The sequence below is a fragment of the Hirundo rustica genome, chromosome 5 (genome assembly GCF_015227805.2).
Source record: "Hirundo rustica isolate bHirRus1 chromosome 5, bHirRus1.pri.v3, whole genome shotgun sequence".
Classification (NCBI taxonomy): domain Eukaryota; kingdom Metazoa; phylum Chordata; class Aves; order Passeriformes; family Hirundinidae; genus Hirundo; species Hirundo rustica.
In genome coordinates, this window is record NC_053454.1 from 12794114 (window position 1) to 12863878 (window position 69765).

A 69765-nucleotide genomic window follows, 5' to 3' on the forward strand; every position below is an offset into this window, starting at 1 on the left:
GTCAAATGGGCAGCATGATCTCCATCCTTTTCAGTTTCTTAAGATGTGATTGGAACAGAACATAGCTGACCTGGTCTAGTATTGCCCACAGCCTTACATCATACTTGAGGTGAGGCCTTTAGGGTCCTTCCACCAACATGCCTACGAATTGATGTAACAGACTTCATTCCTGTCAGTAAAAATAGTGATATTTCAAACAAACTGCTTTTAGTATGCAAAACACACACCTTTATTCATTGCAGTCTGATGATTGTTATGGGTCCCTTCCAAACAGATATTTTCTGATTCTTTCCCAGCTTAGCCTCATTCCCAAGTCTCTCTGAGAAGCTTTGCACTTCCAGAACAAGCATTGGCTGTATATATGTGAACTTGTGACTTGTTTTCAGCCCAGCCACTTAACTTCATAATTCTGCTCCCAGGCCCACTGAAGGCACCTTCATCCCCTCAGTGTATTTTCGTCACAGAGATAGACACAGCTAAATTTACTGTAGGGAACAGTTTTTATCATCAAATCGTTTCTTGTGTCACAACCATGACACAGTATCTGCAGTGATATACTGGGTTCTCTGCTTAGAAGTGTACCTCCAAAAAAAAAAAAGAAAAATCAGTTAAAGGATTCTACATATTTGGTATTGTGCTTCAGAAAAAATATTCATGTAATTAAGATTTTAAGGCTGCTACCCTCAGTCTGAGGAATTCTAATTAAGAGCAAAAGCATTTGGCAGAGGAACAGAGGTGTCCGAACATCTATAATTCTATTGTGTCCAACAAAACAAACAACTTCCATCTCCAAACAGATCAGTGAAGCCCTTTATTTTTCCCCTCTAGCAATTGCCAATTAAAGAATTACATTTAGGATTTGCTGTTATTCTGCACAACAGCTGCTGGTAAATTTCTGGCTGACTGTACAGCCCAGCTTCTTGGAAGGCCAATGTGTTGTACAAGCGTGGCAGAAATGGAACAGGCAGGCAGGATTAAATCACAGTTAAAGGGGGAGGGGAGAGGAATGCCTGCATTATAGCCTTGTGAGGAATTACTGGGCACATTAGTTCTCCAAATCTACCCCTGGCCTAATTAAGCTGCATTTTCACTGTAAAGCAGGCAACCTGCCAGGCATGGTGAAGTGAAACCAGCTTTCCAGTAACTGACAGGAGGAACTCAAAAGCACGTCCAGATTTAAAACAGAAGTCTTCAAGACTAAGGGGGCTTGAGGCCCTGAACAGGGCTTGAAGTAACATTAAAATACAACTCTTAAGAGAGCAACATAGAAGGTGCTTTGAGGTTTTTGTAAGGTGTTGGGTTGGTTGGTTTTTGTTTGTTTTTTTCATTTTGTTTTTAAATTTGCATCCTCTGAGACTGATTTCATAATTATGTCAAGTATCCCTATTTCCTTTTGAAGTCAATACAATCTGTACAGATCGTCCTGTCTTTTTTTTTCCCATTTCTCTGTTTGAGGGCAGGCCAAGGAGTCTGAGTTTAGCACAAGACATTTGCAGTCTGGGGCAAACACAAGCAATGTAGGGGCCTGATTCCAAGCAGTAGAGCCAGACTCCTTAGATCAGTTTGTGGTGTGTGTACACTGGATCAACAAGGAACCTGTGCTACGACATTTGCTCCAACAGCAGAATACATTTTCAGTTTGTGAGTCAGGATTTGCTAGCCAACTACAAAGACCGTATTAGTTCTTAAGGAATTAGAAGCTCAGGCCACATGCCAATAAACCAATCCAGTGGAAGCTGAAGCATGAGCAGTCACCCTCGCTGCCATGCAAACACACATCCCAATGCAGGGTTTCCAGCTAACAGGCATTCCGCAGGAGCGGTACTGCAAGGTCTTCAAGGAATCAAAAAATAGCTCATCCTATACATCACGTTTCAGGCATAGGGCACAAGCTCTGAGAACTGCTTAACTCCTCTCCCCTCCCCCACCTTATTACTTAAATGACAGGGATTTAACTACCACAGGAACCCACTGATCAGATTCAATAGCAACTCTTCCCAATCACACTCAGGAACAATGGATGAAGTACTTGCTGTGCCAGTCCCTATGCAACAGCAGAACAAGTTTTAGGGGCTAGACATTGAGAAAACCTTGTTCATTTGCACCTTAAGCCAAATATCAAACACACCCTTTTCCAAAACATCTCTTGTCCCTGCACTGTTAGTAATAATAACAAGCAAAATTGCTAATAGACACACTAAACACAATGAAACCACGGTGCAAAATATCCCACTTGTTAAAAAAAAAAAAAAATCTGTTAATTGTTCCACTGTTGAAGCTGGTTTGCAGGCGAGGAGACATTCTGATCACCACTCCTAAAAAGAAATCAACATTTTTCCTTTTCAAAGGATGTTTCACCAACATTTCATTTTTGCAAGGCAATTTTTTTCAGCAATTGAGCAATAGGCCACAGCATGAGAAGCAGCAAAAGCATTTTATTTGCTGTATAATTAGTGTCATTAGAAATATGATTGGTAAAAAAAACCACGCGAGTTCACACAGAAAGGAAAGCTTAATAAAACCCAAAGACAACTGGAAAGGTGGTGGTGGTGGTGTTAGAGACTTAGCAGAGAAATTTTTTTTAAGTCTTCCAAGGTTCTAGACAGCAAGAACTCTTTCTGGCCATCAGAGACTGTAACAAATCTTCCTACTACTTTGCATCAGAGTGTCCTCCTCCACCCTTGTTGGACTGCTAGCTTCAAATCACCTAAATGTATTGTGGAGAGTGAGAAGGGAACTAAACACAACATCAGGATCTCTTCGCATGAGGTAACGCTTTCATGCAACTGTTCTGCACATGCAAAGGTATAAAACTTACTGAGCAAACACCATCTTCTCAAAAATCACTTCAAGTCATAACAACACTTCACTTTGTTTAATTCCTCTATTTTCCAAAAGGTGGTAGAAGTACTGCATTTTTAAAACAATAACATGCTTCTCCTCCTTCAAACAGAAAATATCTTTAATCTTTGAAACAGAATGATTTCTTTTCTCTGACACTGAAATGACGAGACAGTCTTAATTCATGAAAGTAACAATTGTGTTTCTGAAGCAATAAGTTGCCACAACGATTATTTGTAAACATTATACCCACAACAGTAAGTACATTAAAATCCCACACTTCCACCTTAAAATAAACCACAAAGATTTGACATGAAATACATAAAAAGTTTATTATGTATGTACCCCATCTTCTTATCTGGAGGAGAAAATCTGAGGCAACAGTTTGGTGCAGTATAGAGAAGCAAAGCAATATACAGTAGCTGCACACAGCTTGATTGGTTTCAGACCACAACTAAATACTCTTACTATGACTGTTAGTACAGAAATGTTCTGTAATTAGAAAAAATGAGAAGTATTACTCTCATGCTGTACAGTCTTACGTTTCTTGGTTAGAAAAGAACAACTGATTGAGTTTGAATCTTTCGCGCCTGAACCTTGCACACCAACTTGTTTGTCTGTTGCCTCTGGAATGTTCAGCACAAAGGTTAAGCTCCAGACATAATTTAAGTGCTTTTCATGTGCAAACTGTTACTCGCTAAAGCTTTCAAAGTACATTTAATTACAGATATGAACACCCTGTAAAGATATGAGGATATGACAGCAGACCCAGAGGCCAATACAGATTTTTTAAGAGAAATGCTATGTTCCACTGCAGTAGTTCTAGTCCCTGATTAGGTCCTTCCAAAGAGGGGGCTTTATTTCAATTGTAGGAGATAGACCACTCTTTAACAGAAGCATCATGGGATGTGGTTACCAGAGTATGTTCATCCAACCACGCCAAGCCGCTTACATGATGTAGTCTGTGAGCATCTGTATCGCAGTGCAAAGTAACAGAAAAGAATTAGGAAGGCTAGGTTGACACAGTAACTTCAGCACATTCCAAATATGATTTTTAGCTGCATTAAATACTAGTACTGGATTTTAAAAGTAACTACAAAAAATAACAGAAGAGTTCTAGCTAGTGTGGCTAGATAGAAATTAACATAAAGGCTAAATTTGGGAACATTCAAAGCCTGCTTATTGTTAGTCTAGAAAACAAGAACAGTGTTGGATTTCAAGAACTACCAGGAACTTTCAAAACTAGTATGTTGAAGAAAACATACCTGGTATTTTGACTCTGGTCTCTGGATCACTCACAGTCCAAATATATACCATCATGTCCATGCCTCCAGAAGCAAAGTGTTCATTGTCTGGTGACCATGCAATACAAACAACTTTTGCATGGTGTCCATAAAAGACATTATGCTCCTATTTGAAAGTTAGAGACAAGGGTTATTCCAGTAATTAAAGCTACTTCAGGAAATCACTAGGTTTCAATGTGCAGCATCAGAACAAGCAACTGCAAGACTCACACCTCAACTGCAATGCACACCTCAGGTGCAGATGGATGCACTAAGCAAACCAAGTGGTGGTTTCATTTTATGTGATTTATTTAAATACTTAGTAGCCCAATAAAATACAAACCCCTTTTGTAAAAAGCCACGAAGACATTTGTCTATGAAAGCTTGATCTGTTAAGAGCATAGGCAATTTAGAGGCCTCTAAAATAATCCCACTGACGTTTCTCAAGACAAAATGCTTTCAACTTTTACTTAGAAAACGAAATGCTTTTTGTTTCAAAAAACAGTGTTGTTTCAAAGTTTAAGGAGTTTACAGGCTGATATGCAGGGACTGCTCAGGCTGAAAAGCGCAAACTGCCCCATTTTTGGGGTTTTCGTTAAAAGTCAGTAGATTGGCAGATAAAGCAAGATTCCCTGTCCTAGCATATCCTTTTCAGTCTTTACCATGGAACTGTGTGCCAGAACCAGCAGAATTTTATTGCAAAGTCTGCTTTATTTACTTCATTGAATTTTATTGTACTGCATGATTCTTATCAAACTGAGCCTGCTTTCTAGACCATTTTACAAAAATGCAAACGAATTCTCTAACAGACATGGCATGTATTTTGTTATTTCCTTTAAAAAAATCCCAGACTAATAAACTAGTAGTTCAGCAGATCCAAAGGAACTTAACTATTGCTAGTCTCTGGAAATCCCTCTCCTTCCCATTTTTAAGTATGCATTTGTTATTAGGTGGGTTCCAGGGTTCTCCCAGCAGCCTACCCATGCTGCATATTTCCTTAACTTTTTTACAATCTGGAGGTTCACATAGGCTGCTGTAAATGCCAGTATTAGCCCAAAATAGCAGGTAAACAGTCACAGAACATCAAATTCACATCAATGATTTACAATTAAGCCTCAGCATCTACTTCACTACAACAGATTTAGACATGAGCTGTGAAGTCAATTTGTTTTTAAACTAAGACAACTCTCACTACAGCAGTTCTTACCGCATAGCCATCAGCGACACTAAAGACAGTGACAACTTTGTTTGCATCACAGACTGCAAGAAAGGCACCATCGTGAGAATATGCCAGGTCAGTAACAGGACCTTTAGCTTCCAAAGTCTTATCATCACTTTTCAAAGAGGTTCCTTGGATTGAATATAAATGGACCTTCCCATCCTGCAAATTAACAAAGAAGGCGAAAAGGTACAAAAATAATTTTACAATACAAAGAGGAGTTTCTGAAACTTTTTGCATTAATTCTGTCTGGTAGAGCTTATGTTAAGAAAATATTTAGATAACCTGTCATTTACACTGGCTACAATCCAAGTATGGAAATAAATCCATTTTCTAGAATTTGCCAACTTTAAGAACACACCGGGTAAAAACAATTTGGCAATTTCAACACAGCAAATACAGGAAAGAAAATTCAATTCAAAAAGAAGTGAAATAGGCTTTAGGTCACAACTGTGGAAGAACTCGGGGACTGAAAGCCTAGGAACACCAAATACACCAACTCAGCTTACTTTAACAATTCTGACATTTTTACAAACTGTCACCTACCATTTCTCAACACAACACACCTACTGTTATTAAATGCTTCTGTTACTTGCTCCAGTGTTTAAAGTAGTACAGTTTTAGGAAGTGCAACCTTACCGCTCCTCCCACTGCTGCTGTACTTCCTGTGGGGTGAATGGCTACAGCTTCTGGCTCATAGCCAAGGTCATCAATTGCAAAACATTTTTTCTTATCTTTCATCAAGACAATCTGTAAGTAGAAAACCAGAAACTAAGACCCTTCTTCAAAGTACCTAATATAAAACTATTTCTAAGCCACATTGCTTAGTCATAAGTACAAATCCCCTCAGGTTTATTGTACTCCCACCTTAAGGGAATAGTTTCATTCTTAAAAAATAAAGGAAGAAATGCCTACATATGGTGACTAACTAATCTGCTGTACTGGAGTACTCACATGTTCTAAATTACATAGTGCAGGGCATTCTCCATTGCCTTCAGCTTTGCTCCACTTGGTTTAAACATGAAATAACCATGGACAAACCAGTGTTTTTAGCAATGCTTACTCACTTCCTTGCTCATTGTTAAAGGGAGGGGGGGCAGGACCAAATTAGTAGAAAGTTAATGCTGCTGTGTTAAAGGCTATTTCCTATCCAGTTCTATGCTATGGTCAGCTGTGATTAACTCACCTGAAAACAGGTTTGGACAACACTATTAAGTGTCCCACACATAAAACCTGCACCCATGCAGAAGGCATAAAACATTAGAAGTTAATAATGTTTTGTTACAAGATTTTGTGATCTGCATACTAGTGGCAAGAAAGTTAGAGCTGCTTATGCTGTATAACAGCACTAGGTAATTGGTTAATTGGATTAATTGCAAAAAAATAAAATGAATGAGAAAAACATCCTTTTGCCAAAATCGTGTCACTGAACAGATCTGGCAAAAATGATTCTGGGGTTGAACCTTCCATCACAAAGCTGCATGGATAATAAATACAGATGCATCCACATAAGGGACTTTCTGAAATTTAAATCTATACATAAATGTTGAAATGGGTATAGGATGCAAAAAGACAAGGCTATCAAGTATCCTGCTGAATTATGTTTCTTATAGGTCTTATTAGGAAATTCTGCAGATAAGCAAGGTAATCCCACACTAAATAACTAAATGTTACCATACATGGCATTATTAACACCAATAGTTGATAATCCACATGTTGATACTTACCTGTCCAATGCATAAAACTACAGTATAACCACCAGGACCCACAGCTAAACATTTTGGCTGAACATCCATTTTCACAGCATCCTGGCCACTAGGAGAGGATATGCCAAGGTGGAGAAGCAGGAAGGACAAAGCAGGAAGAAATTATTCCATGTTCTACCATAATTTCAAATTGCCCATTCAAATAAGCACCCACTAATCATCAAGAACATGCATAACTTAATTTTCTTATCTACTAACCTGCAAAGTTTCCTAATGTTCTATCTGTAACAGGTAATGCATCTTTGAAATAAAGTCAGTGTTACTATATTACAGTTTAATTTTTAAACTAACTAGATTATCTTAACAGGATTATTTAAATTCTGGTTTCCATGAAGATACAGTTGTGTCCCACTCCTCCTAACCACATTTATCTCCACTGTCCCTGGGTATTTATGAGTCACAAAGCAGACAGTCTTCCTATAGCCCCTAACTATGTCACCCAATTCAAGACAGGGATAAAACAAATTGAAAAGCCTGGAATGCATTTCTCATTGCCAGAAAAAAGCACAAGGTCACTACAGTAATAATTTCTACAGTTTCCATGGTAACATAAAACCTAAATAAACTCCAGCATTTATATTTACCATATAAAATCAACAACAATCTTGCTGTAAAACAATTATACTGCAATAAAAGGTAACATTTTAACTAACCTGTAATCTCTCTTGCTAAGGTTGGTATAGCGCACAGTGTCATCCATACTGCAGGTGACCAGCTGGTCCATTTCATCCACTGCCATTCTAGAAACCTGGTTTGTGTGGCCTTTCCCAGAAAAGCCATCATTCTCTCCAGTTTCAGAATCCCAATAATGTGCATAACAGAATTAAGGAACATTTGAAGATACTGGTGCAGTCAGATTCCACACCATATAAAGTTAAATAACTGAGAGAACAGGTAATATTAGAAGGGACCTCTCAAGATTTAGTCCAACCTGCTGCTCAAATTTGGGCTCAGCTACAACAGGCTGCAGGGTTCTGTAAGGTTTTGAGAATCTCTAGGGATGGAGACTCTACAAGCTCTATGGGCAACCTCATAATATCATTAAGTGAAACACTGATGTTCTGTAGTGTGCTAAATGACCCACCACAAACAGTAGCAAATACTGGAATAATTAGCATTAGGTCTGAGACTAGAAAATACTTTTTGAAGGATTTTAGTTAGAAGCCTGTGTAATACCGTCTTTTCCCTCATGTTATATGGTAGCATATGAACAACTCACACTGTATTTTTTAGTCTGAAAAGAAACAAGACCTATATTTAAAAGAATTTATGCCAACATGACACCATTTTGAAGGCAGGATAAAGGATTGTAGTTGTAACTATAAGCTTCAGAATGCTGGAAATGTAACCCTCTGCATACTCTGTCATAAGTGGAAAATAGGACAAGAGGCTAATTTATATATTTACTTGCTCCTCCATACTATCAAGCTACCTATCATGAAGAAGCAACACCTGAAAATTAAGAGCTGACTTATATTTAGCAGGAAAGTGTGAAGACAGCTCGTAAAACAGGTATTAGGGGAAAGCAAAATAAACTTTAGATAAAATATTCACTTTTGTCCAATAAACTTCGTCTTTGGCAAAGCTTGGGGGTTTTTTTCACCTCTCCTAATGAGCTCTCCGACTATAAGACTAGAACATGTATCACTACCATTCAAAGGATATTAATATGACCATCATTACTTCCAGAGTAAATATAGGACTTCCCACCATTTTTGTGCACCGTAAGACACTGAATTGATTTACTATGACCCTGTGAATGGGACATAAATAATAATTGATGAGCAAATTTAAACACGTAAGTACAGCTATTTGAGAAAAATTATAGGCTATTGAGAAAATAATATACTATTCACAAGCATTAAAAGTCACCCAGTATAAAACCACCATTTTACAGTGCAGTCATTTAACTGTTATAGCACTGCTATTGCTATGTCCTTGATGAGAAACAATAAGGACCATGGGTGTCCTTATTAGCCTGATGAGCCAAAATACTTCTGTTGCCTTTTCATCACTGCTTTTCAGACACTTTATGATACAGAGAAGACAACTAAATATGGTCATGTACCCACACCAACATCCAGAATTATAGCAGTGATGGCAAAAATCTGGGACATTGTTTCTAGTTCATGTAAAAATGTAAGTTCCCATGAGAGAGAGTCTTGTGTCAATGAACTCTTTAAATCCTAAAATTAAAATTCGATTGCATGGTAACCCTAATCACCTTGTCCACAATATACTAGTTCTGGGAGAATGAGACATCACTGGTAGTTTTCTATCTATGCTGTATTTCTTTTCTCATCTCAAGAATGCTTAAAAGCTGCAACAAAAGATAAGCTGATAACATTAATTAAAGTGAAATAATAAGTCTGGGTATTTGCACAAAGCACAGTCTCACATGTAAATAGTAACTTCTTCATTCACATGATTTCAAGAAACAGTCACACACAGGTCATTTGGCAATGCTAATTTAACAAAGTTATTTTTCAATAGCTACTATTCCATCTTGACAACTTCAATCACTGAGTCATTTATTGCAGAAACTCATGCAGTAATAGAACTTTAACCTACCTTTATGACACGTAAAGGCTTATTTGGATTGTTCTTGTCCAAATAATTGATATAGCCAGACAGGGAGATAGTCAGTAAATGGTCTTTCTGCCACAAGCATCCCAGCTGCTGATCCAACACATTTGATCCCATGTTAAAAGTATTTACAATAGAATTAGCACCAACATCCCAGATTTTAGCAGTTTTATCTCCAGAAGCAGAAAGCAACTGACTGCTGTCAGGGCTCCAACTAATCTGTAAAAACAAATGTCACCACAAGACAGTAAATGCATTTATTAATCCAAGATTTTGCAGTTCATTAACTGGGTAATGAAACACTACGGATCATTTGCACAAATGAAGTGATACTCACAGCATAAATACCTCCATCGTGTGCTTTGCCTCCACCAAGAGCACACACTTTCTCTCCAGTCTTCCCATCGTAGACAAAAATCTTAAAAGAGCACACAGACATACAGCTTAAAGGGAAAAGCAGTAATAGAAAAAAACCCAAGATAGTGTCTGATACTTTGATACTCTAGACACCTTTTTAAAGAGAGGCACAAGCTACGTTGCATTGAATAATTAAGACTGAATGACTGGGATGAAAACTGTAAATAACCACAACACGTCCCTTGTACTTTGGATCCAGACATTTGAAATTCTGGAAGATGTTACAGTTTTGACTCCTGCTGTGATGGCAGCTGCTTAGCACTGCTGTCATGGGAGGCTGTGCTCTGAGAAGGACAAGCTACCTATGGTAAAAGAGTCATTGTCAACCTGCTCTTATCAGTAGGGAGTACACATGGAGCTGGGTTGCTATCTGTGAATTCACTATTTCAGCTAGACCTCTCAGGATCATAAAATACATATTCCAAATGTCCAACATGTTCCTGCAAAAATAACCCGTAGGAGAATGCTAGTGAGATGGAATGGGAAAAAAAACCCTAAGTAAGAATAGTCTGGTTATTACCACTTATCAGTTATAACAGATTTACAGGAAGATAGTTAAAAGTTTAAACTTGAGGCATGAAAAAGAAGCAACATGGATTTTACAATGTTAATCCTATTCCCAAAATGCACAAGAAAATCTTCTCATGATAAAATCAATATAAAAAGAATTGCCTTTTTTTTTTACCTGCCCATCTGCACTAGCTGTAGCAAATCTGTTCCCATCAGGAGAAAACCTCACACAGTTCACAAACCGTGTATGGTCCTGTAGAAAAAAAGTAAGAATCAGAAAACAAAAAAAGAACAGACTGTTTTACATACAAGACAATCTAGTAACAAAGTTTTTTCGCATGTGAACCATAAATTAGCTGTGTAGGAGACGCTTGCTGTAGAGAACTGCCATGAGGCAAGTTTAGCCTCTATCTGAAGAGAATCATGGGGACCAAGAACAGTCCAGGGAAGACACTGTGACATCATTACTGATGTAGGCACAACAAATCCGTGCATATCAGGAGAATGATTACCCAGTTTCATGGATAAGAAGTAAAAAAATCAGATGCAGCCTACATGCAAACATCAGATTCTTCTCCAGCGGTCATTGCTTTTTTCCTGCAACATTCTCCAGATTTCATCTCTCGCTTCATTGCACAGTGAGTTAAAAAACAAAAAACAAAACAAAACAAAAACAAAAAAACAAAAAACCGAAAACAACAACAACAACAAAAAAGGGCATGAGGAATAAGTTACTATTTTACTGAAACTCCATTTCTGGGAGATTACATGAGTGGTAGTTCTGTGAAGTAATGAGGCAAGACTGATGTATGCACCCCGAATAGATTATTCACAAGTAGGAGACTATTCAAACCATGCAAACCAGAAAACACACATTAAATAGGGAAGCACCACAATGAGGCCAAAGCTCCCAAGCAGAGAGATTTGGAAGACTATTTTTAGTATCATGGAAGGCAGGTTCTAACCTACTTTCTCCAACTATATGTTTTTTTCCCCCTGATGATACTGCAGGCTCTAATCTAAACCATAAAATAGCCCATACCAGAATCCCATATATCAACCCAAATATCACTTTAAAAGGAAGACTGCATCACATATCAGTCTAAAGCAGCACTGGTAAGCAATTTGGACTTCAGAGTTCCAAAAGAACCAGCTTAGCAAAATGCATGTATCAGCTTAAGTTCAGAAATATATTAAGCGACTACATCATTTCATTGGATCGCAGAGCTCAAAACAATTCCTTTTCTAGAACTGGAATGGAATCCTTGTTAAAGTCAGCATATGATGACTACTCAAGGCTCATGGGTAAGAAAATAAAAAGGCTTACTACACTGTTTTTAAAATGAAAATACAAATGAAACATTTTGAATCTACTACTGTAATAACATCCAATATCTTTGCTATAGTTTTTTTGAGGCAAGAAAACTCCTGCCATCAAAACAGCTGCAGAAGCTTGTGGCTTTTAATTTCCTTTGGCTTTACATAACAATGAATATCTGCACTGTGGTAGTTCCAGCCTTTGTTTCATTTCTTATTCTACTTGTTACAATAAGAAAGAAGTTAAAAGGAATGCACAAACAGAAAACTGACGACACAAGTTACTACCCATTCCATGAAGTAGAAATCAAGTTTTGCTTTCAAACATCTACACTCAACCCTTTCTAAGTGGCCCTGGGATTTCAGATTTGAGCACACTTTATCAGATCGGAAAATCCCATTAAAATCACCACATTTCTTGAATCATGCACCTTGGAAAGCTTAAAGAAATTCTATATACATGTGAACTGGGAAACAGCTCTGAAAGCATCAAGAGACCCAATAAAACAGCCTACTTCATCGTTTCCATAGCTTAGTGACTATGAAAAAAGAATATTGGAAAAAGTGTTTCTTTTTAACCAATCCTTTATTGTGGTTTTCTTGGCCTGAGATGAACATTTGGTTAGACACAGCTTTAAGAAAGCCGCTTGACACCAGCCATGCTTCAAAGGGGGAACTGAAAACTTCTGTTATTACAGCTAGTTGTGATAAGAATTGCAAGCCTGTTGGAAACTGCAGTTTAACAGAGCCAAATCTAAACTTAAACTCACGCTTAGTGTAAACTTGAACTTGAATGGCGGTCCCTCAAAGAACGCAGCACAGTTGTCATCACTGCCAGTTGCCAGACGATATGGTCTCGTTTGTTTAATGTCCACGCTATTGATCACTTTGTTGTGCCCAGTAATCTCGCCAACGGAAGAGCCACTATCCCACAGGAACACTGCTCCAAACCTAGTTAGAAAAGCACACAATAACTACAATTCATAAAAGTTACACATAGATTAACTCCTTGAACATCTGCAAACTGCAGATTTGAGTGCACTCAAAGAAAAGAAATTAGGTCATCTCATTAATCTCATGCAAGCGCATCATAGTTCCCTGAAGGCCATATGAGATCTTGCTGGTGAGAGGTTCTAATCTTCAATAGATTAGAATGCTAGAGTAGACAAACAATCAGGTTTTGAATATAAAGCTTCTAAAATTCAGAGATTCAATGTATATTCCTCACTAAGACTGCTGGTTTATAAAAGAAAGCAGTAAATTACTCCATCTGCCCAGCCACAACAGAGACTGCTGAAAGCTAGGATAACAATGACGTTGGATCACTGTTATCAGTTATCTGACTATTTAGCCTAGACTGGGTACCATCACTTTTAGAAATATTATTACTTAAAGGTTTAAGGAAGAGTTTTAAAAGCATTTTCGACAATTCTTACTCTAAATCACTTAAAAAAAAAAAACCAGTATAATCAATACTGAGGCACTAAACTGCCAGAGTATCGCTATTTGAAAGAAGAGAATTCTTTAGAATCCCTTCAACAATACTCTAGACTGAAAGTACATCCACCTAACAGGAAGCTGGCCAAGTTTTTGAGGAAGGCAAGCAAACTCACATTCTATCTACCAAGGGGCAGATAGGGCAGAGGGAGCAATGGAGGACAGAGAATCTCTTTCAAGGACAGAGTACATGATTGATTAAAAAATGGTGCAGGGGCCTGGGGAACAACACCACACAATGCTTTTCAGTACTTTAGGCATAAGGCTACCTGGTCTGGACTCTGCTTTAAAAGTTCTGACAGTCCTTGAACATAAATGGAGGACACAAACCTAAATGGGCATCTCATTTAGTCAGATAAAGGACAACTGCTTGTTTTCTTTCCTTAAACTACCATAAGTCATAAAAATATAGACGTGTTGCCAAAGGAGAAAATTCAGATACTTTTTTTTTTAAACTCTTATCCCATCAACTGAATAAGACCATGAGTCCAATAAGTGAAGGGAGAGGGAAAAAAAATCTTGTCCTCCCCTTCCTAACCTACCAGAATTTAATAAAAAAATCCACTCAACAGCTATCCTTGAATGTAATACCCACCTACCTCTAAAAAACTAGTCCCATACAATGTTAAACTAAGCAATTGCATTTTCTAACTAATTTACAGCTGTCAAACACTGCATAGAAAATTTTGGTGCATAATAGCACAACTTGAAGTCAAGACAGGGAAAAAGCAATGACTTAATTCCATTGAAGAATTAAAAGCTTTCTGCAAGGAACTTTCTTTGTTAGAATACAGAGATTTACAGTAAATGCATGTATGTATGTATAAACACACACAAACACAAAAGATTTACTCACTTTTCTCTTCCTTCTCCAACCACAGCAATTCTCTTGCTGTCTTCAGTCCATGCAAGGTCCTTTATTTTTCCTGCAAACGGCTGATACTCATACTTCAGTAGGTGTTCCTTCTGTGTAGTATCCCAGATTCTCAGCTTCCCAGAGACATCTGCCAGAATAAAACAGAATATAACTATTGTTACAGCATGACTCAGTCACATGACTCAATCTGCCAGAGTACAGATTTTCAGCTACACTGAAGACTTGTTCTAGGGACCTACTACCTTACCTATTACAACTACAACAAATCCCTTTATTTAGGAATGCTGAAGACTATATCCATTTCAGTAAATCAGGTTTTTAACCAGATATTACGATTCAAGACATGCAGCACCAAATACAACAGACAGAGAAAACATTTGCAGACATGTGAAAAAACTGCACAGTAAGAGTAGGAACTTTAATGTTATCAGCTGGTATGTGTTAAGTATCTGTTACACAAAGAACAAGCCAGCCCAGCCCCTCTGCCCAGCAGCTACAAGACAGCTCACTGACCCTTCACTGGGAAGTAAGCCACCCTACAGCTACAAGGGAGCAGTCCAGTGGACAGTGGTTGATGCACTACAATTTGTACCTTCAAAGGAGACCTGTTTTGCATACAAATACCAGGCATATGTAGACATATGAAGAGATTTCTGTCCACAGAACTCAATTAATGCACATCAGTGTACTTCTACACAGAAGCATGTACGCACTTAATGGTGTGGATGCCTGCACTATCTGGAATACTAGACAGGAATGCAACATAATATTCAGGAACAGAAATGTCAAAAGCAGCAGATGTGGCACAAGCAGTTAACAATTTAAGACTTAAGATAATGAAAGCTCCCTGGCTCACTGTTTCCACTGAGTATTGTAAAACCCAAGAGCTATTCAGAGCAATTAGTGTAGTGCAGCATTGTAACCAGAGGAATTGTTCTATACACAGACAGATTTACAATCTCTAATGAAACCCACATAGCGAAGTCTGTGTGTATTGTGCCCTTCAAAAAAGCTACTGTTTTAGAATAAACCACGTGCTAAAATATGCATCTTTCACCTCAGCAGAATGCTTAAATCCTGCTCACCATTTACTGGTGCATCTTTACAATTCAATTTAAACACACAGCCACCCTGCGTCTTTGGGACCTGGTCACAGATTGATCTTCACTTCTGCTAAGAGGACAGATTCAGAATTTTATGGAGAGGACTTGTTATCGAAGCAGAATTTTAATGTGGATTTTACAATCTAATTGTTCTCTCCATCTCTTAACAGATAAGACACAGAGCTTTACCTTTGCAGTACCTCCCATTACTACATCTGCTATGACTGCAATAAGAGAAATTACCATAAAAGCCAAAAGCATATTGCTAAAGGCCTGTCTCATGAAGCACATGAAGTATTAATGCAGGCTGCATGGCTAATGCAGATTTATAGACAGAGAAATGAGTCTTACGTGTTATACTTAGAAACAGCTTAAACAGCCTGGTCATCTATCTTCAGACCCCATGCTCAGCAGTATCACAAAACTATTTATAAATGACATGCAGAAGACACTTTTTAAAGAAAATATTGCAACCTAAACCCTTTCACTTGGTTATGACAAATTCTGAGAAAAATCAATCAAATACTTCCCCAGCACAGTATATATTACTGTTCTTTTACAAAGGACTGAAAATCTAAAAGACTACAAGAAAAAATTAGATAGTTATTCTCAGTATAAAGTGCTGCACAAACCTAGAGCACCAAGTTTGTAGAATACAGAATGCAAACTGGATTTTAAGAGGGTATTCAGTTTGACACATGGTCCACACACAAGACTGAGCCAAGAAAATCCTGGCTGTGGTCCCTTTCAGACAAGAATGTGAGAAAAAGGGAAAAAAACCCCAAAACCTTCTAATTGACAATGGCAAGGATTTTTAAAAAAAATCTATATATTAGCTGCAAATCTTTGCAAGAAATACAATTTACAGTATTGTATTTATCAATATTCTTCACTGTATACCTCCTGAAAAAAATATCAATTTTTTGATTCAGGCTTCTAATAAAAAGGGTTTGTTCAGTTCTTTGATAGTCAAAATCTGCTACAATACTGAAATTCACACTGTTAAAATTCATGTTACACATCCTCAGGCTCTTAATTCATATGCATTATATGGGCTCAGCCGCTTTCCCTGCTAACTTGCCAAGGAAACCTGAGTTAGTTCAGGTTAAAAAGTACAAGTCATAAATGTTGCCATGTTTAGTCAGGAAGAAGGGAAAAGAAAGGAATACACAGTTTTAGAATCCCTCCCTGACCCATAAAGTATTAAAGTTTATTAGCTCCCCAAACAACAGTCCTGTATTTCAGAAGTAACTTCTCACTCTGATGCATTCACACAAGTCTTCAACAGTATTTAGGGTTCATTGACAGGTTCTCTTTTTATTGAAATAATAAATTTTAAAAGACCAAGAACATCACTAAGCTCACTGCCTGCAAAAGGTTAGAGGAACAAGGACAGAAATCACTCCTCCTTCAGAGACATGTATGTAAGCACATTCCATACACACAGATGAAGTATTACTATTGCTTTACCAGTAACTTTAACAGCTCTGTCCACACACCTCATGCACATGCACACAGATACTTTACCTCCGGATGCTATGTAGAATCCACTGGGAGCATACTTGGCAACTACAACCTGGTGGGCATGCTCAGTGTAGATGTCAGCAATTGCAGGATTCTATTTTAAAGGGGAAAAAAATGACAAAGTTGTACATCTTCCTTTTTAAAGGAATAAACTCAGAAATTCAACAATAAAATTTATAATTTCTCCCTGTACTCCCTTCTCTCAAACCCTGCCTTCCAGCTTAAATGAAGCAATTGTCTAAAAGTGAGAAGTGCAGTAGACAATGCAGAACACTGCTGGTACCACTGAAACAACACACTACTTTCTAACAACTGACACAAAAAAGGATTTCTTCTTAAGGACCCTTTCTTCTCCAATACCTACTGAACAGTAGAAAAACACACTCCAAAATAACAGGCCAAGGATCAGGCTCTCTTTCTTCAGGGCTAGCCCAGGGATAAAGCAGTTACCCAAGCAAAATACTAAATATGAGCTGCGCTTTGCAGCACGCATCTAAATTTCTACTGTAGTCAAGCATGAAACTTCAGCCCAGCAGTCAACCATAGTACATGGCTGTTAATCATCACCATGTACCCCAAATCATTCAATAATGAACCCTGTGTCTCAGCAAATCAGTAGTGTTATACAATAGAGGCACCACACAAATCAAAAAAGAATGACATCAAGGCAAAAAAGTGCTTTCAAATTAGTGGTATAAAAGAAGTCATTCAGCACCCCTCTCAATTGCAGTGTATATATGCTACAACAGTAACACACGACTCTTTAGAAATGTTTTTCTACCATTTAACAGGCTTCTTCCAGCTCCAGAAACGTGACTCATATGATCAAAACAAAATTCCATTTTAACTGCTCTAATTAATACAGATTTATTCAATCAAACCAGAAAACCACCTGATGTTATGGTATGACTCAGCCACCCAATGAGGAAAAACTAAAACACCCGCTCTGTGTTAGAAAGCAGTCTCCTGCTCACAAGAGTTCTTGCTGTTGCAGTACTGTTACATCTCAAGAGACAGAATACAGCTTGCTCATGCAAAAAAGAGCTCTTCTCCAGTCCTGCTTTTATGCATTGCTTGAGTGCATTATAGCTCTACTTAAGTCATAACCATCTGCACTTACAGCATGCACATTCCTCTTCATTTTGTGTCCAACTGGATTTCATCTGAGCAAGACAAGATAATGTTCTCCCTATTCTGCATCACCTACATGTTCAGGGAGCTCAAATCCTCCCACAAATTGTTATTAATAGAATGGTAGGGGCTATTTTACAGCAAGGATTTGTTAGAGTCCAGGAAACTAAGCTGCGAGACTAACTTAAAGGGTTAAATAAACAATAAAGAGCCAAATTCAAGATATGGTAAATAGATACACAAAACCAGGTAATAAGTTAGGGCTGTCAAATTGTACATTTATTCATTACTACTGTTTCTGCTTGTAAAGTCATTTTTCTAACTTGCATTTTTTTTTTTTTGTATGAAGCCCACACCCCTAAAAAACCACTTCTAAAATGATATTTAAGGAGAAAATTATAGTGTGAGCTGGGACAAATGTAGTACCTAGATTAAACCAACAGTGAGCTTATGTGGCTTATTTCAAACACTGAAACCAGAGCCACATATGAAAGTGAGCAGTTTCAGTTCCAAGCTTCAACACAGTCTTAGACCCATGAAGATAAAATATTAATGAACTATGAAACCTTAAAAATATCACTAGTCTTTATCACAGAGCTTTTCCAACACTGCTCCAGAACTACTTCGTGTTAAAGAAAGTCTCCAGATCACAAAGATCAAGCATTAACCCTGAATGCTGTATTCATCTGATCAGCTAATGCTAGATAGCTTTAAACTTAGGGAGAAAGATGATCACCGCATTTTGATGACTTTTTTTGTGTGTGTTTTTGTTTGTTTGTTTCTTAATGAGAGCACAACCATTCCATTGGAGAACTGCTCAAGGAGGGATTACACACAGACTCCCCACCATTTAATTTCGTTGTTGCAAACTACTAGAGAGGCTTCTACACCCGGCAAAGAAGGCAAGGCTCTTAACTAAGAGTGGACACACTTGCAAGTCAGGTTACAAACTGCAACATTGTCCAGCATAAAAGCCATGGCAGAGGCTTTGGTGAGTTTTTGTGTTACTGCTACAACATATTCTGTAGTCACCTGTCAATTATTAACAATAGCAAACTCACCTAGTCAGTTGGGTAAGCGCCTATCAACATGAATATCACCATAAAACTGAAGGATTCGTGACTTCCTTTCTCACCTTCCCTTGAAAGTATAAATAGTTTGAATTTAAATTCCCCCAATCTCACTTCACCTGTTCTCAGGTCACCAAGTGTCCTATGCCCCCCAGCTCACGCTGGGGCTCACATTTGGACTGGGCTAATCTTCAGTGAGCTGATTCAGGTAAAACAAATTGCTTTCTTCCAGTTTAACCTCCAAAATGGGGTCAGAAGAGCATTAATGACAGTGCAAGGGAGAAGGTCAGCATTCACGACTTGGTCAGACAGAAACTGTAACGTAAGCAGAGTGGCTTTTCCTTCTTCTCTCATCACACTGTGGGCCATTACAGGGTTTAACTGGGGCTTCTGGTTTCAGAAACTTGAACTTTCCTTGATACACAAGAGCAAAACACTATTACAAACACATTATACCATTATACTGAAACCAGAGTGCGAGCTTACTTTTGGTTTTAATTGGATGAATTTAAACTGATAGCAATCAAGAAATCTGGAAGGAATTGAGTTATTAGTAGCACTTATCTATTATGGCATGACAATGAGAAATGTCTGAATATAGCAGGGGGTGGTGAGATAAAACAGACAAACAGCTCAGTTTACAAAGGTGATTTACAGAAGCAGCCATAAACAAATCCATTGTTGTGGAGACCTAAAAATTCCAGAGAGGTATGTCCTGCCCCTCCCCCTACAGCCCTTCCTGCTGCAGGCCAAACCTGCAGTAGGAAAGTAAATCTAGGGGAGAATTTTGATTTCTCAAGACCAAGCAACTACTTCGAATAAATTTACTTTAAAAAAACTGTAGCAAGACAATGGCCTAAACATGCAATGTTTCCTCCATATTTTTCAAAGGGATGCCATCTTTAAAAAGAAATCATTCAAATAGCTGTTAACATTTCTTCAGTTAACACCAGAGGCAAAAAACCAAACTCAAACCTCCACACCACTGAAAACGTTAACTGGGGCGTTCTAATATTTAATCGATGAGAAAAATTCCCCGTGAGCAGGGCTAAGAACTTGCACCCAGTGTGTCATGGAGTCCAGCAACTCTTAACTGTTTTGATTGCTGGAGTTGGGGTGGAAAGAAGCTGGAGAATAACGCATTTAAAGTTCCAGGTTTCCAAGTATTTACATGCTTCCCTGACAGGCTAAGGGTCCAAAACAGCAAGGAAGGAAGAGCTCATTTATTAGGCAAACACAGCACTCAACTTCATAATAGCGATACCTAAGAAGATAAACAGGGCCAACCAGAATATACCAGTCTCTCATCTCTTAAGTCCTATGTGAAGAGGGAAAGAATTGCACGTTTTACCGAGATTTTCTACACTTTTTTTACAGCCACTGCCTACAGTTTTATGCCTGAGTCATGCACTCTACTTATTCCCCTGCTGCTGATCACCGATCTGTGACCTCGATTGAATTCGCCAAGACTGAACGAAGCACAGGCTGTTACAGGAGGGGCAGGGAGACAAATGAAACTTAGCAAAAGCTTTACACTAAAAAAACAAAAAAACAAAAAAAATCAAGATACATTACATCAATGTTTCTGATGACGACACATTTTCCATTGGTGTAAAGAAAATTGTTGCCCTTAGGATCTCCTCCAATAATTTTGGAAACGCCTCGTTCAACCTGCGGAAGGCTGGCAAACACCTTTTCTGTAAAAAAATAAAATGAGGAAGGGGGTAAAATGAAAATAAATAATAATAATATAAATAAATAATTTTAAAAATCAAAATAAAAGGAAGGCGTTTAATGCCTCCACGCTACCGGCACACGCCCTGCCGGCAGCCGCCGTCACTTGTTGCTGTCAGCCGGCTGCGAGGCACCGCCGGCTCCGCGCCATCCCGCGGGGCCGCGCGAAGGTCCGCAGCCCGCGGGGCTCCCCGTCCCCGCCCGGCACCTCACCGCCCCGGCGCCCCCGCCAGCTTACTGATCTCGTACGGCATCTTCGCCCACTTGTTACGGCGGCGGCAGGCGGCGGCAGGCGGCGGCAGGAAAGGGCGGCGGGCGCGGCCGGGCCGGGCTCTGTGGCTCCGCTGCCGCCGCTCAGCCCCGCTCGGCCCCGCGGCGCGAACCAGGAAGCGCCCGCGCCGCGCGCCGCTCTCCGCTGCCTTTGACCATATATAGTCAACTCTGCTCGCGCCGCGCCGCTCCCCGCCAGCCCGCGCCGCGCGCCCTCCCCCGGAAATGCCGTGGGCTCGGCCGGGCCCGGCGGGGCCGCGCTGGGGCGGCCTCGGAGGCGGCCCCGCCCCGCGGGGAGCTGCGCGCAGGGCGGGCCGGGCCGGGCCGGGGCCGGGGCCGGGGCCGGGGCCGGGCGGGCGCCACTCGGCGGCTCTGACCGGCCTCGGCCTCGGCCGCGCCTGCGCGGGGGCCGCTCCCGCCGCGGCGCTCCCGGGGGCGTGCGCGGGGCGGTGCGCGCGCGTGCGCGGTGGCGGGGCCGCGTGGGGCGGGGCTGCGCGTGCTGGCACCGCCCTGTCCCGGGACCGCCGGGCGGGCAGGGGGACATCCACGGGGATATCCACAGGGATACCGGGACCGCCGGGCGGGCAGGGGGACATCCACGGGGATATCCACAGGGATACCGGGACCGCCGGGCGGGCAGGGGGACATCCACAGGGATACCGGGACCGCCGGGCGGGCAGGGGGACATCCACGGGGATATCCACGGGGATACCGGGACCGCCGGGCGGGCAGGGGGACATCCACGGGGATATCCACGGGGATACCGGGACCGCCGGGCGGGCAGGGGTACATCCACGGGGATACCGGGACCGCCGGGCGGGCAGGGGGACATCCACGGAGATATCCACAGGGATAACGGGACCGCCGGGCGGGCAGGGGGACATCCACGGGGATACCGGGACAGCCGGGCGAGCACGGGGGACATCCGTGTGCAGGCCGGCGGTTCGGGTGCGGCGGCAGGGGCAGGCTCGGGGGTGCCGCGGTGTGTGATCCGGGGCAGCCCCTCCGCTGTCCGCCCTTTCCCGGCGCCTCTCCTCACCGTGCGGCAGCGGCCGCCGGCGCCCGCCGCGTCCCTGAACGCGGGGCTGTGCGGGCTCTGCCCAGCGGTAACTGCTGGCATGCCGGGAGTGTGCCGTTCGCTACTGCGATGGCAGGGCTTTGGTTTAGCTGGGGAGCCATCGTCCTTCTCAGCAGGGATTGAGTCCCCGTGTTCATCCTCCTGCGGGAGAGGTTATGCAGGTCCCCGAGTTCCTCCTCTTACAGGGCTCTTGGGAAGGCAATTCCTGCCAACGGTCAGTATTTCCTTTAAGGTCAGTTTTATCGTCATCCCTTATATATCTATAGTTTTAACGTCCTATAATTTTATGCCATTCAATGCCAGATATGGCTGAGGTGCTTTACAAACTTGGTGGTTTATCACCTGGGTTGTCCCCTGAGGCCAAGTTGAATGTCTGTTTAAATTAAGCTGAACTACGTACAGCCCTTCATGTTTAGTATATAACATTGGATAAATTGAATTCTCTCCTTCCAATGCTGTTAATACAAATAGTGTATGATCAGCGCTGCATGATACAGCAAGGCACAGTGGTTATATCTAAATGGCAGAAACCCCTGAAATATGTGCAACTTTATGCTTTTGTCCCTTTAATATGTTTCATTTGTAAAGTGAGTGAGTTTTTCCTATAAAACAGGAAAAAAAGCATCAGGATAGATGGGTATGACAGGACTGCCTTGCTCAGCATGTGAATACAGAATACAAAATGAGCAAAGCTTCTGGTGTGCTCTTGGCCCACTGACCTGTAAAACAGATTATGTGGGATTCTCCTTTGGGGGCTGGGAGAACAGGCTGGGGAAGGGAAAAGCTTAGGATTATCAAATGCAGGAAGAGTCAGTATTGCAGTGCAGGAGTGTAAAGCCTTTCATACAGAGAGGGGAGAGCATTTCAGAATGCAAGGATGCTGAAATTTCTCAAGAACCTGTCCTGAGTTGGCCTGAGCCGTAAAAGCTGCACTCAACTACACTGGGATTGTTGCAAGAGGTTTCTGTATTTTTCACTTTCATGCTAAATATATTTGGATTTTTCCCTCATTCAGTGTTCAAAGAATACATTTTCATTGAATAATTGTCATATGCCTGTTAAAAATCAAGTCATCCATATGAAACCAGCTTTTTTTTTTTTTCTTTTCTTTGCCTCCTTGGATCTTTCAGAAATACATGTATCTTTATGTATTTATTATGTCAATATTTCATGCCAAAGACAAAGCAAAGAGTCTACATTTGCCATAAGTTTTTTTGGGTTTTTTTTTTGTGCACCAAAGCTGTATTATCTCTTCTTACATGCCCAGAATCATGCTTACATTTTTGCAACTACATTAGTTCATTGAAGATGCTTTCCCTCCTTGTATGGGTTGCCTTTGTAGTTTCTTAAAGCACTGACCTCTGCTCACATCCTAAGATTTTTAATATAGATTTGATATTTACTTGAAATTATGTAGCTGATACATTATGAATATCCTACTCACTAGGTTCTCATAAACCAAATAATAGCTGTGGCTTGGAAGTAACAAGTGTGCCTGCAGAAACTCTTGTAAAAAATCCAAAATCAGTTTCAGAAGGTTTTTTTACCCTCGTAAATATTTGATTTAGTTTTTAATTACTCAGCAAGTCTTAGCAATTTTTTCATGTTTCTACAGTTGTCCTTGTGCTTTAAGTCTTGGGGTTTTTTTGAACAGAGATCTTCAGCAAGCTCAAGCTGCAAGTGCTTAGCCTCTTGGGAAGCCACAGCTGGCTCATATTTGGCTGTAGATTTATTAGGAATAGTTGAAGAAGTTACTGCTCCCAGATGTCCCACAGCTCTTCTCTTGAATGACTAAGTTGGGACATCTCTGCAATGCCACTTTGCATTGACATACCTGAGGAGATGAAAAAATCTGTTCTCCTTGGCCCAGCACTGGGCATGCGTTAAGACATTTATCAATTATTTGGAAAACCTGGTTTCTCTGCATCTTTTTCAAGAGTGCTTCATCTTCATAGCAGTAATTACATAGTGATGTCGTGGACATCATAGAGAGGTTGCTTCAGCGAATGCTGAAATGTTATTGTTTACTTCTTATTATTTACCTAGATCGCAGATATATACATGGCTTGTGAAACATGTAATGAATAATTTCTATTTCAGGAGGCTCTGTTCTCCTGGCCTGTAGGTATTTACCATTAGGCATGTGATATCAAAGATCTTCACATTTTGATAGTTGAATACTAACATTATGCCTAAGGTTCTGGGCCAGAAAAAATGGGAGTTTCTGTGAGGGAGGTGTGTGGACTTAGAGCTGCCTTTCAGAGCAGTAGCTAAGAAGGTGATGAGAAATCAGAGTTTATGCTATTGCATTGCTCAGCGTAGAGAATTTCTAAAATTCATAGCAACTTTTCATGGACTTTTAGCTTTTACTGTTCTTTTCTGACTAAGAGGTGACTTGAATACTGACGAAAACACGCCCCTTAAATTTGCAACTCAGCACTATAGCCTGAGGCACGTGTTAACAGCTCCTTAGAAAGTATTTCACAGTCTTGGTATTTCCACATCCTTACCATAGCATTGCATTTATATACAAGTTTTGTCTGATGCTGAGTAGCCATCAGCTTTTCTAAAAGGAATTTAAGTAAAATCTTTATGCTGTGGTTTGCTGGTTTGATTTTTTTTCCTCCCAGGCTGCAGCTCTTGTTTCTCCCTGCTTTGAAATCTAAATGGTGAAGTCTGCCCCCAGATATTCAAGCAGAAATGGTACAAGAAGTTTGAAATGCGAATGAATCGAACACATCCATAGATGCTGCTATTATGACATTTTATATTGCGCCAGTTGTGAATGTGTAGGTTCTTTAGGAATTACATATTTTTTATAAAATATTTATTGCAAATACCAACAATATAAATACTCTTTTTAAGACTTAACACATAATTTTAATTCCAGTCAGATTTGTGTGGAGTCAGTGTCAGGATGCTGATCATCAATTCAATCATAAAAGACAAACTGTGATGAATATTTTCTGACCCTGAAATACATGAGAGCTAAAAAATACAATAGCTTGAGTTACTATCTTCATAAAAATACTATGACAACATGATAGTTCAATATACAAAAATGCAAACATACTAAGAATTGGTATGAAATTCTGTTTCCACTGACCTTTGTAGGATCAGAGTTTGTTCCAGATGGTGAAGATCCAATTTCCTTCAGTTTGAAATAATGTAATTCTGGGCTGCTACAGTCCTGCACTCGGTCCCCCTTATTCCACCATCCCTTGCCCAGATACTGGCATTCATGTGTTTCCATTCCTAGATCTGAGACATGAACTGGGCCAAATCAAATGAAAGAGTTGCCAGTTTGGTTTTCAAATAAATGAATATTGGCTTGTTTCACAGGACTGTTAAATGAATGCAAGAAGATTGCAAAATCAGCAATACAGTTTTAGATTAGCTTCAGCTGTTACAGAGCTAAACCTTGGTTATTTCTCAATTTTACAGTTCTTAGCTTTGTCAGAGATACAAGGGGAAATCTGAGGCAAAGCTTGAATGTCGTAAGACAATTAGAATAGTAACCACACATGCATTTCACACCCCCCAGCAATAAGGAATGGTTGTAGAAGCTCTCTCTCTGACCTCTGTGTTTTGGAAAGAGCCGTCGGAGCTCTAAAAAGCCAATACCAAGTAAAGGCTCTTGACATTTTAGGCTGTGGAGCATTTCCAGACCTTTAATTTCTGTACTCTTCTCCAAGATATAAGATGTTATTCCCAGATGCTGAAACACCATGTTTAACAGATGTCAAAATACTGTTGTTAGTCCCCCTTCTCCAGAAGCTACATCCCTTTTTATGTTTGAATCAATTCATCTTTACCTGGAGCTAGTAGTGATGCAAGGATATGACGTTTTTAAACTCAATCCTGCTTTCGCAAAGGTAGTTCTTGTTTCTCTAGTGCCCTCAGTGCAAAGAAGAAAAGAAAATTATATGTAAATTTTGGGGAGAAAACAAAAACAACAACACACATACACACACACACACACAAAAACCCCAAACAAACAAACAAAAAAACCCAAAAAAACCACCCCCAAAACAACCCCACCCTGTTGTATCAGTCCAGCCTGCACTTTTACCTAATACAGCATTCTGTTTGTGACATCTTGTCAGGAAATTTATAAGAAAAAAATCCGAGGCGATGACAAAATAATTAACAAGTGGGGGGAAGGAAGGAGTTTTGATCCTGTTAAATTGCAAATACAGCACAGTCTCATAAAAGTGAATTTCACGGGGATAGGCAGTAACAAGTGGTCCAGAGGGAGGCAATTAGATCCTTCTCACCCTCTTAAGGGGACAGACATTGAAATCAAGAGGCAATTGATTTAAAAGAGATAGAAGGAATGTTGCATAATTAATCCATGGAATTCTTTGCCTCAGGCTCACTTCCAGTCGAATTCCTTCTCTGAATTCAGTCACTTACAAAGATAACACTTAAGATGTTATATACATTAGAATACTCCCCTCTAATTGCCTTAAGTAAGAAGAAAAGCAATTGTTTTCCGGGTTAAAGACATACGGTATACAGCACCTGGAAGGACACGTAAACTTCCCCAGGTGAAACCCAAGCTGAGCATAGTGTCTGAGAGCACAGAGCTTTGCCTGCTGTCTGCAGCGTTATATGGGTTATGGGTTACTCTGTGTTACTCTATTGAAAATTATCCTGCCTGAAACAGCTGGAATGGAGTCTCGGGAAACCATATATATTTGTACCTACGTATTTCACAGCAGCCTAACCCAAATTAAATGAGGCAATTTGCAATTACCAAAACTGTTGAGCAGTTAAAACTTAAGGGGCATCTAAAAGGATCTTCACCCTGTTTGGGATTACAAAACAACAGTTGTCATGTAACAGAACACATTCTACATTTTTAACAACGACTGCTGTGCTGTAGATCCTCTGCTGTCAGCAATGTTCCACGTCTGCTGCCATCCACAGGGGAAGACATACCTGTGTTACTCCCAACAACAAAAGGAAAACAAAGTTTCTAAACCAGGAAAGCTTTTGTTCTTCCCAGAGACAGCTTATACACTTCTAGTGACAGCATATAAGCTGCCTCTGAGAAGCTTATACAGCTACAGCTACAAACAAAACATATTCCTTTCTAAATGCTTATTGTTGATTTGGTGTGCCAAGAGAGGCTGCAATATTTGGTTACAGTGCTGTTATCAACACGAGGAGAAATTGACAGTATACTGGAAACAAATAAAAATGAAGTTTCTCATAATACAGAGATTTTAGCTATTAAAAAAAAAATAATTAAGAGCATTATGACCAAACTTTTTAAAAATTCAATGACTTCCAGCTGTCACTCATGTACCTGGGATACCCCTGAGGGTTAGACAGTATCCTTCATTTAATGAAGCTTTTGATGGGAGATGTTGATATTTGACATCAGCATTTAATTTTGGGTTGTGGTGCACTTTCCTATATGCTGTTTTTGCAGCTGATAGTCGGCCACTCCATTTATAGTTGTCACGTTCTGCCGGTGACCCAGTCTCTGCTCCCTGTAGCATACCACTAATGCCACTGGTAATGCCAGAATAATTTTGGCTGCCATGTGACATATGCACGGGAGGATGCAGCTCTCTGGGATGCAGCAGCTTTCCCATGCCATTCCTGTACTTGCTTGGATTCGCTGTGCTCTGGTTTCTAACAGCTTGAATCTAAACTAAACTTGTCAAAGCTGAGCACGGTAAGGAATGCCATTTAGGCCTCAAAACAAGGTTGCCTCATGTTCAGCTGCTGTGAACACATACTCATTTCCTCACCCCCATTAAGGGAGGGTATGGTGAGCATGTGGCACCACTATAAAAATCAGACCTACAATAGAAACAGCTTAAAGTAATTACTTCGAGGCATCCACATGTGAAAGTGCTGATCTTCTGCCTTCTGACAGAATGCTTATCTACAGTTAAGAGCACAGGGAATATTTCTTATAGGGAATATTTCTTATGTCTTGGGGCATGAGAAGTTTCTTCCTTCTAACATTAATATTAATCCTGTGCTGGAGAATATACTACATTCCAAGAATTAAAATCATAACACGGTTTCTCCATTCTACATTAACAAGCTCTTTAGAAGTTAGGTTTTGTTCTCATTAGTAGAGCAGAGCCATACTCTTAATTAGGCAAATGAGGCAGACAAAGACTAACATATGCAAATTAAAAAGAAGCCTGATAGGCAAGAGGAACAAAAAAGAGACAAAAGACTCCAAAAAAGCAGTAGTGTCAGAGAATAATTCATCTCACTACAGGGAACTTCTGAAACGGTGAAGGAGGATTTGCATCAGAAGATGTGACTATGTATACACAAAAAATTGTAATCCCAAAGCTTTACTCAGAGCTCTGGAAGAGGCACTGTCTCATCCCCACTATGTAAACCACCAAAATGTTCATTTACATGGGAGACTGCTCAGTCTAGCAAGGGGAACTCTCAGTTGTGCAACATTTATGAGGACAGACTTGAACTAGGCTGTAGACAGGTTAGTATCATTTTCCACGTAGTGAAAATCTGATCCCAAACTATTTAAGTAGCCTTCAGAGACCTTTGTTTTCCATGTTTCTCTGAGCTTGACTTTAAGTAGAGTCTGCCAAGATAACCCCACTGAAAGGGGAATCAGAACTTCTCAACAGAGAAGCTCCTTAAGTGAGATTAGATTAACTCCATTTGTAACCAATTTCTTAAATTACTGCAGTCGGGCTATTCAATGTGTTAAGTGTCAAGAAACTTCCTATTGCATAAGAAATAGTTCTAATTCCAATGGTTCTAAAGCCCAGTATTTTCAACAACTTTAGGTCCCTGAAGTTCAAAGATCTACTAATTTAATAGTTGCTAGGCAGGACAAAAAAAAACACCTTTTTTTTTTTTTTTTTTTTTTTTTTTTTTTTTTTTTTTTTTTTTTTTTTCCCCTATTGCAGAATGATTTGATGCACATGTAAAAAATGCAATACAAAGTGTCAGAATCAAAATCAAATCCTGCCAGGAAATTTCATATAGGCTTCTTAGTTCTATTTTGTCTGTGTGCAGACATTATGATAGAATTGTTTTTCCAGTAGTAGAGTTACTTATACTTTGGAAGTGGATTGCTAAACATAATTGATAATGATCCAAATTTCTCCTATAATTTCATATATAATGACTAGCTTTTCCGGAGCCAAAAGAACCAAAAGCTAAAATCATCAGCACTGAACTGTCAGGAAAATGGTGGTGATCTATCTACTATAGAAAGACAAAGGCTTACATCCTTGAGGGAATTAAATGTTTAAATCCTATTTAAATTGCCTTCATTCCACTGAAATCACTAAGAATCAGGTCTTTAAATAGAACTTAAAACCTAAATCTCTGTGATGTTACATCGATGTCATAATCTGCAATATCTGTATATATAATGGAAACACTGTATAAGGAGACATTAAACTGGTTTATCAAGTCATCTATTTACTAGTGTATAATCTGTAGACATCTTTGGGCTACATAATGATTTTAAATGGAGGAAGATAGCTTTTGAAACAGTTTACTTGTGAGGTAACATCTGTGAATTACTGTAGCATACACATTTTTTGGATTACCTCATGTTAGGACACAAAGAAGAATTTTAAATTTTTAATTTTAGAAGGAGAACTTCTTGATTTCAGTGATGATTTTGGCATGACTGTTAATGATGACAGGTTGTCAGGCCTGTCCTTAGACAGGAGGCTTAACAGTATTTACTAGGGGGGACATTAGATTGTCCTGGGGGGCTGTTTGTTAGATGACAATGGTGACAGTCCTTATTGTTAGGAAAATTAATCCACAAACACCAGAGGTTTATGTCCAAAAAGGAGACAGAGGAGTCCTTTTACTTTATTCGAATAAAGGGAGAGGCCATGGGGCATTTCCCCTGGGGTCTCTCAGTTTTTTGGAGGATGCAGCCTCCTTTTTATCCTAATTTCCCGGCCACATTTCCCTCTCTCTTTCCCCATTGGCTGGGGTACTTGAGAGGTACAGACTTCCCGAAATGCCTAAGTGTGGTGGTGCAGAACTGTTTTATTAGATTTTTGTAAGAAGTTTATGTTATGGTTCGTTTCACTGTATCCCCAATTCTGTATCCCTTTTATGTTGTCTGTATAATAAGGTGTTCTGTGTCAATCATCCCATACCTCACATGACATGCAACATCCCCTCTGCCCCAACCCCCCTCTCTGGGGCAGCTTGCCTATCACTCCCGGGGTCCCTCCCAGATTGTGAAATCTCCGGCAGAGGGCTTCAGGTGGTAGGTAGCCTGGGGGAAATTCCTTTGGCTCTGGATTTTAGTGGTCTGAAGCTTGGGGGTGGGCACACCTTGTTACCCCCTGAAACCCCTGATTTGTGGTCTTTTTTGTATCCTCCCTGGGACCCTCCCCCGCTTATAGGGGGTGGGAGGGAGGAGCAAACTCTCTCAGCCGCTGGGTTCTCCACCTAGAAGCTCTCAGCCGCGGGGTTCTCAGCCTGGAAGCTCCGAGCCGCTCGCCTCGGAGCTTGGAGATCTCTGCTAATAAACATCCTTTAACCTGCTAAGCTGAGAGCCAGCCTTTTCTCTTCTGCTGCTGTTGACTGTCACCTTTGGGTCCAGCTGCCAAGCCGAGAAGCCAAAACGAACTGGAAACTTTGTGTCTGTGTTGACCCGAGCTAGCTGGGGGTCAGCTCCCACCCGGAGCGGGGACACAACCGGACATAATTGGCGCGCCAACGTGGAGCACACCACGCCGGCAGAAGCAGCTTGGACCACGTGGAGCACGGCTCCACGGTGACAGAGCGTCCAGCGCCCACGCAGGGGCCCTCCCGGAGACGAGGCGGACCCTGCGAACGGACTGGGGCTGATTTAGCCCGAAGAACAGTCTCTGGGCGTCACGCACCCCTGTGAAATTGACTTTTAAACAAGGCAAGTTCCAGGGGAAAGAAGGGGAGCTTCGAGCCCCGACCGGAGTCCTTCTTGCAGCAGAATACCCAGACCCACGCACCCCCCAGGCACAGGAACAGGTAAGTATACCCACAAAGGGACATACTTACTGGTTTTAGGGTTCCCCCGAGGGAGGGGGATCTATTGGGGAGGAAAAAATCCTCCAAAAATAGCTGCGCAGCTAAAGGGTTAAACCTCCTGTGATTTTGAGCGAACGGGGTCCGCGGGGGGAGTGCTTTTCATCTGGGTTTGGGTTCAAAAGCAACTTAGTATCGAAAACATGGGCGGAAAGCTCACGATTGCTCAGAAAAGGTTGTATTATAATTATGCGTCAGTAGTTAACGATGCCAAATTGAAAATCTCAAAAGGCGAGTTAAGAAGTTTTGTTCGCTGGGTTCATGTGCATTTTCCCCAAGTCTCTCCGGACAGTCTCTGCAGCCCACATTTCTGTGGCACTGTAGAAAAGGAATTAATTAGGTTGATTCAAACTGGGGACAAAAAGGCTACGTGTCCCTCATGTAATCAGCATGCACTCCCCACCTTGAGTGCAGGGGTAAACCCCAGAGGTCTGAACAGCTGTGAGCTGTGGCAGACTGACGTGACACATATCCCCCAATTCGGCCGATCTAAATATGTGCACGTGTCTGTGGACACTTTTTCCGGTGCAGTTTTTGCTTCTGCCCACGCAGGGGAGAAGACCTTGGATGCGATTAAACACCTCATCCAGGCTTTCTCCTTCATGGGCATCCCAAAAGAATTAAAAACTGATAATGGCCCAGCGTACCGTTCCAAGGAATTCTGCAGCTTCCTGCAACAATGGGGAGTGGGTCATAAAACCGGCATCCCTCATTCCCCAACAGGCCAAGCTGTAGTGGAGAGGACCCACAGAGAAATCAAAAGGGTCCTTAACCAACAACAACCGGTGTTGAAAACAGAAACACCACAGACCCGATTGGCCAGGGCTCTATTCACTTTGAATTTTTTAAACAGCACCTTTGAGTTTTTAAACCCTCCCATTGTTCGTCATTTCGGGGCAAACCCTCAGCTAAACATCAAAGAGAGGCCGCCAGTCATGGTCCGGGACCCTGAGACTAGAAGGACAGAGGGACCTCATGATTTAGTCACGTGGGGCCGTGGGTACGCTTGCGTGTCCACCCCCATGGGGCCGAGATGGTTACCATCAAAATGGGTGAGGCCCTATGTCCCAAAGGTCTCGGGGGAGAAAAAGAAACTGCCACAGGTTACTCAGGCAGCTTTTAGGAGGAAAAGGAGGGAAGATTTTTCCCCAGGTGGTTTCGCTTCCCTGAATGACCCCTGTTCGAATGCTGATTGTTTGTTTTAGTTCTTCTAGTCCTGATGGAACCTGTCCAGCGCCAATCCCCTGTGCTGAGAAAGTTTCACCTGCTCCTTAGTGTCCCCCTGCTTGCCAGTCTCACTGCACCTGGCTCCGGATGGTTGGTGATGTCCACAAAGCCATCCAGAATATCCGAGACATGGTGAATGACATCAAGAGAGAGACTGGTGACTGGCTGAATGGATTGTTTGGGGACTGGGGAATTTCGGGCTGGGTGGGTTCAATTTTGAAATCAGTTTTGTTATTTTTGTTTGTTATTCTGTTAATTTTAATTGGATTTAGTATCATCAAAAAATGTTAAGTAGATTAATTTCTAGCACCACACATGCCCCCTCTGTGAACCATGTTGCTGTATCATCCGTGCCTGGATGGGAGGAAGACGTGGAACTGGAGGAAGACCCAGAAGACAGAAGACACCCAGAGGATGAACCTCAGATGGAGTGGCCCACTCAGCCAGAGTGGCTCACCGAGAGTTACCCGGACTTCGAATATCATCCTCCTCCGTTCCAGCCCTCCTCCTGTCATTAAAACAAAAAAGGGGGAGATGTGGTGGTGCAGAACTGTTTTATTAGATTTTTGTAAGAAGTTTATGTTATGGTTCGTTTCACTGTATCCCCAATTCTGTATCCCTTTTATGTTGTCTGTATAATAAGGTGTTCTGTGTCAATCATCCCATACCTCACATGACATGCAACATCCCCTCTGCCCCAACCCCCCTCTCTGGGGCAGCTTGCCTATCACTCCCGGGGTCCCTCCCAGATTGTGAAATCTCCGGCAGAGGGCTTCAGGTGGTAGGTAGCCTGGGGGAAATTCCTTTGGCTCTGGATTTTAGTGGTCTGAAGCTTGGGGGTGGGCACACCTTGTTACCCCCTGAAACCCCTGATTTGTGGTCTTTTTTGTATCCTCCCTGGGACCCTCCCCCGCTTATAGGGGGTGGGAGGGAGGAGCAAACTCTCTCAGCCGCTGGGTTCTCCACCTAGAAGCTCTCAGCCGCGGGGTTCTCAGCCTGGAAGCTCCGAGCCGCTCGCCTCGGAGCTTGGAGATCTCTGCTAATAAACATCCTTTAACCTGCTAAGCTGAGAGCCAGCCTTTTCTCTTCTGCTGCTGTTGACTGTCACCTTTGGGTCCAGCTGCCAAGCCGAGAAGCCAAAACGAACTGGAAACTTTGTGTCTGTGTTGACCCGAGCTAGCTGGGGGTTAGCTCCCACCCGGAGCGGGGACACAACCGGACATACCTAAGACCTAAGACTCCCCTTTTAATATATAACCCCCCTAATTTTTAATTTTTATGGGATTGATGGGGTTTTCCCAATTGTTGCTTTCATCTTTCAATATTCAATTTCATTTACAAACAAACCTATGATTTGTTTGTAAAGGCAAGTATCTTCTTTTCCATTCATCAATCAGTAGAATCCTTCCCATTGTTTCTCTTATCTCTCAGTCCTAGTTTTATCTACCAGCAGACCCAGGGCTTGTTTGTAAAGACAAATCTTGTCATTCCACTCATTATTAAAGAGGTAAAATTCTAAAAATAATTGAACTTGTGACACAGAGCACTTCCTGTTCTTTGTCACATCTTCACTTCTGTCATAAAAGAACCACATAGAATCACTTGTTGCTGAGATAAATGCACTATAATAATGGTAACAATTATTTTAAGCCAGAATTTTAAAAAAATTGGTCTGCTGATTTCAAGAATTAGCTCAATGAAATTAAATATATTAACAAAGAAGATACATGTGCCAATAATGCTTCCTCATGCGTTTATGCTTAAGTATCCTCTAAAAAACACAGTAGATTGAACTGGTGTTCCTTTGTAGGGAGTTGGATTTCTTTTTTCTCTACAGGTTTCACTAATTCTTCTTCAGAGAAAAAACGTTTTGGGTTCTACCCTTTGGTTCTTGCTTGATCCCTGCTTTAGAAAATCCAGGTGGTGAGTGATCCTGTGTTGTTTCTTGGCCCATATGAATATCATTTACTCTGCTCCTGACAACTTCCTCTAGAGAAGAAGCAGACAGAAATTCACACAATCCTGCTGATGAGAGGCAGTTAAGTGAGACATACTTAATAAAAAAGAAATAGCTTTGACTACTAAGCAAAACAAGGGAGTCAGAACACAAAATCTGTTTCTATATAAATGCACTATAAAAAAACCCTCTATCACTTGTACAGCTCTGTGAGACCCACTGATGAAAGGCTTTTCCTAAATGCAGAGAATTATAATATAAAGTAAGCTGTCAAGAAATATTGTCATGCTGTAGAGATCACAAGCAACCCATGAAAGAAGGCAGTGTCACGTGTCATTCAGAAGCCTTTATGGACCTGGAGTTACTCTGGCTAGGCTGGCAGAGCTTTCCTGGGCTGGCAGAGAGTGTCAGCAGTGGGTTGCAATTGCCCCAAATACACAACTGCATCAAAGATTGCCATGCTACTGAGCGAGGGCCTGATCTGTATGCTTCCCTGACTTATATTTGCTATTTGATAATAAAAAGGTTTGGATGTTGGATAAAAACATGATTAAATGACCTTTGGAGATGGTCTGGTCCCATCCTCCCTGGTCAATACAGGGTCAAAGAGGATAACTCTAGTTAACCCACAACAGAGCCCAAATTCTAACAGTACACTGTTTACTCTTCAGCAATCCATGCATTAATTGAATGCAGTGACACAGACATGCAGGGGTACATACTTTGTTCATTCATGCGATTTAATTCAAAAAGATATTATAAATAACATCATAAATATGTTCTTAAATGGCTGATCACCACATCTGAGTATCATAGGTTAGCACAATTTTGTGTTCTAGATATAGAGAAATGTAAAATGTTTTTTCCCTGCCCTAACCGTGGCGTAGTTGGGGGGAGGAGGACAAGGACCTATCGAAAATCTGGCTGGGATATTGGCAGCTAAGTTAACTAATGAGAAGTGTCAGTGTGACTTTGGAAGGAATATTTAAAACTGATCTGCTGAGACTGCCCGCTCTCTTGCTTCGGTGACTTGCCATGAGGTTACGAGGTGGTCTGGGCCCGGTCGGGCTCTGCTGTCTCTCTGGGTGGCCGGGCCGGGCCTGGCCGGGGCCTGGGGGCCGCTGCCCACACAGGGAGAGCCTGGGCCGGCTGAGCCCCTTTCCCTTGCTGCTGGCAGGGGAGAGGGGCGGCTGCAGCTCGGCAGTGCGGGGCCGTGTGCTCAGACCACGGCAGAAGGGGCCAAGCCAAGGCCCAGCTTAATCACCGCTGGCAGCGGAGAGAGCAAGCCTGCAGCTCCATAACAACTCTGAGCTGGACTGCCTTACATGAGACCGAGGGGTGGAAAAAGAGACATTTGCTGGTTTCCTTTTACCAGCTTGGCATGCGCATGTGGCTTTGCAAGCCTGGGCAAAAAATTTAACCCTTTCTTAGCAATACAGAACTTTTAAAGCACAGTTCTTCCTTGAGAGAAAGAAGAAAGAAGAAAACAGAGTGTACATGGAACAGACACTGCATGAAGTCAGTTAGATGAGAAGTGAAAGAACTAATAATATTGGAATAGGATGTAAGAAGTGGACGTTTATAACTGGACTCTTCTAAGGTAAATTATGAAGAAATGAACTGTTCTTTGCAGCATTCTTAGTATTATTTTTGGGTTGAATGCTATTCTAATAAAAATTAAGGACTGGTATAATAGAGATTTATTTGGGAACTTTGAAACCCCCACTCCTGGGTCAAAAGGATGTCTCAGCCTTTTGAGACAAAGATAATTTTAGATAAGAAGAAGTATTCGTAAATAATACCCCAAATACACTGAGAAGCTCTGTGGATAGAACATCACAGTCTGCGAAAACTCCGGGCGGCAGCAGATGTGTGACAGCACTGGACTATTGCGTCTTATAGCAAACATCTTCATGAAAGATCTCAGAAGGACTCTTCTCCTAAGATAATGTGTAGTTATGTCTAAGTAGTGAAACTGACTGGAAATTCTAAGTTGTGTCTTTCTATGTTGTTAAATAAGAAAGTTAATAGTTTGTAAGAGGAAAGAAGTGTGGGTTTTTTTTTTTTTTTTTAAATTTTCATTCTGTTTTAGTTTTTTTTTCTATTTTTTTAGTGTGCGTTAATAAAACCATTTTTTGTTCATTTTTAAGCTTAAGCCTGCTTTGTTTATTTTTCTCCTAATCTCTCCCTCCCACAAAAATATTAACACTAAAATCCCTACATTAATTAGTGTTTCTACCTGGTTTTATTAAATTAAAACCATTACACTGAGTTATAAATAAATGTTTATTAATATCTATGTAATATTGCATCCAGTTTTGAACTGTCAAAGCCTAGTTTCAGTGAAGTCACTTAAACGGGGGACATCCAGAGGGCACTTCACTCTGAGACTTGTGATGTAGGATCACACCATAAGCATTTCAGAAATTCAGAGTCAATTCACTCTTGTTGCTTTCATAGCAAGACTAAATTGTTCAGAGGATGGATTTTCACCTTGTTTTGCATCACTGTTGGTTTTGCCTGGAAACATGCGTTCTTGCATCCTTATGTGCTACACAGCCTTTACACACATAAAGGAAAGTGGCTAAGAGTGCATTATACCCCTCCTCTTCAATCCAAATTACTTGGGCAGCTCATTCAAATTTAATGTAGCACTCTTAATCTGGGGCAACTGGTCCTGATTTTAAAAAACTTTTAAAAATCACTCAGTTTGTGAGCCCCAAGATACCACGGTAAATTATGTGCTAAAAGCTTTGGGTTTGTGGTGTTTGTTTGTTTGTCTGTTTTTCTGTTGTTATTTCAGGAATATTGAGGTTTTTTGGTCTAAAAACATTTCTGGCAGATGAAATTGTTAAATCATTCAGATGCTGGTTCTCTTGATATAAAAACAGCCATGACCTCAAGTGCATAAAAGCCATTATTTAGCACATTGGACTTTGCAGGACTCAACTCTAGGAAGACAAAGACAACCCTGCTCTGGCCAAATATGCTGCTGTATTGTATCTGTAAAGAACCAGATACTGTCAGAGGCGAATAGAAATGTGCTTAACTGAGGGGGTTTTGCTAGTCATGGTTTTCACACTTTCTAGAGTCACAAGACCAATATTTTTAAGTCTCTTGTTAAAATTTGCAAAGACTAGAGCTATAGAATATATGTAATTTTGAACAAACAGTTCTATGAGCCGCCATGTTACCCCTTCAGGATGTTCAGCTCATGAATTTTTCACTAATATTTTCACAGGATTTCACTAGCCAGTGGGTTTCCTGTCCCCTTTCTCATATGTATTATTTACCTGAAGAATATGGTCAAAAACAAGCACATCAGGTGAGGAGTTCCAAGGGCCCTCTAACATGAGTGGATGTATTGTTCCAGTGGGGTGAGTGAACTCTGCCAAGGAAGGCTTTCTGGTGATAATGGATGTCTGGATGTCTTCCAGACAGGGGCTGTGCTAAAACTGATGCAACATCATTTGTGCTGCTGAGAAATTTACTGACCGATCACTAAGTGCTAATACCTTCATGTCCAGAGGCAGGTTTATAGTTGAGTCAAGAGAAGATGACTGCTCTGCTGCATCAAGGAGATCAGCAGAATTTGAAAGCTCTAGGGAGAGGCTGTAGATGTTATATCTCATCTCTGGCTGTGGTCTATGTCTTGGAGGTGTAGTTTAGAACTATACTCAGCACCAAAAAGGGTTTACAAGATGCCTTTTTTGTGTGAGTGACTCATTCTGAAAGCAGAAAATAGAATGCCATTTGGGCATCATTTTTTTGCCTGCTTCTTTCTAAGGTGTCTGATCCAGTGAGTCTATTCTATTGATTTTGGGAAGAATTGACTGTGGGAGTCCTTTTTTCTGCCCCACTTCATCATACAGCATGGGAATATAGGACTGGAGGTGATCCTGTGTGTATCAGTTGTTGTCCTTTACTATTATAGGCTGTTCCCTTCCTCAGGGAGGTGCCAGATGCCCAGGGCTGAGGCTGGCTTGGTGCCCCCAGCTGCCCTTGGGAGCCCAGATGGATCCCTCTGGGGATCTCCCACCTGGCCTTGCTGTGCCCTGACATAATTTTTGTATCTTCTATTGCATCTGGAAAACAGTTTCAAAAGCTCAGTTTACTTCTTATTCAGAGCTTTTTCCCCTAATTTTCTACCCTAAAGTTATTTATTATGAGGCTATAATTAGTGGTGACAAATTGTTCTCTCACTTTGGCAGAATTTTCTTTTCATAACAATGCAATGATATAATCAATGATCATATAAAATTCTCAGTTCTGCTTGGATGGATTAAATAACTCAAGCCACCCATATGACATGGGGTCTCCAAGTTCAGGGTCATCCTGAACGGCCATTTTTCAGTTTAAGTCTCAAGTGTGAGTGATTGGAATGAGATGCATTACCCCAGAGAAGACAGCAGAAATGCTTCACACAAGAACATTGATATTTTCCTGTTTCTGCTTGTAATACTGTAGTTAAAACATCCAAGGATCATCTTTGCCTTTTGCAGAGTTACCTTTCATTATCAGTCTGAGGTATCTTGTTACTTAGCACATATAAATAATGAGATTCCAGCTTAAACATCAGTCTGTGTTGCAGGAGCCCAAGGACACAATTGTCTGTTATGTACCTGTTGTCTCCTCTGCTCCCTTACACTGGAAAGAAATGGGACGAGGAAGAAAGTGAGGACCACAGGCAGCAAATACCCAGAGTTCAGGAAAGTGACACAACACCCTAGGGAAGACTGAGCTACAATTTTGAACTGTGCTTTGTAAAAAATATCAAAATAGTTTAGGCAGAATGTTTCTGATCTCAGGGAAGTCTGTAACTGGAGATCACCTGTGAGCTGCTGCTGCAGGCTGTGGAGACACAGTGATTTCTGTACAAGTGACATTGCACATTAGTCAGTGCATGAATAAGCACTGACTAATAAACACATCCTCCTGAGCTTTGCAAGCCTCTGGTTTTTGTTTCTCTTTTTCTTTCTCATAAATGTAGTTTCATAACTAGCATTAATAATTTCAAAAAACATCCTAATGGTTCCTAGCAAAACTCTGTCTATACAGGATTGCTGCTGCTCTTTTACAGCAGTGCAGAACCAGGAACTTTTAAATAATCATGACACAGCACACAACTCTGATCTGAGTACAGAATGCTTTTTGTGCACACAGAAGAAATACTTTAGATAAACTCATATTAAATGACCCTTTTTTTCTTTTTTAATACATACCAAAGGACCTTTGAAATTTAGATTTGCAATTGTTTGCCAGAAGTTCTACAGCAACACTCCTGTACCTATTAGTAACATCAGTACAGAGTTCAGTATTTGAAGATTACAAACAATAAAGCAAGGCTCTCTTTAGTCAAGCTTGTTCATCCATCACACTCTTTTTATCTGCTTTTACCTGAGGCATTCTGGCTCAGAAAACACAAGAACAGACCTCTTTTTAATACTGAAGTGGAAATTCTGATATTAAAAGTTTTCATAAATGGCAAGATTGAGGTTCTAGTCTCCTTAGGGAAAAGACATACTTTCTATACTAAAGTCTTGGCAGAAAAAAACCTTATCACACTAATGATGGACCTAGTAACACCTGAGTTCTAAAGCCTTGTGTACTCTTTGTATACTCTTCTCACTATATTTTGTCAGCATTTTCCTGTTCTGCCTCTAGTAACCCTCACTTAATAGCTAACCAGCACTTTCACACCAAAACTCCTTTACACTGCCTAACAAAGCTGTGTTCAGTATGGAGCTGTGTTGATGTTTGGTTTTGGCAGGCCAACAGAAGGCTGTTGAGTTTTACTGGGGCCTTTCCTTGAGATACACGAATTTTGGTCGCTTTTTTGGTCTGCTGCACGGACACTGTGTAGGTGTGACTGTTACCAGTGCTGTGGTTTGCCAGAGGAGAAAGAGCCTTGAGAGAAGAAGAGAGAGTCTTGAAAAGAAAGGGGGAAGAAACAGATTTCCTGCGGGTTCCCAGTGCTCAAGTGAGTGCTCTGTAAATCTGCCATCTCTGTGTCTAGGCATGAGCATAAGTAAATATATATGTGTGGTCTGCGTGCATGCACCTACTGGGAACACATCTCAGCCTCGCTGCTGGTTGCACATGGAGACATGGATGGTGCAGCCTCCCCTCCTGGGCTGTTAGATCCAGCATGGCATACTCTCTTCCAACAGTGACCCTCAGCCTACAGATGGTAGTGCTTTCAAATGGCAGAGCTGCAGACAGGATAGACTAGAGCACTGACTCAGCACTCTGAAAGGTTTCTAAGCATAACAACCTTTATTTAATAGATGTTTAGTTTCCTAAGTGAAGGAAAACAGTAGGATTTTTATGATTCTCAAAGAAAGATGTAATTGTTAAAGGAGCATTTACAAAAGGTATATTCTGACTGTGAAGGCATTTTTTTTTAGGCAGAATTATTGCAAAAGGACCAAAACAAAACACCTCTCCATGCTGTGTAACAACATTATTTGGTCTTTGATTTAGACAGACACCATCTGATAAGCCTCCCACATATCAGAAAGCCTGACTTCTCTGGGGGAGTGGGTAGAGGTGAAGCTGACAGGCAAGCAAGCATCAGGGAGAGGCAGCTCTCACTTCTAACATTGGTTTCATCTTACTTCCAAGGCCTTTCCACCAGAGATACAGAGTTCTTTTAATTTTTAAGAACTGTTTCCCTCACGGATCTGTGAGATTAATGGCAAGTGTCAGTTGATGTAGAAATGAGTCCAGGATCAACTGAAACTATGCCATAGTCTAAACATAAAAGGAGAAGCAAGGGGGTTTTTTTAGCGGTTTTTGTGTTGGTTTTTTTTTTTTTTTTTTTCTTTCCTTTCAGAAAGCAGTCATGCAATATTAACTTCAGCCCAGCAGAACTGTCTGCATGTGAGCAAGGGGACTGAGAAATGCAGACAATTCAAGAACACAAAGTGTGTCTGAACCAGGCAAGTGCCAAGAACACAGAACTGAGTGAGCAATTTGGGAAGCAGCTCAGCCACAAGGTCAGCATAAATTTGAGAGAACAGGTTTTCCCTCAGTGTTCTGGGCTAGGGCTTTTCTGCAGAAACCACAGTTTCTGTAGGCACTCCTCAGTAGACATGTAACCACCTTGCTGGTGTACTCCTGGCAGCAAAGCGCAGCAGGCTGGGAACACAAGATTTCCTCCTTGGGTTAAAGTCAGCTCAGTCATGTTCCTGCAGTCATCCTGCAGCATTGCAGGGCTGACGTGTTCCTCTCACAAACCACACCAGGAAGCACAGACTGCTGCCTTGCACGGAAAGTGAATTCTTTGGCCTCTCTGAAGGAAGCAGAAGAAAGCTCATAATGGTTCTTGTTTAGGGCTGGGGGAAATATGAGTGTTTGTTTAACTGTGTTACCATGACATTTTGTTCTGGCAAACTAGAATCTCTACAGCAAATCAGACAGAGTATACCAAAACAAATCCTGCTTGTTAAGCTGATTCATTCCTGTAAAGAAAGAAGTCGCCATGATGATTGCTTTTGTACCTTTCTGGAAAGAGGTAGTGTGGCTGGAGAGGAGATATTTACTAGATCCCTACACGTAGCTACAGAAATGAGTGAAGAAGACTGCCAGTACTTCAGATCTGGCAAAGCTAATGTAGTCCATCCTTATATGGGTCAGCATCATGGGTGTGCATCATTGAACCAAAAGGAAAAAAATCCTTTTTAGGAAATATTTAATGTTACACAAAAAGGTACACTATGGGATAAGGATTATTTTGAGAATAAAAATAAACACCATGAAACTAAAGATATAGTTTGAGATGCTGCCAAAATACTGTTCTGCTGTGCTGCTTGTAGATCAAGGAGCATTAATAAATTAGTAAAAGAAGAAGTCCTTCTGAAAAATAAGCAAGAGCATAGTGGGATTTTCACAATTTTAGGGAAAACTGTCTAGCGGTGAAATGGAAAAACTCCCTGTTACAGCTGAAGAATGCCTGCTTTATGTCTCTATACAATTTAGATGAAAATGTAGATGTCTGGGAGATTATGCCTGTTAAGCAGATGATAAACAACTTGGAATTTTTCTTACAAGCAATGCAGTTGTCCCTGAGAACAGTAGCTTCTGGTGACATCTGATTTATGAAAAACCTAATCCTTGAAAACAGCTAAAACTGCAGCTAAAAACTGCAGATGGCAGCCCTGAACCTCTGAAAACACTCATGGAGACGTAACTGAGCATTCTAGTGATTTTGACTATCTATCTGTGTCATCGCCGTGAGGAGAAGCCCTAATCAGCAGCTTTAGATACCACACACACGGATAGTGAGAGGCTCAGACAGATGGAGACAGAGACAAAGGTGAAAAAAGGAGTTGTGTTCTTCCCAATTCACAGAGAGAGGGATAAAGGACTTGTGGCACTCTGTATTTGTGCTAGCAGAAGTGTGTGCCAGGCTATCCAGAAACTAAGGCAGATACAAGTTTCTGGAGCTGGATCTCAGAGCAGCTTGTGAATTTGAAAGTTGCTCTTAACCCCACCCCACCCCACCCCATCCCCCCTTTGAAGCTATCTCTTCTTCAGGCTAAATAAGCCCAGCTCCCTCGGCCCTTAGGGAAGATGCTCCAGCTTCAGATGTCCTTGGTGATCCTCCTTTGGGATGCCTCATCTATCTTTCTGGTAGTAGGTGACCCAAAATTGGACACAATAAAATATCTTTCAGACTCTTTGGATTCAGAAAATGCACAACTCAGTTAAAAAAAATTGCTTCTTCTGAAGTATTCTTGGTGGGTGAGAACTGCAGTATGAAATTGTGAACTTCAATGTTTGTAGGGCACAAAAATCTAGTTAATCAAATCTTGGAGATGCTCGTTTTTATGAATCATTAAATACCTCAAGAGACTTCTATGATTTGTAAGACAAGAGTTTCTAAATATATAAATTCTCTGTATTGGAGTAAATGACAGCCTCTGGTTATTGAGGATTCAGTGCAAATATTTCCTGGAGATAGTAATTCTCTAACCATCCACAGCATCACTTTTTTCTACCTTCTTAGAAAAACACCATTGAGAAGGTACTGGGTTAATTGAATACTTATTAATTTATTTTTTTCCTCTCTTTAACATTCATCCACCTGCCAGCTGTGTAGGATTGTTTTTTGTTTTTAATTCACCAGTGTTTTTCATGATGTAATACACTATTTCCAATCCCCCTGACTACATCTGGGCCAGTATGAGAGAAGACAGGGGAATTTCCTTCGCACCCCGCTGCAGGACGCTAAAGGTGTAACCCTGCATGTGAACAAATGTAGTGATATGACTGAAGGAAGTCTTTCAGCACTCTCAGAGAAAAATGCAAGGCATGCTGAGTGTGAGGGGGATGCTGTCCTGTGGTTCCCCAACAGCAGCACGTGTGGAACTGGAGCAATGGCGGGCCCTTCCAGCCTTCCTACAGCGATGTGAACAGGCAGGGATATCTGCCTACGTGCACCTTGTGTGTGTAGATGAACAATGCAAGGGCAGGATTGCAGCATGTTGTCCCTTCTGGCTGTTGGTGACTTGCTCGAGGAATTGAGCCTCCCTCACTGACCGACCCTCTCTCTCTCGGCATCAGCCTGCATCTGAAACAGTAGTACTAAACGCAGGCTGAAGAAAAGGGCAAAAGCAACTTGTTCCTGTTCTTTATAGCAACAAGAACAAAAGGTTTATATTCCTAAGTATTGCAAGTGACAGGCCCCTGCCAGCAAGGCACCAAAGCATCCCTGCCGCAGGAGGTGCAGTGCCAATGACACCTAGTGTCCGGAGCTCGGATAGAGGCTTCAGACCGGGAGCTGCTCCGCTCGGCTTTCTGCATGAAGCTCTTGTATTTACTCTTGTTTTCCAGATGGTTTCACACTTCAGTCCCGCTGCCCCCCTCTGTCACCTCCCCCCTCCTCCCTGTCATAATCTATTTGAAACTCATTTTCTATCGGAGACTGGATTTGTGGTTGCAGCCTCCATAGTGCACGGCAAGGCTCTTAACTTATGCTTCAGTTCTTGCATTAATTGCCTGCCCGGGAGTGCTTGGCACAGAGATGGGACATGCAGCACTTCCCAGCTGAAGTTACAAGGAAAAGAGTCAGCCTTGCTCAGCAACCATCTTGTTGATGACATATTCTCTCTTTTACTTGGTTATAGAAATGATCAGTTGAGATCCTTGCTGGTCTCTGCCACCTATTTTATTGTTGTTTTTTATCCATTTAATCTGTCACAAGCTAGGGAGACAAAACTCACGTTTCCAAACATTTAGTGTCAGGGGTGACCACATGCAGGATGAGGAGGGAGAGATTTTTCTCTAGAATTGGAGAAAGGGATTTTCCAATGGCAGAACTACCACAAAGACAAGAGAGTGCTGGGAACCTACAGCCTCTGTAACCTGACATATCTACCTTAAAAAGTAAAGACTTTTTACTGTATGCTCAGCAGAAACCTGGTATTTTCTGTGGGATTCTATGCCTGTCTTGCTTGCCAAGGGAAGAAATGCCTCTGACATGAGAATTTCTGCTTGAAGTATCATAACTTTCCTTCCTTTGCTCCTGGAGATGGGCAGAGACTGACGTGATCTGGTAACATAAAAGTATATGGATTTCTTGGGAGTTTTACTTTATAGGGATTATGCATAAAAATAGTAAATATGAAAACATTAAAGAAATGGAAAAAGCAGAGGGACAACATATTACACTTCTGCTTATATCTACTTAACACAAATTTAAAGGAAGTATAAGCTTGGATATCAGTTTGAGTCTTGTTATCTATGACCCTTTGCCAGAGACCCTAATTTCCAATGCTCATCCCTAACAGTGACTTTGAAGGCTTTTTTTGATGATCAGGATTTCAGAACTCACCATCATCTGTGCTTTGGACCAGGTCAAGTCAGTGAAGACATGGAAGGAATTTGTCAGTCATTTATAAATGTTCCTAGACAGTGGAAATTGTCCAGCTGTGGGGATCTCTCTCTAAAACACGTTAAAGTCTGACTTAGCCTCTTGATGAGGATATATTTTAGTCTCATTAATAGAGTACCACTGTGATACACTGATAATGAGATCAGGTAAAAAATGGGAACTGTAAATAGTTTAGAACTATAAATGGCAATGGCAAAGACATACAGTTCTTCAGTGGGCATAGATTTTTCTTCGTGCATGAACAGAGCGACCACTTCCACCTAATAAAATTTCTTGCTCAAAATCACAATTTTTTCCAAATGTTATGTCACTGTGCCACAAGAAAACAGGAAAAATATCAGCCAGTTATTGTCTCAAGTCCTCTGTTGTAAACAAATGTGACACAATGAAACACTGAGCTCAGTGAACTAGGAAGGACACATAAATTCAGTTTAAATTGTTCTTGAAGTCTGAAGGACTCTGTGGCTCAAATTTCAGAGGATGGCATCGTTAATCAGTGCCTGTCTGCAGGGACAGTCCTTGTTCAGAACGACAAGATTCAGCAATTGCTGCAATGACTGTTAAAATGTAGAGCCAATTACATATGAAATATTTATAGTCTTTGTATCATTTGTACTGAGACATGGAGACATTCCAGCAGATTTGATTTTTTTTTTTAACTGATGCTCATTCACTTGCCAATCTCATCCCTGCTTAGGTTGTCTCCTGGGATCCTAGGCTAAGTTTTAGGATTTTCTGCCCTGCTTACCAAGCAAAACTAGTGAGTCCATATGTCTGTGACATGGTTCCCAGGAGTATTCCTGGTATCCCAGGAGTGTACACCTGGTTTCCAGGAGGCAAGAAGCAGCAGAGATGTCCTCTGAAACAATTTCTCAATAACTACTGTTAACTGTTCTTCCTTACAGAACATAAAAGCAATACAGAAAATTTTTACTGTTTTTATAAGTAGTTGTCCTTCTCTGCTAAGCTGACTGCATTTTAAAATTTCTGATTTTAGAATGACGTTATGTTCTGTTACTGGTTAGTGGGCTTTTTTGCACCCTTTGTGGAAATGGCAGCTCCAGGTTTGGCTGAAGGGCTTTTTTTTTGCATCTGCAAATCTAAATGCAAAATGTGAGGCTGCCTGCCCCATGCTGGGTAGGGACACTGCCTGGTAGCTGGTGCTCCACTCTTTCTAGCAGGACAGAAAAGACATGGGTATGCATCTGACACTGTTCTCCTAGTCTGGCATTATCCTCACTTTCTACCTATCTCTTTCTGGCACAGGAATTAACATCTGCTATACTTTTACGTAAATTGCTGGCATAAACTTTTTAACTCAATGCAATTAGAAGGTCATGAGAACTCTTGCATTGGGTGCTGTTTGCAGGTAGGTATGAGATTGCTCCCCTCAACAATGGCTGTTGCTGTCAGCCATTAACCTTTGGGTGGCTGATATTTGGAGAGTTGAAACGGGAAAGTGTCTGTTTAGCTTTTGTTCTTAATGAAAGGAATAATGATAGCTATATCAAATGTGTTTCCCTGTGTAATATTGCTTGATAATTCTAAATTAATACAGGTTTCCAAGTTATTCTGAAAAGAATGGGACAATTTTACTTTTTAAGCCTTATTGTAGGGACAAATATTATATTGACTAATGCCTAGTTATATTGACTTATTAAAGATATATGGGCATTGATCTAGTATTGATGCCCATCTGTGATGGACAAAAACTCTCTAACAGTTTAAAGTTAGAAAGTATATGTTTACTATGACGCTAGGCAGCACGTGGGATAGCTCCCAAATTCACACCACAATTTACAGATGATCACAGAGTCCTTTTATTTACAAAAGTACTGAATACCCCAAACACAAATGCATATTCATAACCCTGGTACATCCCATTCCCCCGCTTCATATAGTAATTAGATAAAAAGCTATTAGGCATGCATAGTTTGTTCTCTGAAATGGGTTGGTGGTCTTTTTCATGGGGAAGGGTCCCCAAAATGAGGAAGTAAAAAAGTCTTCCTCGTTCTGACCTTTCTACCTTTTCAATGCAAATGTGATAAATGAACCCTTGTTAGGACTCCCACTTCATGTCTTTGTGACCGTTCCATGAGTTTCTGGGCAGAGGAGGCCTGCCCAGTCTTATGTTCCTAAAAGCTATTTATCAGTTTCCATATTCTTCATTATAAACACAGCTAACCAACCATAAAGTTGACAAGTAATCAGTTATTCTAATATGGAAGAGTGATCCCAAACCCAGTTTCTCTTAGTTAATTACTAACTTTTAATTTCAGCAAAGCCTACTGATCTACTTTAGTTAATTTCAGTGAAGCTTATCTCTAACTAAAATCTTAACCCCACTAAAATCCTCAATTCTCTAAAGTTTATGTCTCAATATGCTTCTTGTCTTAAAAGCACCTCTCCATAAGGCAGATCAAAACATGGAAATATTGTATTTCTCTGAATAAGGAACAAGTTTGCTTAATTATCTTTTTGACTATTTGATTCTGTCCATTTATCAAGTTTTAAACAATTTTTTTTTTTTTTTTTAGTTATTATCTAATAAAACATGCCTTTTTGGAATATCCTATAATACAATTTCCTACTATATGCATTCAAAATTTTAAAATAGGTTCCTGACCTTTCTTGTAACCCACCCTTTCTTAGTATTTCATATAAAAGTTTTGGTACATGTAACTTGTTTTCCTATAGAACTGTTTAGTGTCTGATCCATTTTCAATTATAAGGAAAATAAAAGTCTCATATTAGGGAAAAAAATCCATCTTGCTTATGTCAGAGAGCATAGGTGAAAATAAACCAGGTGAAGTGAGAGTTGGATCACAGCAAAGTTATTAACATTATTCTTCGTATATTTTTTTGGAAAAAAAAGCTTTTGTGTTCCTTAGACTGAAATTCAATGAATACAAAGACAGAGGTCAAAAAAGTCTTGAGATGTAAACTTTCACGTTAATTTGCAAAATCAATAACTGTAAGAGAAGAAAGCAGAAGCTGTAAGGAGTGACAAGGCTTTAAATGCTCAGAATTCTTAGATACAGGAGTCTAACATGGAGCAAGAACCATTTTCTTCATCTGTAGTAAAGACCTTGCACACATGTGCATGCTCTAAATATAAACTGCAGAAACTGTTTTACACTCTAGAAAAGGATGCTTGCCAGAGGTGATAGAAAGATGAAGGTATCTGGGAAGAACCCAGGCAGTCCACAGAGCTGGTCCAGCATGGGCCAAAGAGAGGAGTTTATGGTAGAGAGCTCAACTCACTTCTTCATGTATTAATCCTGGAAAACTTCTCAAGCTATTCCAGTTATTAATTTTCACTGGGGAATCATGAATCCACTCCAGTCCGTGTGCGGTGGGTCCAGTGCTGTGCTGCAGAACGTCTCTGGCACGTTGGTGAATGGCTCCCCGGCAGCTCAGGTGTAACACACTAGTGACACCAAGCTTCTTATTTCTTGCCCTTAATCCTCTGGCTGCTGCCTTTAATCTGTCAACAGCTCCATCCTGTCACTCAGACACCTAACTGAAGGAAGCTCCTCCCTCCTCTGCATCAGGACCCGGCTGTGAAAGTCTTTCTGTCCTTCCCTCCTCTCAGTTAAATACAGTTTAACCATACTCACAGTCCTTCAGGCATCTTTCCTCCCTTGATATAACTTCTTTTCTTGCAGTCTCAGTAGGAACTGTCTCCACTCCCCATCGTTCAAAACATAACACCCTCCAACATCTGCCACTGTTTCTTCTTTTCCCTTGCTTCCTCAAGCACTTTAAATGCCTCATCTTTGTCTTGAAGATCTTTGTGGCTCCATCTCTTTCAGCAGTCTGATCCTCTCTATTACCTAGCTCCCCTTGCCCCAGTAATGGCTCCAGCCTTTTCTTCAGATTGTTTTCTTCCTTTGTTCCTCTCTGCAGGACTTTTTCCACGTTGTATTTTTAGAGCCAGACTTGCCATCAGAGGTTCAAAGCTTTCATAGAGGGCATCATACTTTCATAACATATTTCTGGGAAGCTGTCAGACACTGTATAAACTTCACACACTACCAGTTCTTTAACAAGGGGCTGGTATAAAGGCTTGAATCTCTGAGTGGCATTTTGCTGTCTTAACCTATGTCCATCTGAACGGCTGTCAGGGCTGGCTCTGACTCTGATCTCTTTTATAAGCCTAAGTGCCAGGCTTTGCAAGATACTCAGTGAGATATCTGGTTGCATATTGCTGTAGTTTTTAAGATACAAGATATATATATTTAAAAATTATTTCTATACATTGTATACCCAAACAACCCTTTTTATATACAGGGAGACATACCTTGCTCTGCTGAGATGGCAGTTGGGAATGCAAGTGCAGATGTTAAGAACAAATTTCAGAATAAATATCCTACAGCACAGTTTTTGCTTTGATAATATTTTTGATAATATTAATTAATTATTAATATTAAATTAATATTAATTATTAAATAAATTGATAATTTATTTTTTATAATATTTTTTAATCACAAGTTTGATTTTTTTCTTTCTATAAATGTTCCAGAAAAGGAACTGAGAGATCTCTCTCTGTCCTCTGTATTTAAAATACCTCTAAGTTTGCGTGAAGTCTTTTGGCGTTTCTTGTCCATTGGTTCCATTGTACCTGAATCTCATAGCTGATGACATGGACTTATTGAGGAAGATGATGCTCCTCACTTGCAGCATGAATGATGCCACTTTAATTTATTAAAATATAATCTTTCATCACTTTTCCTATCGGCTGAATGTAAGATCATAAATGGATAGTGAAGCCTGGTGACAACTGAAGTACAATATCCAGTTGTGTTCTGCAGTCTAGGAAAGCATTAATGTTCTCCCCATCTGTTCTCACATCCATTGTAGTGGTTTGCCTGCCACATAATATCAAAATGTTGACAATCTGCAGCAAAACACAGACTGAATGTTTGTTCCTGTTCTTACCATGTTCAAACAGACTTGGATGTTGTTCTTCACCACCACAAATTGAAATAATACACTCTGATTTAGCTGCAGCATTCCCATGTTACTATGCTTGTAGCTGTATTGTGTCTCAAAAATCAGCACTTAATGAAAATCAAACTGGATGAAAACTATTTTATTTATATGTTTAATTTGGAAACAAATAGGAATTTTATCAATAGTCATGAAAGTCAACATTGCACACAGCTATGGATGCAGAAGAGTCCAAATCTAATATATGTATGTACATATAACAAATTGCTTATAAATATAGAGATTTATAATATTATATTAGTGTTATATCTATCAAATAAGTAAATAAGCAATGAAATATTTTCTTTACTAGTTGCTGTAACATAAAATCCTAGCTTTCCCAGCCTAGTGAGTGGCATTCCCAGAGCAGTGTGTCCTGTTTGCTAGATGATGGTAATTGTGAACCATAAGTCTGACTTTATATTATGAAAAATAGGGAGCTCACTCTCAGTTAGGATTATACAGCTCCAATTCAAAATAATTGTGTGAATTGGGATGTATTTAGTATCTTCACTTTTCTTCATTCCAGAATTGCTTTTTAAACCTTTTTTCTCATTATATAAATGCAGAAAACATAAGGTACTCAGTGTATGCTCTTACTGCTGTGAAAAATCAAACCATCTGTAAACACAGTTAAACTCTGTGTGTATGAAAGAATATGTATGTATTGTGCTTATCCTACCAGCCCAGTATGTCATTAGTTTGGCCTGATCAGACAGACAGTGGTCTGTGTGGGATTATGGAGTGGGCTTGTGTGCAAAATTGGGACGGAGGGCCAGAAGGACAAAGCCGTGTAATCAATGAAAATTCTTTATTATATAAACAACCATCTCTTCTTGATCCAGACGGATTTTCCTTATGGACAGGTGGTGGTGTGGCCTTCCTTTTGGGCAGATTGTGTTATCAAGCTGATCTGGTTTTTGAAAAGATGAGAATTAGGTTTGTAATCATGTTCTTTTATTTCTCTGGGTTTGCCTGTCTGTTCTTAGGGGAGTGTGCACAGAGTGACTGCTGAGCCCCAGCAGCCCTGCCTCGCTCCACACCGGTGCCAGCCAGTTCCCACTGCTGCATGTGCTGCTCTTATTGCAGGGCCAGGCACAGGTGAGACACCCTAAACACAACACCGCTCTCACGGGTCAGACATGGACTCAGCTTGCCTTAAAGAAGAGTGTTCAAAAGCCAGGTCCTGTAGATAGATTCCACTCGTGGATACAGTGTTTGCTCGCTGCTCATTTTAGACCAAACCAGCCTTTTTAACATGAAGATATTTTGCTGATAATGGTGACATAGAGTCTAATACAGGAAGGGCACCATGTAATTCGAATCATGGTTTATTTCACCCAAGATTAATTCTCCCCAAGGTGCACATCAGATTTCTCCATCCTTCTGTAGGCATGATATTTTCTGGCTCTGAGAGACTTTAGCCTGCTGGCAGCTGCTAACCTTTTCCCAAGGGAAAAGTTCTCAAAAAAGCTTCTTCTCAAAACAATCTTGACAAACAACTATCCTTTCTCAAAACAATCTTTCTCCAGGTAGTGTTTTGCTATTTCTCTAGTTGTCCTAGGGTGACTTTATGATGCTTGTATCCCCAGTCATCTCTTCTGTTTGTGCTGTATGTTGAGTTCTGTGCCTTTAAGACTGGTTCTAAGAGCAAGAGAAGCGCGGAGTTTGTTTTGAGAAAACTGCCTGACTCCTCCACATTCTTCTCTGGGCTGGGTGTTTGTTGGAGGCTTGGAGAGACTGCAGGACAGAGATTTTTTTACTTTTAGTTAGTTTTAGCTAGCTAGGGCAGAGAAGTTCCCTGGACTGTTTTGGTGGGTTTTTTTTTTTCTTTTTGTTTGTTTTGTTGTTTTTTGTTTTGTTTTTCTTTTTCTTTTTTTCTTGTGACAATTTAAACCTGCTCTGGGCTGAAAAAACCAGATCTTACAGAGAGGAACAGATCTGGATCTTACAGAGAGGAACAGAGGATCAGCTCAGTGCCCTACAGCCTGGAATCACCTTGGGTCTCTATTCCACGTTGGGAAGCAAAAAGGCAGGTTTTGGCACACTCAAAAGGGCCAAGAAACTCAAATGTCTGCTTTTTTGCCCGTTACCTATCTGTACAATGAAGCTTAATGTTTGCTTTTACTTTTGCACATCACATTTGATATTGCTTCCCCTCAGCCTTCTGGGTGGTGTGTAAGAGCCATGATGAATGTGGATCAAAATAAATTTTTTCAAGGCTAATCAGTTTTATTCCTTATTTGACCTGAAGGATGCTAAAACAAGCAAGCTAAAATTTAGATGGTAATTTTTGTTTGCTTGCTCTGCTGTGCTTGTATTGAGGAGATTTTTCTTGAAACACTGAAAAGTCTACTAATTTAGAAAACCATCCTTGGTTTGAAGCCTGACAAAACAAACAAATTAGGACAATTACAGCAACAAGAGTAAGTGCATAAATTTTACAGCACATAGAGTACATAGATAATTTGTACATATTTTAAGAATAACTGTGAAGACATTAAGCTACCTGGAAATTAGGGTGAAATGCAATATAGATATACCAGAATGAATGGCATCAGGCTGACCTGAGGGCACTTACCAGTTTTCTAAAGAAAGGCAAAGACGTGAATCTCATATGGCTTTCCATAAACACTGCATTATCAACTAATTTCCTCTGTGAAATGTGCTTGACATTTCTGTACAAGTCCTTAACATTTAGATGAATGGATGCTGTCAGGTTTTATTAATCAAGAACTCTCCTAGTAGCCTACTTGTAGCCCAGAGGCATTATATGGAGAAGTACTAACTAAGGCATAGGAGATGGTGCAGAGACACAGAGAAGTTGGCTTTAAATCACAGAGTGGATCAGGTGCTTCTTTCCCTTTGTGGGTGGGTCATCACAGATGGGAACTGGTGTGAGAATGGATGGAGAACTGGTGAGAAAGGAGGGAACAGTGGGCTGCGTTGCACAGGAATTTACCAGGACATGGAGTCATGGCCAAGGGAGCTCCTTGAGCATCATTCCTAGGACTGCTTGTGTTTGAAATCTTCTCTGATGACTCTGACTCAGTAAGTGCTTAAAAATGGAAATTCCTGATTGCATTGAACTTGGATGCTTTGTCAAAACAGAAGAGGGCCAGAATTACATAAAGGAAGAACTAAACAACCTTGACCACTGTACAGCCAGGGCAGGCATGAAATTCAAGCACAGAATGAAGGGGCAAGGTTTTGTACTCAGGGTCTGGCCGATACAAATCTTCCTAGAAGGTTGATGTTCCACTAAAAAGCAAACACAAAGAAGGACCTGAGAAGAAGAAGAAGCTGGATACCATTTTAAGTTGCCATAGAAAAGGTGAATATAATTCCAGAACATCCCAGGACAAGCATTTCCAGCAATGCTGGTATAAATGTCAGTAAGAGGGCCTGGTGGGATTCCAAAAGGACTGTAAAAAGAGAGAGGATGCTGAGAGAGCTCGGGAAGAGGAGGTTAAAAGGAGATCTATTTTCGGCCTGTGAATGCCTGTAGAAATTTCCCGAATGAAGAGACGAGCTATCTAAAATAAGAAGGAAGGTGGTACAAAAGCAGAGGCATAGGTCCTTGCCATGAAGACACTTCAGAAGGGCTCCCTTTAGTTTCTGTGCTGGGTCCCTCTATGTGTTGCCCGAAAGGAGACCCTAAGGAAGCAGGCTCTTCACCAGGAGAGTCTACTCAATGAAAAGAGTGGTTTTGAAGCAACGCTTGTATCACAGTAGTCCCTTTAGCTGACATTAATCTGGTAGGGTGGGTAAGAGGATTTAACCTTTAGGCTTTTGAAGTGTCTTAAAATAATCCTGATTTTTTTGTTTTTTTTAATGCTGTCAATAATAGAAGGAAAGCTGGTTAGAAAAGAAAAATACCTCTTTGTATTAAATACCTCTTCCTGATCACAATAGTATAATTTCTTTTAGAGATATGACTGGTATTTTTTAACATTGGACATACAATTGTAATTATTTTTTTCCTTAAAGATGTAAATAACTTTAAAGGAATAGATTTCTGGTTAGTTATACAAGAATGAATGGAATGTAATGCCTGAATTGCGTGCTAACACACCTTCACACATACCCTCATTCTTGCAGCAGATTATTTTCTTTTTCTGCCACAAAATTACAAATTCTCTGAGCCATGTAAACAGTCATTGACTATTTGGAAAAAGCAAAAATCATGTGTTTTGAGAAAAGGACAGACAAAAGCTCTCCCAGTGCCAAAACTCCCCAGAACAATGCAAAGAAGAAAGACACGGTCTTCCCTTGCTTACCTTTTCTGAGCATTTTTATTTATAGACATGGAAGATTTGCCAGATTATATCAATGGTACATAATGTGAAATTAAAGATTGTCTGGTTTTGTGGCTTTGAAACTATCATTTGTATCTTGCTTATGGGGGGAGACAAATAGCGAAGAGGTAGAACAAACTGGCCGCAAAATTGTCAGGTAATAGAGCTTTCCTCAAACATAATTGCAATTGCTCTAGTTCATTAGTCACAGTATTGACTTGAAAAAACAGTGGTCTGCAATTATTTGATAGAAATGGTTGTGGCAGAGATTCTTTGCCTCGTAAACAAATCAAACTTGCCTTTTGTTAAACAGCAGTTAGTTTTTGAAGCCCTGCATTATTTAGAAAAAATCCAGTCATCTTATATTCTTGTCTGTTTGATGTCCAAAATTAATTATAAGTGCATGCTCATCCTATCTGGATCAAGAAAAATCTAAAATTTTAAAAATAGAAGACGTAACAGTAGGCCCAGTAAAGGTCACAAGCTTCATTAGGTTCTTCCTGCATTACACTTTTTTGTTTCCTTAAAAATAATACAGAAAAGAGCCAAGTTTACAAGGGGTGTTGGAGGAAAATTAGCCATACAGAGACCACTGCTATAGCAGACTAGTGACAGACAGCAGAAAGGCCTGAAATCCTACAATCCAATGAATTACAGTGGAATTTCCAAGTATCTCTTGAAGTCAGTCACAGCCCCAAGGGCTCTTTTACCTTCTGCAAAGCAGCAGCACTGCAGTAACAAGAACAAACTTCACCTTTCTATCCCTCCTTACTTCCTGGGAGATGAAATCAATGGTCATGCCAGTCTGCTAGAACAGGAAGGGAGTGGATGAGAATAATTCCTCCCAGTCCTGAAAATAATAAACTAGGTGGACCTAATGCTTAGCAAAGTAGCAGTTGGCCAGTCACAAGCAGTTATTCATTTGTGCCCTTTTTTAGTGCCTGTCCAGAAACCCACTGCTAGGGTGGACATTATGACTTATTTGCTATGAAATCAGTGACCAGCACTGGGAGGAAAATGCTTTTGTTTTACATGGGGAAAAAACGGTTATGTGGAAAGAATCCTGCATACTTACCCACTGGGAGAGGGGTTTTGCACTGCTGTACAAAATAGGTTTGACAGATTAATTAATGCTTTGGGCATTAATTATATTAGGGTTGATAAATCTAAGATTAAAGCTGCACAAGAATGCTGTGTATATTTTCACTGGAGAATATTCCACAACTGAAATTTGTAAGTCACTGCCACTTCTTTCTTTCATGACACCATCATCTGAGTTTCAAGTTTTGAGCACAATGCTGGAAGGACAAAAGAGTACTACAGTGGAGACAGGAGTTTGTGGCTTGTCTCTCTCACGGAGCTCCCGGCTCCGCTCTCACCCTGGCTAGCTCCTAAGACAAACCGCAGTTGGAAGGAGTCTCCTCAGGGTCCCAAAAGCCAGGAGGCAGCCGAGAACCTTTCCCTTAGCAGAGAGAGCGAGACCCCGTCGGTGGGAAAGGAAGGAGGTCTGCACTTGATCCGGGGAGTGAAACCAAGGCTTTATTCAGCCTTTCTTCTGTGGTGCTGACCTAGGCCTGGGTCATGAGCCCAGTCCCACTGCCCGAACCAAGAGGCCGGAGCACCGTGGCTTTGGCATATCTATCCAGGGAAGGGGCTAGAGGTGGGGACAGGCCAATACCCAATCAGGGATAAGGTGGGAGAGGAACAGGGTTGGATTACATGGGCTGGGGGAAGGGCAGGGACAAACTTTGGGATATTACATTTTCCAGGAGAACAGCGGGGTACAGAAGAAACCATTATAAAACCCAACATAAAAATGAAATACAATATGAAACCAAATAACACACAGCAACAGGTGTTCTTCAAAAAGCTCAGAGTTTCTGACTGTGTCTTTCTCGCTTTGTAATTTTCCGTCTCTGGAGATGCCAGGTGTCACCCATTCAAAAATGGAGGGGAACTCATCCAGCCAGTGCAGCCACTTGTGCTGCCCACGATGCTTTTTCTTCCCAGTAGCAGCTAACACAATCTCAACTGGTGGTGGCACACAGATGAGAAGTGTGAGATACAAAGTGAAGAATTGAAGGCCAGTCTATGCACTTCCCGTTCCTGCACATTTGCTTGGAACGAGGCATTTTGCAAATGCTACAGTGTGGCTGCAGCTTACAGTCTTTGGGTGTGTAAAAACCCAAAGTTTGAGAGACAGAATAAGGCACTGGCTTGTAAATCATGAGCAGTACCCAGCCAGGGACAGTAAACAATCACTGACATAGCTGCTGTGAGTAGATACAGATATTGCTACAAGAGCTGCACTTGTCTTCCTAAGTAGTCCTAACTGCGTACATGGAAAAATCCAAATATTTCTAAGAAAAGGGTAGAAAGTAGTACAAGTTCTTTCTTCAAGACTTCAAATGTAGCTCATTTGTGCCCTAATGGGTTGTCCAGACTCCCAATTAATATGATTATCCAGGAGCAATGTGGAGCACGATGCAATTCAGCTGGTAGCCTCAGGTCCAAAAATGACTGAATTCAAAGTATAGGTGTTTGGACTCCTCAGACATCTCTCACATTAAACATTTTAACATGTGAAAAATGCATCTTTCCTGATGTAGAATAGCATTAACTGGAAGGGGAATATGTTCATAGCAGTCACATCATTAATCCCACAGTTATAGTTGCCACCTGCTTACTGCACTAAGTAAGTACAATGATTTTATTCAGGACAATTACAGATGGTGTCCATGAAGAATTTATTGCCTCTTTTGGATATGCAGTACCCTGTAGTGTAGCCCATGATAACTTTAACATCAAACTAGTGTAATGTCTCTAATGATGCAGCGAACCCTGCAATCCCTCTTTCCAGTTTTCATTCAGTCTTTCAGAGATAAGTCTAACAGTGAAATCTCCTTCTAGCATCAGCACCATTTTCAATTAATAAGCCTGTAAATATTTTCTTCCAGCATTTGAGAGTCATTTGAAGGGGATTTAAGCCTGAAAATGTATTTATTTTCTCTTTAGTGAAAGAGAAAACATCTATTGCAGATGTCTACTAGATAACCCAGGAATAAAACTGCTGATTTAAAGAGCAATACTGCATGACACTGGTTTGATTTATTGGGTAGCCTCTGCTTTGTTAGTTCAGCAAAACAAGAGTGGTATTTTAAGGGCCAGAAGTGTCAAAAAATATTGTTCATCATTAAAAATCTAACTTTAGGAGCAAGTTGAATTACTGAGGTGCCAAAGTAGCAGGGTTATGTTACGTCCTTTTTTTTTTTTTTAAGGTCAGCTATTAGATTAGAACACCAAGGTTAGCGTTGGCTCACACATGTGTGTCTCTGCGCCTGTCTCAAGCAGGCTTGATGGTCTAAATGTAGGTTTGCCACTATTGTGACAGGTTCTGGCATTATGTCACACTCCATTTTATGCATCCCCTGTTCAAACTGTGAATAAGTAGTAAAATTCATTACTCTTCCTAAGCAAATCCCTTTTCTATTGGTTATATCTGAGTGTGTAGATGTGATTATGTATGAATTCTCTGTCTGCTAAAGAGGCTCGATTTGATTCAGTTTTTCTTCAGACTATTTTATTTTTCTGAATCTCAGCCTTTAAATAAAAATCCTCTTTCGTGTCTTTATTGCACATGTTATCTAACACTCTTTAAACATACAAACCAGAAGCCAAATTTTTAAAAATTATTAGCATTATAGCTGTCAGTCTTGCACTGAATTTTGTGCAAGTATCACAGTAGTATCATTTCTCAGAGATATAAAAACCCCACCCACAGTCATTATGTTAAACTTTGTAACCAATTCTTTCTTCATAAAGCCCTAGAAATATTTTCTCACTTATTTTTAAATAAGTTTTAAGATTTTTATTTTTTCTAATTTTTCCCATTTCATATTCTTAGTTTTTTGTATCAGTTTTCTAAGAACACTGATTTCTTTAAAATTTTATGCATTTATTTTAAACAGTACTCAATTGGGGAAGGTGGCTTATTTAAATACATATGTATCTCTCCATATAGTGATGTATCTAGTCATCAATATCTCTCTAAACAATGATATAACCGTGCATCTACATGTCTCCTTATAAAATCTGTTGAGGATTTTCATCTCTATGCAATTGATTCAATATTTTCTCCCCTTTGCTTATTTACTAATGCTCCTAACATTACAGTGTTTAAGCCAGTTTGTCTACAATTTTACTCTTTCCTGCTTGAGTAAGAGCAGTAGGTGACTGAAAGACTGATTTCATTGTCAGTCAAAACAACCGTAGCTATAATTATTTTCTAAGCACATATTTACTATTTGTTTCCATGAGTCTCATTCTCAATCATGTAAACATGTTATTGAATTTCATGAGTAGATTAAGTCATGTCTGTACTTCCCTGTGTATTGGGGTGTGATCACAAATTACAAACGTCCATGCACGTCTAATTTTTGAAAGATACCCTAAAGAAATCTGGAGGAGTTCAGTCTTTTTATCACCATTTGACTACTGGTGGTACAATATGCTTCTGTCATGAAGAAAATAGAAATAATAAAAAAGAAGTTTTTCTACATAGCATTTTCTGTGTTTTGATGGGATTTTTTTTCACTGTATTGATTTAGTTAGTCAAATCTCCACCATATGCAGAATAATTATTACCTGCATGGGTTCTTTTTGAGACTTTCAACTTGAGATTTGGAGATATGATTTGCTGCACAGGATTAGCTCTCTCTGAGGCACTCTAATCAGTAATTCCTAGAAGGATATGTGGTTTCTTGATACCTGTCACCCTCTTACACATTGCTCCTTTTTCTGGTGGTATCTAACAACAGTTCAGGCATTCTTGGGGGTGACATAGGACCAGCAATGAAGTGATTTGCTCAAGTACGTCAACAAGTCCATAAGAGAGGCAAACAGTTGCCAAGATGCCTTTGCATAGAGTCCCGATGACTAGCCTGGGCAGCCTGCTTCAAATTTGTGTGTGTTACTATTAATATTTTAAACCCTGAAACCAACCAATCCTTTTTCAAGAATAATTGGCATGGATGCTAGTGTATGTTCTCAGGTAGGTGCACTAGATGCAACATTATGCACTTATATTTGAGTTTCTCCCCATTTAAGGGAATGTTCTGTAAAATTAACAACTCTCACACTCAAGATGCCAAGGCAGTTTTCCTTGCATAATTGAAGTGGTTGCCAGAGAAATGGCAAAAGAAACAAAATTTGGTATAACACACTAAAATGCAGGCTCACAGGTACCTACACTAAATATCTGATACTGTCTCAACCCTAGGTGTCCTAGGAGAGAAAGTGGATACCTCATACATACATGAGCCCTGCTTTGGGGTTTCACTCTCGTACCAAGCATCAGCAACCATGGTGCCCAACTGTGGTAGTGTGAGAATTGTTTTTATTAAGTTATTAAGTTATTTTTGTAAGATTTTAAAGTTAATTTTATACCACTGTATACCCCTGTGTTCTGCATTGGTTTTCCCCTTATGAGTTAGAACGTTTTCTGCCATTCATTCCTTCCCTGCACCTGTCGCTGTCAATCCCCTCCCTCTCTCCTCGTGGTCGCCCTGTCTGTCACTCGGAGACCCTTCCCTGGCTTCTAGAAAACTCCGGGAGGGGTGCCGAGTGATAGGCTGGGGCCCTGGAGACCCCCTCCCATCATTTTGTGGTTGGTCCCCAGTTCCATGGTTCACACCCCCGGTTAACCCCCCGATCCCTGTGACTGGCTGACCGGTTGTCGCCACCCCCGTTTCCACCCCCCCTTAAAAACTGCCGCGCGCCTGCCCTCAGGGTCTCTCCTGAGCAGCAGGTGCAGCGTGCAGAGCCCACGCTTCCTCTGCCTCAATAAACCTACGTTACATCCTGCTCGAGAGAGTCCGCCTTTCTCTTAGCTGCCGGGGTTGCTTACGTCATCTACGTGCCCGTCGCTGGCGGTGGGATCCAAGTTCCCACAGGGAGGAGGCGGCTCGCTCTGCCTGCCACTCCGACCATACCACGTTGCCGCAGTGAGACCCTGAGCTAGCCTGTGGCTGCGCTGGTCAGCGCGAACTGGACACTGTGACACCCAACCCCCCCTGGGCTGGGCTGATGCCCTGCTGCAGAGAGGGGAGCTCATTTTTCATACACTGCTTGCCCAGCGTTGCCATCCATGTGTGTGAGCGACCTGCACTGCTCTCAGCTGCTCATTGCCAGTGTTGAGCACACCTGGGGGACATTTTCCTTTGTGTTCTCTGGGCACAGAACCAAAAGGGGATTTGCTCAGTAGTACTTCTTAAATGGCAAGTCCTGATGCTCTGAGGCTCATGGAGGGGCTGACAGACACGTGTGAAATTTAAAAAGGCTGCAAAAAAACACACACATAATTTTAAGAAATTGTGCTCAGTGTTTAGGGGTCTCACAAGGACAGAGGATCAATAAGAATTTTAATTATTCTCTGATAAAGCTTGAGTAACTTGACAGAGCATTGTTTCCTTTTGTGCTTTTTCACCCCACATTTTGGGGAGCTTTGAACGCTGCTCTAAGCCACATACCTCATACTGACACGAAAACAATTACCATTTTGAACATAGGCACAAGATGCACTGAGATGGTGTTTCAGCAGTTGTTTACATGCCTTCAGCAGACAGCAGTACCCTGATCAGGCTTTACCACCCAAGCTATGGTCATACATGATACAGCCAAGGGACATGCATGGTACAGCCAAGGGACATGCATGGCAACTCAGTCTTGATCCAGAGGCAGTGGTAGCTGAGAGGTGCAAATGCTGACCAGGAGAGCAGGACTGCCGGCCTCGGGAAGTGGTGCTGCCCTGCATGAAACTGGTTTCACCTCAGGAGATGCAATGGAAAAAGAAGACCACCTCACAGGGCAGCCTGCGCTCAAATGTTCAAGTATTACCAATGTTCTTCCAGCTGATCGTGACGTCTGCACTGTCAAGGTCTGTGAAAGTCATCTTGCCAACTAGTCTTCCAGAGCTTGGGTCACCTTCTCAGGTGGGTCAGCTACCTGCCCCTGGCATGGCAAAATAATGCAGAAGGATGTAGGAGAGGGCTTCAGCTGCTTATGATTATTCTCCCTTTTTCTGCCACTCTATTTCTGTCCTGCAGGAGAAGAAAACAACATTTAGCAAGAAATCAGCTTTCTGTGTCTTGTGGCAGCATGTGTGAGTTCTCCACAAAGATTATGCTTGTGGTTTTTGAAACATGCTCTGTCTGTGTCATATTGAGGCCACTGCATATGATCATTCCCTTTCTGCTGAAGGGAAGGTGAGTAAACAACCAGATAAATACGAGAACTGCAATCCTGAGAAATCAACCCATGGCACACAAGGATAATAAAAGCAGAAATATTGTCCCAAGAGTGATTATTATTCAGGCCATTTACAAGAAATCTGCTATAAGTTCAGTGTGTAAATTATCTTCATTTACAGGAATGGCAAGCTGAGCTTTTAGAAAATAGCTCTGAACTAGGCTCCATTGTTGTCTGTGGAAAAACCAGCTGGTGGATCTCAAATTAGATATTTTAGCTTCCCACAGCTTCAGCATTTATGATTCTTCCTGATACTAATATATGCATTTCAGGTTTCATTTCTGTGCTGAAAATAGAGAGTAAAATGACATCCAGGAGGCATCAGATCATTGCCTTGAGACTTGCAAGAAAATAGTTTAAAAAGCTGTCTAACAAGGGATCTAGCTTTCATACCCCTCTCATTATCTGAACAAAATTCCCCTTAATTGATAAACTATTTGAATAAAACACAATATTGGCTCACAGTAATTTATAAATCCTGGCTGTCAAACAGGGATCCACAAGAGGAGGAATACTATGCAGAACATTTTGGTGCATTTTCAGAATAAAATTGTACTACAACAATATCTATCGCTGTGAAGTTTTCTAGCCAAATCCACCCACGGTCCCATGAAAAGGGATTCGATTTCAAAGGCTATAGAGACACCCTGACTAGTCTGGACTTGAAAACAGGATGTAAGTCATGTAAAAGGAAAGACTCACATTGTACCAATAACTTCTACTATTCTGAAGTGATTTAGGCCAGACAGGGATTATCCTTCACTGCTCAGAAGCACGCTAATCTCACCATTTATGCATGTCAGATTCATAGCTATAACTGTGAAACAAATACTGTCCTTGAATAAATTGAAATCCTAGACAATTTTACAGCATTTCTGCTGAGTGTTGCAGTGTAACAAGCCCTCTGAGTGTTGTTGGTTCCAGAAGAATTGGAGCATTATAGAAAAAAATTAAGCTAACAGCCAGACCCAAGAAAATAAGGACAAATGTTTTCTGGATAACTCTGAAAAATCAGTTTATGCAAATGTTTAGCCTTATGTGAAATGACACTTATTACTGTTTTGTAAATGGTGCTGTTTTAAGAAATGTCTAATCAATAGTTGTATTAACCTTCCAGAAGACAGAACCAGAATGGATTCCAGATGGGCTGGGGGTAGGTGGTGGGGGAAAATAAAAGGAGGCTTGAATTCCAGTTTGGAGGAACTAGTCTTGTTTGTTAACTGCATTAAATGCTGAAAATGTTTATTTATTGGTAAAGAATGATGTAGAAAGATTTTATTTGATGGCACTCCTCCAAGCAAGTTTTTGAAGAAAGGAAGGACATTTAATTCTTGTCAAAGCTCAGAACAAAGTGGACCCATTTAACTTTCTGTTTTCTACTAAGGTTAAAATGGCACCTGTGCTAAGTTATTTATTTCTACACAAAATCTCCATTTCATCAAAGTTCAAATGTGCCATCCAGAGAAGGAATTCACTATTCATCAAATGAAAAATTAAACTATAATGTAGACATGTTCATGAAGGACTTAATCTATAAAACATGAAGACCATGTTACTCTAACTTCCACCTTGACTTTGTCCTCTTTTGATAGAAGAAATTGATATTTAGATATAGACACGAGCCAGAAATATCCATTCAAGTTTTTGTTTTAACTTGTTGTCGTTATTAAAGCTGGTAATTATTTGGCAACAAAGGACATGGTTGATGTTTCCAGCTGCCAATGCTTTGTTTGACATTACTTTTAGATTTGTTTTTTACTGTTTCAATCATCTGTATTTAATTGCAATTTTTGCCTCATGCTTGAGCCATGTTTGGTGGAATTGGGGAGTAAGCAAATGACTTGTTATACTGACTTCTCATTCCTGTTTCCTCTTTGAGGAAGTAACTGAAATCACTATTTTACTTTCCACACCTCAATCAGTGACTTAAATTGAGGTAAATTATCACAGCTATGTCCTGACTGCAAATGTACATTAATTTGACATTTTCTCCTCATCAAGAAGGTTTTCAATATTCAGTCTTTATTTAATAGCAATCCTAAATTCTTTTTCAAGTGCACTGCAGCTTCAGTTTAATCACTTGGACAGAACTATGGCTAAGGTTTGGTTCTATTCCAAACAAAATAGATTCCTCAGGCTCTATTCCTGGTCTGACATGTTGAATGCAACTGGTTGTTATTTACAGCTGGCTGACAGCTGTAACACATTTGTAGCCTTCACTATTGCAGTGTATCACTGGCAGGAATCTTGTAGCAAGGAGCGTAGCTGAAGCCATAACTGGTTCAGAGATTTTGTTAACACTCAGTGCGCTGCATCTCACCCCATGAGTTTGTTCAGCCTTGCACTGGGAACTCCTCCTTGTGCTGTGGAGTAGGGCTGGGCAGCATCATCAGAGCTGCAGCACAGCAGGAAAACCAGGAAAACAGGTGAAGACAGAGAACAAAAAGTACAGGTTCAGACTGCCACTGTCCTCCAAACAACCCAGAGTGGAAGTAGGACACAGATGGAGGTGCAGGCACAGAGCATCCACCTGGCCATCCATCCATCCTACCACTCTGCACCATTTCTCCTGCTGTTTTTCAGCAGGGTCTGAGCTGGGACTCATTAGTATAATTTTATTTATGCTATTCAAAATACAAGGTAAAACCCAGGAGGATTTGGCTGTGTATTGACTGGATATGACCTTTGTCCTTTCAAATATTTTCCCTATGATTAGCATGCAGTTTATACTCTATTACTGTATTCTTCTTGTGAAGTACCAGAACTTTAGTTCTTTTTTGTTTTCTTCAATATAAAGTACATGAAGGATTTTGTCCCATTTAACTGTCTCTTTTCAAGAAGTCTTTTCTCTCATTTGATGCAAAAAAAGGTTTAACATGATGAAAACACCTGAACAGTAGCATTTCTTATATTTTGTTTCTGTTCTGAGGTAGTTCATTCAATGGTAAGAAATGTGAGACATTCAATTTAACACAGTTTTTTCTTTTTCTTTTTTTTTCTTTTGTGTGTTATCTTTCTTTTATATGCCCCTGCTTGAGGCACATGCTCTGTTCTTTTGTTCATATGCTTAGTTCAGTTTGTAGTTCCAGCTAAAATGAAGAAGTTTAATTTTGGTTTATATTTTTGTATGCTTTTAGTCTAACTTTAGCTGTAAGAACTGTTCCGTAATTGAAACAGAACAAGTCTTTTGCCTTCATTCCAATTGCCTACTTTGCTTTTTGCTACATTTTAACATTTTGAGCTTAGAGAGAAGTACAATTCCATTAGATGTCTGAATTCCACTTTCAATGCTGTTACTAAGTAGCTGTATTATTTAATGCTTGTATGCGCTTCTTTTAAACAGGTGACAGGAGAAGTATTAAAATCATGACTGCTTACTGCAATTAACTCGGTAATGAGTGAAATAATGATTGCTGGATAGAAGGCATGGGAGGAATTCCGAATGCTTTCTAACAATTAATGAAAAAAGCGTGCTAAGCTGTATGAAGAAGTGACAACTGCTAGCTCTACCCTGGGGACTGCTGGGTGTCAGGCACAGTCCTCAGTGTGTTACATCCTTCTTGACTCATATAATTCTAGATCTCAAACTGACTTGAGCAGCTTTTGTGGAAAAACATATTACCAGCTGAATATCCCAAAACAGCCTGCTGGGACAAAATGTCCTCATTGAAAAATTCGGTTTCCTACTTTTAAGGGCAAAAGTTGTGTAATATTATCCAAAGGCTGATATCCTGTTTCACTTGATTTTGGGTAAGATAACTGGTGTGGAAAGTATTTGTGTCCAACTTCTCAAACAGCCAGGACAGCTACACAGTTACAAGTAGTCTTAGAAATTTCATCAGTGGGAAAAAACCAAAACAAACCACCCCCCCCCCGCCCCCCCCCCCCCCCAAAAAAAAAACCAAACAAAAAAACAAACAAAAAACCACACCCACCCCCCCCAACACAACAACAAAACAAAAGAAAACTGTGCCTTTTTATCTTTTCATACCAAAAATTAAAGGGAAAAAACCCCAACAACAACAAAAATGACCCCCCCCCCCCCCACACACACAAAAACCCCCCAACATTAAGTCTGCCTGCAAACAGATAACCTGTAGCAGGCTCTATGCTGGCCCACACAACCAGAAACTTCCTTTTTCATCCAAGTTTTATGCCAGAGGTTACCTTTATCAGAGAAAAAAATCTCCTTTATTGGTCCCTTTCTGGAAGTTCTCCATCTCTGCCATCTTTGGAAGTTGCTGTGACACTTCTTCCCCTAAACTAAGGGCAGACACTTCTCCCCTAAACTCTGCTTTCAACAGAGTTCATTTTTTTCAGAAACATCTTGCACTTTATTGTTCTATTGTGCTGGTTATTAACAAAAAGGTAAACATTCCCCAGGCTGTACCTGGTGAGCTATGAAGTTTGTGTATTTGACAGGCATCCTTAATACAAACACGCAAAATGAAATTCACCCATGCAGTACATCACTGGCACCTGGCTGAGAACAGTGTGGGAGGCACCTGCTTTGGGGTGATAATTGCATTGTGATGACTGAACTCCAGATCCTATCTTTCAAAGGTGTGGCAATAACAACATGACTTCAAATGCAGCAAGCTTCAAGGTTCAAGGCGGGGTGCCTGATGAAGAGGGTAACTAGAGAAATTATGGCAGCTGCAAAGTAGGTTGTGCACTGAATTTCTGTGATTTTAGCTACTATAGCTCTTGAAGTGTGTCATGGTTCAAAAAAGTTACTATTTTGCTCTGCTGTCAGAACAGTCATACAGGAGCAAATACAGAGGAAGTTAGATTTACTTTACTTCATCTTCAGATCCAGCAAGACTTTTCCTGAAACATATGAAGCCTTTTAGGGAGACAAACAAAATCCAGTCCACTCAGCAATAGGATGTCCTATCTAGACCACATTCCATCTATGAAGGAATAAAGAGACAGTTACACAGGCCAGGAGTCATTGCTATGTATTGTATGTTAAATAGGCAGAATCTGGTGATCTATTCTGGAAATAACTTTTTATGTGTGTTCAAGTGTCATTTTTTAAACACAATGGAAAAAACTAGTGACATTCATTGAGTTCTTAATCTCTTTCATATAACAGGTATTTTCACGGTTCACTTTGTCATCTCATAATTTTAATTTCACTTCCAAACTGTTAAACATTTCCAATTCATGCACATCATCACAACTCCTGCACCCTATTACACATTGGTTTGATAATAAATTGCTGGGGTAATAAATCACACTGTCCTGTGGGAAAGTAGAAGCATAAAACAGAGGGATACAAACTGCATTTCAATGTACTTATCTACTTGAGGATTTGATAAAGGAAAACTCTTTACGTAAAACTGCTGGATCATGGAAGAAAAAGGAAGGGGTTGGCAAATCAGGAACTGTTCCTTTATTACAATAGATGAGGGAGGTGTTAGCAGTGATGGAGCAGTGACATTACTCAGACATTACTCCTCTGTAGCTGGAAGAGAGAGTGCTGGAGCAAAGTCTGCTCTTCCTTTGTCCCCTAGTAGGGACTGTGTCTGTTATTTACACTTCCCTGTTATCTTGCATTTTCACTATGTACACCATGGTTTACATACATAAGATACATCTCTGCTCTCTTTGAAATTCCCCGCTCCCCCAGCCAGCTCTGCCCAGCTCCCCAAACCAGCTCTTCCCGGCTCCCAGGGCTGCATTCCTGCACCGCTGAGTCATTGACCTTCTGTGGTTTGTGTTTCCACCGAGCTGGAGCCTCTGCTCTTGGCCTCCCTGGCACTCTTGGGGGTTTTGTGATGTTACTGCAAAATCCAGCAAGCTTCTGGCATGCAGTGACAGATCTTCAAAGGGCAACAGCATCCCAAAGCTCAATATTAGCAGAGCAAGCCCCAGTGCCTTCGCTCCCTGAACAGCCAGTGTAAAGAGATAAGCGCTGCAGAGAGAAATTCAGAGTGGTGAAATTGGAATTTCACTTCTGAACCTCTTTCTGAAGGACCCCAGCTCTGACTGTTAATGCTAGAAGAAGCCCAAGATGTTGTCTTAGTAGGTTATATCAGCCTTTGAATATACAGCCCACATCCATCATCCCCCACCTACTGCCTCCACAGCCTGGCAAAGGGAGTGTAATTGTCCTGAGGAGCAATCACTGCAGGACTGCTGGGCAGCACTGACAGGCTCTATGAGCAATAAATCCTCCCCTAAACTAGTTCAGCCAAGAAACTAAATTCAATTATTGAAGATACAGAGAAACACTGATACTTGAAGGGCACACTTTAATCCCAGTGAAATCAAAGGAGTGAGTTTTCTGAGCTGGTCATGTTACAGTAGCACTACAGATTTTCTAGGGGTTCTTGAAGCACCTTTAACGAACAGAGAGGTTTGGATTAACCGTTTTCAGTCATTGGTCATTCTGCGGCTACTTCTTAAAGATTGTTTTGAACAGACCTTCTCACTGAGCTTTTCTTACTTTATTCATCGCTTACTTTCTGAGAGTACTTACACTGCTCTTAATTTCTGTGCTTAGTTAATGAACTTCTTGTCTCTGACTCTAAACTTCTACCATATCTAACATCAAAAATTTCCCAAGCTTTTGATCAGTTCTCATGGACTATAAATAGGTTTTTAAAGGGATAATATGAAAAAAAAGTTATGCTAAATATTAATATTATGTAACATTTATAAAGTAGTTAAAATCGGAGCCACTTATCAATGGGTAACATAAATTCCCATATGCTAAAGCATCCCAAATGCCTATGGATTTCTAAGTTGCACACTTGTTATATCACTTTTTAATATTCTTTCTGCCTGTGTGGCAACAAATCTGCCTTTATGTAAGAAATGTCTGTTGCTGTTCTTGACAGTAAGATCACTATCCATAACTTACTATTTAATTCTAATTTACAGATCCCTAGCAACAGCTCTCTGATGCTGCTGTCCTTTTTGACAGGTGGAAGATAATTTGTGTTGTGCATCAACCTAATGCACAATACAAATTGAATTTGCTAAGAGAGAAGCACAAAACTACAGCAGCCTAAGAGTATAAAAATGACACATTAAGCCAATGGTCCTTCTAACCCATCAATCTGTAGAAACCAACAGTAGGTGTCTTGTGCAGAATACAAAACCCAGTGATCATGTAGTGGTATTTTCAGAGAGTGATGCCCCTTAACTTAGTCCCCTCTGGATATTTCTTCTTGCATCTGCCCAACCACTTATTGAATCCATATACACTTTTGCATTGAACAACACTGTCTCTAGAGTTTTTACAGCTTATTTACTCATTGTGTGGAAGATCATCTCCTGTTGTTTGTTCTGCATCTGGTGCCTGCTTGCTTTATTTGAGAGTAATACTGCTGTCTCTTGAACTGTAAAATACAATTTTTCTCCATTTATTCTCCATGTTGCTAATGGCTGCAGAGGCCTCCACTGTATTTCCCTCTCAGCAGTTTCTTTCTCATGCTGCTACTTGCTGCTCACAGAGCAGGTCCAGATTTTGATCATCCCTGCTGCCTTTCTCTGCAGCCATTCTAGTTCCTGGGATAGAAGAGTCATAGCATCCCAGAATATCCAAGGTGCAGGCACAAGGGATTCATATAGGGAACAAACAAACAAACAACAAACAAACACAAACACAAACAAACCCCAAACCCAAACAAACAAAAAACCCAAACAAACAAACAAACAAACCCCCACAAAACATTCCTTTTGTGTCCTCTATTCCTTTCTTTGTAATTTCCAGCATTTGTTTTGTTTTTCTGACCTGAACACTTGACCACCTAGTAATAAGATTCTCGGTTCCAGTAGAAGTAAGAGAGAGCATTATTTTAT

General features: G+C 40.6%; 1 protein-coding gene and 1 long non-coding RNA gene across 2 annotated transcripts; both read right to left on the reverse strand.

Moving 5' to 3' along the window:
* Nucleotides 1–2415: 2415 nt before the first annotated feature.
* WDR1 (WD repeat domain 1) lies at nucleotides 2416–21205 on the reverse strand. The gene is made up of 15 exons (XM_058420622.1): nucleotides 21114–21205; nucleotides 20717–20838; nucleotides 16944–17034; nucleotides 14293–14440; nucleotides 12710–12890; nucleotides 10798–10875; nucleotides 10033–10113; nucleotides 9681–9914; nucleotides 8773–8862; nucleotides 7763–7917; nucleotides 7071–7158; nucleotides 5983–6093; nucleotides 5332–5505; nucleotides 4107–4251; nucleotides 2416–3813 (listed from the first exon to the last, which is right to left on the reverse strand). Exons 1-15 carry the CDS (start codon nucleotides 21127–21129, stop codon nucleotides 3704–3706), a joined length of 1824 nt encoding a protein of 607 aa, XP_058276605.1. The 5' UTR covers nucleotides 21130–21205; the 3' UTR covers nucleotides 2416–3703.
* Nucleotides 21206–22789: 1584 nt separating this feature from the next.
* On the reverse strand, nucleotides 22790–26446 carry LOC120753561 (uncharacterized). Its single transcript, XR_005701147.1, has 4 exons — nucleotides 26296–26446; nucleotides 26039–26121; nucleotides 25330–25496; nucleotides 22790–24057 (listed from the first exon to the last, which is right to left on the reverse strand). It is a non-coding gene; the product is annotated as an uncharacterized LOC120753561 (long non-coding RNA).
* Between the last annotated feature and the right edge of the window lie 43319 nt (nucleotides 26447–69765).

Bases quoted from the DNA above. Each gene is read 5' to 3' on its own strand.
- WDR1 (XM_058420622.1), bottom strand. The intron at 6,094-7,070 runs GTAAGTATCAAC...TTCTACTTACAG, and splicing joins TAGTTTTATGCATTGGACAG to ATTGTCTTGATGAAAGATAA. The intron at 4,252-5,331 runs GTAAGAACTGCT...ACTTTCAAATAG, and splicing joins GTGTCGCTGATGGCTATGCG to GAGCATAATGTCTTTTATGG.